General features: G+C 36.2%; 5 protein-coding genes across 7 annotated transcripts; 2 read left to right on the top strand and 3 right to left on the bottom strand.

Annotated features, from left to right (window-relative positions):
- The first annotated feature begins 1,630 nt into the window (after positions 1-1,630).
- On the top strand, positions 1,631-4,343 carry LOC115971792 (gibberellin receptor GID1B-like). The gene is made up of 2 exons (XM_031091832.1): positions 1,631-2,097; positions 2,804-4,343. The coding sequence occupies exons 1-2, from the start codon at positions 2,059-2,061 to the stop codon at positions 3,797-3,799; spliced, it is 1,035 nt and encodes a 344-aa protein (XP_030947692.1). The 5' UTR covers positions 1,631-2,058; the 3' UTR covers positions 3,800-4,343.
- Positions 4,344-12,474: 8,131 nt separating this feature from the next.
- Positions 12,475-21,742, bottom strand: LOC115971791 (pentatricopeptide repeat-containing protein At2g30780). Its single transcript, XM_031091830.1, has 3 exons — positions 21,103-21,742; positions 18,911-20,152; positions 12,475-13,102 (listed from the first exon to the last, which is right to left on the bottom strand). The coding sequence occupies exons 1-2, from the start codon at positions 21,529-21,531 to the stop codon at positions 19,028-19,030; spliced, it is 1,554 nt and encodes a 517-aa protein (XP_030947690.1). The 5' UTR covers positions 21,532-21,742; the 3' UTR covers positions 12,475-13,102; positions 18,911-19,027.
- A 13,509-nt stretch (positions 21,743-35,251) lies between these two features.
- On the top strand, positions 35,252-43,743 carry LOC115971270 (LEC14B protein). Of its 3 annotated transcripts, XM_031091085.1 has the most exons (11): positions 35,252-35,423; positions 36,305-36,367; positions 36,456-36,864; positions 37,191-37,310; positions 38,809-38,886; positions 39,769-39,951; positions 41,038-41,115; positions 41,311-41,486; positions 42,360-42,521; positions 42,810-42,870; positions 43,302-43,743. In XM_031091085.1, exons 3-11 carry the CDS (start codon positions 36,472-36,474, stop codon positions 43,491-43,493), a joined length of 1,443 nt encoding a protein of 480 aa, XP_030946945.1. In that variant the 5' UTR covers positions 35,252-35,423; positions 36,305-36,367; positions 36,456-36,471; the 3' UTR covers positions 43,494-43,743. The 3 variants fall into 3 exon arrangements, with proteins under 3 accessions (XP_030946945.1, XP_030946946.1, XP_030946944.1); XM_031091086.1 differs by lacking the exon at positions 36,305-36,367; XM_031091084.1 differs by having other exon boundaries at positions 36,305-36,864.
- A 14,108-nt stretch (positions 43,744-57,851) lies between these two features.
- Positions 57,852-59,815, bottom strand: LOC115972272 (LRR receptor-like serine/threonine-protein kinase EFR). Its single transcript, XM_031092488.1, has one exon. The coding sequence runs from the start codon at positions 59,360-59,362 to the stop codon at positions 58,163-58,165; it is 1,200 nt and encodes a 399-aa protein (XP_030948348.1). The 5' UTR covers positions 59,363-59,815; the 3' UTR covers positions 57,852-58,162.
- A 7,773-nt stretch (positions 59,816-67,588) lies between these two features.
- Positions 67,589-70,482, bottom strand: LOC115969874 (histidine-containing phosphotransfer protein 1-like). The gene is made up of 6 exons (XM_031089509.1): positions 70,192-70,482; positions 69,688-69,818; positions 69,482-69,550; positions 69,195-69,266; positions 68,323-68,395; positions 67,589-67,933 (listed from the first exon to the last, which is right to left on the bottom strand). Exons 1-6 carry the CDS (start codon positions 70,252-70,254, stop codon positions 67,901-67,903), a joined length of 441 nt encoding a protein of 146 aa, XP_030945369.1. The 5' UTR covers positions 70,255-70,482; the 3' UTR covers positions 67,589-67,900.
- Positions 70,483-71,841: the final 1,359 nt, after the last annotated feature.

The raw sequence follows: 71,841 nt of genomic DNA, 5'->3' as shown, positions 1-71,841 counted from the left end.
CATTAAGCACAAACTCCTATGATAGTGTACATCTTTCTCTCCCCTTATATCTTTTTTATATAAATTTTTAATATAAACTAAAACATAAATCTAACATGAAGCATGAAAAGAAACACTCCCCTCCACAATCATTACTTTACATTAAATAAGATATTTTTCATGATTACTCTCATTTAAATTTACATCCATTACATCAATAATGTTCACCACAAATGTCATTAAAAAAAAAGTGAAGGATAACTAGAAGAAAAGCAATTAAAAAAAAAAAAAGGTATAGAACTCCAAAAGAAATTATTCTCATCTAATGGAGGCAACTAATTGTGGTTACTTTATTTAGATATGATCACAATATCTCATATCCACTAAAGAATCAATACTTGAAAGTTGAACGAAACAAACTCTCAAAGAGGAATCTCAAGTGATGAATATAAATGTGCAAAGAAATTATTCCTATTGTATGCGTCGTTTTTTTTAATATAAAACTTTTTTTTTAAATTAAAAATATCAACTTGTTTTCTTGTAGATTGTAACCATATGAAAGTGAGTAAAAAAAAATAATTGTTTGGCTCAGATGAAAAATTATTAATATTTATTGTAATTTCAAAAAAGTACATGAACACAATTTTTCATTTACAAATTAGATACTAAATAAGAAATTATTTTCTATTTGTTAGCCCCTTGGAGAATGGGGTGAGAAGAGAAAAGTTACCATTGAAAATGTTTTTCACTTTATTGTGCGTATTTTCTATTAACCATATAAATAAGTGTTTGATTTATTTACATTTTTTATCAAAATAAATATAATAAAATACAAAGAAAGTAAATTTTTGTATGTTTTTTATTGTAGGTTATTTAATTAATTTAATTAGTTTAACTAATAAAGTATCTTGTCGTTGAATAATAGATTTGGATTTCAATCCCTCATTCTCTCTTAAAACAAAAACCAATTAGCATTTTCTTCTTTTCTTTTTTTAGAAACAAAAACCAATTATCATATTAACTTGATGATGAAAACATTCTTAAAGAAATAGTGCCCATAAATTAAAATTATATTATATTTATAAAAAAAAGTATATAATTGCATTAATTAATGTAATACAAAAAATGTTTTTTTTTTTCTTGAGCCCAATAACTAATCAATAATTAATAGCCTTAAGGTACATCTCATGCAAATAATGGTTGTATCCTAGGGTGAGACAAAAAAGGGTTGCTTGAAATATTGCATAAATAATAACAATAAACAATAAACAAACAAAAGCCAAACCAGGCCTGCCAATAGCCAACCATGCCCAATTGCCAAGTGCCAACTTTTTCTTTAATTTCCAGATCACACCCCAAAAAACAAATAAATAAAATAATAATAAAAAGAGAAAAGAACCGAGTAGAAATTAAACTAGTCCTATAATAAATAAAGAAAACAAAAACACAAATAAATAATAAATAAAAAAACATATAGAATAAGAAATGGTAGGACCCAATGAACAGTTTAATTCGGCCGCCCGCTTTGTCGTCTCTGTCGTCTCCGTCCATCACCGTCGTTCCTTTGCGTTTGACTCTCTCTCTCTCTCTCTGCGTGTCTCTCTTATCTTTCTCACCCATCTCTTTCTTTCTCTTTGAGAGAGAGAGTGTATGTGTGTGTAATTGTGTTTATATGTACTTTTCATTTTCTCTCTATCCTTTTCTTTTCTATCATCTTTCATTTCTCTCTCTTTCTCTGCTGTCTCTCTGAACGCTTTCTGTTCCCTGTTCTTAATATCTCAGAAAAACAAGTGTCTCTTCTCTTCATATTTCAGCATAAACCCAAAAACGAGGAATCTATCAGTGTCCTCCAAACGCCAAAGCCACCAATGAAAACAACACACACCCTTTATTATTAGTCTTTCATTACCTTCTTCTTTTCTCTACTCTCACCTCACCTCACCTCACCTCTCACTTCTTCTGAACAAAAAAAAAAAAAACCTTTGTTTTTGGTTATGAAAAATTAAAGGGCTTGTTGGGTTTTTTTTTTAGACTCTTAGAGCTTCTTGTTGGTTTTGGTTTTGAATCTTTTGGAGTGTCATGGCTGGTAGTAATGAAGTCAACCTCAATGAATCCAAGGTATTTTTAGCTTCATATCTTGGGCTTGTTGTACTTTCCCTGCTTCCAGTGTATTGGTCCTATTGGTGGTGTTATGTTCTTAAAGTTTGGAGCTTGTATGATCATTTGGTTGATGGGTTTGTTTGATTTTGTATATTCTTCTATGTTGGTGTTTGGGTTTTGGGGCTGGAGTTTCGATTTTGGTGCCTTTCATTTTGAAGGAGTTGAATTGTTTCAGGTGCCATTTGTGATTTTTTTAACTTTGAATTGTTTCCCATGTCTGTAATGGCTTTTTGGATGGTGCAATGAGTTGTAGATGTGATGGTATGGATCATGGATTGTGTTTGAGTCTCTTTCTTCTTTCTATTTCTTGAAGAAATTTTGTTGTTCTGGAAAATCCAACTTTGAGAAATTCGAGTTTGATTTGGTGCAAAAGTGGCAATTTTTCACCATGTTAAATGGTTTCCTCTTTTTGTTTCATGTCTAATATTTATTTTCTACTGCTTCCTCTCTTCACTGCTTAAAATTTCATGTGTTTTTCACCGTTGCCTTAGACATTTTCATAATTTTTCTGTTCTGGGTATGTTAAGAGTTTGTCGTATGCATACAATCAATTTGGTTGTTACTACTTAGGCTCTATTAAGGTTCTGTAAACTGAAAATGGCATATTAGTTCTTATCCTTTCAATCTTTGAACTTTTTCTTTTTTCATTTTTCTTTTCGTGTAGAGGGTTGTGCCACTCAATACATGGGTACTCATCTCCAATTTCAAGCTGGCTTACAATATCCTTCGCCGTTCTGATGGGACATTCAACCGTGAATTGGCCGAGTTTCTTGACCGCAAAGTCCCTGCCAATACAATCCCAGTCGATGGAGTTTTTTCCTTTGATCATGTTGATAGAGTCACCGGACTTCTTAACCGGGTTTACCAACCAGCCCCGGCAAATGAGGCTCAATGGGGCATATTAGAGCTTGAGAAGCCCTTGAGCACTACCAAGATTGTCCCTGTCATAATTTTCTTCCATGGTGGAAGCTTCGCACATTCTTCAGCCAATAGTGCTATTTATGACACTTTTTGTCGCCGGCTTGTGAGCATCTGCAAGGCTGTTGTGGTTTCTGTAAATTACCGCAGAGCACCTGAACATAGATACCCCTGTGCATATGATGATGGTTGGACTGCTCTTAAGTGGGTTAAATCAAGAACATGGCTTCAGAGTGGGAAAGATTCCAAGGTTCATGTATATTTGGCTGGAGATAGTTCTGGTGGAAACATTGCTCACCATGTAGCAGTGAAGGCCGCCGAGGCAGAAGTTGAGGTATTGGGTAACATCCTTCTTCATCCAATGTTTGCTGGGAAAACTAGAACTGAATCAGAGAAAAGATTGGATGGTAAATACTTCGTTACAATTCAAGACCGCGATTGGTATTGGAGGGCTTATCTTCCTGAAGGGGAAGATAGAGACCATCCGGCAAGTAATCCATTTGGCCCCAGGGGAATAAGTATTGAAGGACTCAAGTTCCCCAAAAGTCTTGTTGTGGTTGCTGGTTTGGATCTTGTACAAGATTGGCAATTGGCTTATGTGGAAGGGCTCCGAAAAGCTGGCCAAGAGGTAAAACTTCTTTACTTAAAGGAGGCCACCATTGGGTTCTACTTCTTGCCAAATAATGACCACTTCTATTGCCTAATGGAGGAGATAAACAACTTTGTGAATCCTAACTGTTAATACACTACTTAACCTCACCTACAACAGCCATACATAATAGAAGCTTGACACTTCACTTGGGTTCTTTTTTTCCCCCCCTTTTGCAGTTATGGTGTGTAGTTATATACCTATATATGATTGTGTAGTATTACTTCTTACTCCATTGCCATTCATGGTGATAAAGAGAGTTCTGCAACTCTGGGGGTTTGTTTGTTCTTGGTCTGGAAGATTACTGCCTATGTCTTTTAGGTACATAAATGTATTCTATCAGGGAAAGCCACTATCAGAAGCTCAGAAGTATCAGAACTCACTCATTTGATTTGTGAGATTTGGCTGAACCACCAGATATAAACTTACCCTGGTTAACTTCCAGCTGCAAATAGAGAGAGAAGTATAGGGGTAATGTTTGGTGGTTGATCTATCTGTTTTAGTAAATGGATATATCATTATAAGCACTAATTTCAGTACATGGACTGGAATGTATCCGTCATGTAATGAGTCATGTATGTTATACTTGTGTTCTAGTTATATAAAGATTTTGTTTGCTCTTTAGCCTTTATTATCATTTCTGATAGAGCTAATCCTTGTATTGTTTCTTTTGTCCTGTCATTTCTTTCACCGATGAAAATCTAAGCTTGGCTAGTTGTGACCGTAATTCAAGTGCAACTTCTTGATATATGGCTCAGAATGTTGCCTTCACTTCTGGAGGTAGCGACAAGTTTAAAGCCAATTAACTTGTATAGGCATATAGAGCAAGGCTTTCTAGTTTGGAACTGTATAACAAAGTTAATCCTGGATTTTACAAATGTTAAGCTCTGGATGGGAAAGTTACTTGTATCTAGACAGCAAATTTTGTGGCTTCTTCAACATCCAGTGCAAGATTCATGAACACAATGCCTTTGCACATGTTGGATTACACACTTAAAACTTATTATACATCAACTAATGTTAAGATCCAATATTTTCACAACAGCTGACACCATAATTTTTGTAATTGGAACAAAATTTCTTTCATCTGGATCCACAACAAGTTTTGAAAAAGTATTGTGTTGTCTCGGTTACTTGAACCAGGTGCTTGAAAATCATATTTTAAAATCATCCATGCTAATAATAGATATTTCATAATCTAAGATTCTTATCTATAACTTACGAATAAATTTCCAATCACGCGGGTCTTAAAGGCCACTTCCCTCTTTGGAATCATTTGGTGGGGGAAATTTTCTATAGCGCATGATAGTGAAATAGGTTAAGCATGATTCAGAAATAGGGTAAGTAGTTGAATGCCACTTTGATGTTTTCCTCTCTCTTTGCATCCCATTAAGGATTAAACCTCAATTTGGCTACATAAAGTCAATGACAAATGTGAAAAGAAAAAGGAGGAAATGAAAGTGTTTCCATATTCATCTACTTGTAATTTGGCAAAGGCGTGGCGGACCACCCTAATGTCTTCACAAAGCCATAGACAAACCCCATCCACCAAAAGAAAGCTTCAAATTCTTGTAAGGAAAAAAAAAAAATGATTGGACATGAGTCTAAATCATGGATTTCTCAATCTTTCTACGTCAATTTGATTAATTCTAGATGGGTTATTTGGAGTTTGGGATAACAGCAAATTCAGGAATTGGCTTTGTTTTGATGGGGGGAAACCCATCTAGCAGTGGTTGGGAATTTTGGAAGTACTCTAAGGGACCACATTTGAAAACCCACCAAAAAAATATAAACAAAAACAAAAGAAAAGAAGAGATGAAAGCCAAGCCAAGCCCTTTAAAAATTTTAAAAAAATTTAACCCTGTTGGGAATTGGGATTGCTTCAAAGTGTTTTAGTGGACACTAAGTGGTAGGAACAGCTAAGCTTGGACAAGGACATGGAACCCTGTCTTCAAATTGACTTTCCTGGCATTTTGCTTAGAATATATGCTTAAGTTTGCATCTGTCAATCACCAAAATTTATTCACTTTGGTATAGGACTTTTATATTTTTAATTTTGTTTTTCACCTTTCTTGTTCAGATTGTCTTAGCTTTATCATGTCTTATTATGAACTGTCCCTTGTAAATTAGCTGTTTATGTTTTGAAAGTATACCCCTAATACGACATAATAAAGTCATTGTCAACAAATGCCTTTTCTTTATTGGAGATTATGGACAAAAACCTTAATTTTGTTTGGTCAGTAGCTTACTTTTTATGATTAATCTATTTTGGTGGGTCATCCTTTTACGGTTTGTGTGTTTACACCATGATTATCCCAATAACATGTCTTTAGTGGTTTAATCTAATATTATATTAATGAAAAACCTATAGTTTACCCTAGTTGATTCTGGACTCTTTCAGACCAATTTGGTATTATTAGGTTTATCTCAACAACAACAACAAAAAAAGGTTTATCCCCTTCAAGGACCATGTCAAATTGATTGCTTCTTTAATAACCCTTTTATTTTCTGTAGAAAATTCTTCTGCAAATTTAATTAAAGTTAAGATTAGAATAATAATACTATACATGAACAGCAAATGGAACATACATGGCAAATTCCTGTCCAACTTACATTATTTTTAAGAGTTATAAAGGAATGATAACAGATTTTTGCAATAAATTCAAATGAATAAACTTAAAATATCATTATCTACATGATTGACTTGTTAGACATACTTTATGCAAAAGTAAACTTTATATTGATGAATTTGTGATAAGTTAAGAATAGTAAAAAGAGTCTTATGACTTAATGATATTATCCAGTCTTTCGAATAGGAAGAATTTAGATTGAAATCTTATCTCCTTTACTTATTATGAAACCGGATAATTATAACATGTTAACAGAATATCTTATGTATACTCTTCTTTTAAGATTTTGATTTGTTCCTGGTCATAAGAGATCAAAGACCAATTTGATTGGTTTTGCTTTTCCAATAAAAGAGAAAGCAAAAGTGACTTGCGTCTAATGTTGTCCCCATTATGGGTGCAAATTAAGCAACTGTGTGCTGATTTGTGAGATAATTCCATGATAGTTTTTTTTTTTTTTTTATATAATATATATCCATTTTATTGTTGACAATCTCATAAAACGTTTTTCAGAACCAAGTTTCTTTTTCTTGGCTGGTAATTGTTATTTGTTTATGAGTTTATATATATATATATATATATATAAATAAATAAGGGAGAGAATAGATGATAAATTAATAATGGCCTACAAAGATAGGTAGAGAGATTTAAAAAAAAAAAATTAACCAAAATAAATAAATAAATAAAAATAAATGTTACCCTTTTGTTTTTATTATTTTGTCACCTATGAGAGAGATCAGTAATAGAGCATGAGAAAATACAATAACGGTTGCCTGTGTAATAAAACATGAATAAAACAGAAAGGTGGTGGTACAGAAAGAGTGAAGAGAATGTACAACAATAAAACAAGAGAAAATACAAAAATGACTGACACTATAATTGCACGAAAAAAGGGTGGGAATGATAGGATAGCCAAATTCTTAGCCAAAAATAAATAAAAAGAAAAGAATCTACCATCTAGAAGGCTCTAGTCAGTGTACTTTAATAGAAAAGTTAAAAATTTTCTAAGGTTATTTTATAGGCCTAACTTCTATGATTGAACAAAAACTTATTTTATAGACAATCTCTCTCCCAGGTCACAATATTTACATCTCAAAAGTGTACAAAGCTCAACAGAAAATAAGAAAAATGAGATAGTCTCATTAGATATTTTCTCGATTTGACAATAAAATGGGACAAATGAGACATAACGGACCAAAATGTATCAAACTAGTTTTTAATTAACATCATGGAATAGTTTAACTTCGTACTAAAATTTCCATCATTAGAGACACTTTTTTTCCCCTTAGGATTTTATTTTTTTAGGTAAAAAAAAATTGTTTGTTTAATGAAACACTATAGCAACAATGGATGTAATTACTTATTTAAATGAATAAAGAATAAAAAGGGAATATTTAAATAAAGTGGTAAAATAATAGAACCTTTAATATTAGATGTATTGTAAAGTGAGTTGTGAAAATTAATAAAGTAACTTTTTGAGATACTTTTATAGCATTCTTGATTAAAATGCTTAGAGCATTCTTATCAAAGGTGCTAAAAATACTAAATGCTAATTTTTAGCATTTTTAGCACCTCAAATGATAAAAACACACCTACATCAAACATGCTGAATCCAAAAAATTTAGCATTTAGTTACAGTGGAGTCTTATCTTTGACACCCTACTGTAGCAAGATGCTAGAGTTTTTTAATATTTTTTTTCTTTTTCTCTCTCTCACTCTCTCTTGCGTCATGCCTTTCTTCTCCACTGCTTTCCTCTCTCTCTTTTTCTCCTTCTCGATGCCTCTCTGTTTCTCTTTGACTCTTGATCTCCACTTCAACAACGGTGGGTGACGCGACGACGAGGATGGCGTTGCTGTCACTGTTTTTCCAAAGGCCTCGTCAAAGGTGTTGTGGACCTGTTCCCTGAGCGTGGCTTCCATCGCCAATGCCACGCTGGACATGAGACGCTCTGAGTGTGGTTGGGTTGATTGAGGTTTGCTCGTCGCTTTTCATCGAGGGTGGGTTGTTTTGATTTTGTGATTTTGGTTGTTTTGTGGGTTTTGTGCTTTGATTTTGTTGGGTGTGATTTGATTTGTGATTTTGGTCTTTGTTGTGATTTTGTGATTCTTTGATTTGTCATTTTGTGGTTTTGTGGTTTGTGATTTCAATGGATGTGGTTCATGAATTTGTGATTTGATTGGTAGGCTTCTAGGTCTTTGTTGTGATTTGATTTTGGTTGGGTTTTGGCCATGGTGGTGTTGTGATTTGATTTTGGCTGTGTTTCGACAGTGGTGCGTGGTTGGAGGTGATAGCTTGAAAAGCTTCGACTATGGAGCTTTAGAAGGAGAGCTCAATTTAGGAGGGAGGGCTCGAAGGGATAAGAAGGGTTTTAGGCTGAGAATATGGAGAGGGTGAGACTTAGGGTCGAACCACCATGGAGTGGTGGCGTTGATGTTTAGAGACAGAGCTTGGTGGCCAGCCATGAAGCACGGGTTTGAGAGCAAAAGATCAAAGAGAGGGAGAAGTTTCTAAATTTGTTGGGTTGAGAAAGAGAGAGAAAAAGGAAGAGAGAGGAAGAATAAAAAATAACAAAGGAAGAATATTTAAATGAAGTAGTAAAGAAAAAAAAAATAGAAGTTTTGTTTTGATTAGGTTGTATAAATGCAAAGTATGTGTTAAATTAATAAAGTTGGTTTTTTAAATGCTAAAAAACTAAAATTTTTACTATTTTTGATGAGAATGCATAAAAGTGGGTCTCCTCTCCTTGTAAGACCATCCATTTTATATTTTTTGCTCCGATGCTATTTAAGTGAAATTGAAAAGGTAAAGAAAGTTGTCATGCACAAAACAAATATCAGCCATTGCCTCTAAGAAGAAAAATAAAAAAAAATGTCAGAAATTTTTTTAGATAATTTTCATGGCCACTGCTAATATGTCGGCGCTCTCGCATTTACTAAGCATTTATTAGTAACATAAGTATATAACATAATAAACGCATTACCATAGCTCCTTTATTAGAGGTCGACTCTAAGTTGTAAAGATGTTTTTTCTCTCCTTAACAAGTATGTTGTGTCCCCCTCAAAAAAAAAAAAGAAAAAAAGAAAAAAAAAAAAGAGTATGTTGTGTCAAATCGCATGCCTTGGAATAAAGAATAAGGTACCATTACAATAATTTCACAAAAAAACTTATAAAAAAATAATGTTAGTGATTAGCTTATTCAAAACCATTAATTATTTGTCACTTAAGATTTGTTATGAAATAATTATAAAAGTGTTGCGACATAACATCTCTCTTAGAATAAATGTGACTAAGTGCCCGTTTGGATTTAGCATTTTCCGCTGAATCCTGGGCTGCATTTTCTTTTTTCTTTTTTTTTTTTTTGTTCTAACCGCACTATTTGACCAAGTCAATCGTGAACAGTGCACTCGTATACTGTTCACGGACTCACAAATTCCACTTTTCAACAACTTTTTCATTAAAAATGGATCTCACGATACTATTCACACATTTAAAAATTATTTTGCTACAGTGTTTTCAGTTTCAGCAAAAATAAGTTAAATCCAAACGGCCCCCAAGAATATCAAACTTAGTTAAGAAATCTAAAATATTAATTTTAAAACCCCCATAAATTTTTTTTTTTTTTTTTGGTGATGTAACTTTTTGATATTTACATAAAAACAATAATAAATTATTGAAGGAAATTTGCCCATTCTATTACCATCATATTAAAAAGCACACTAACAACATAACATGAGCACATTCTTCTCACATGCTGAATATATTTATTGTAATAATAATTAAAATATCTAAATGCTTTTTTTTTTGCTGAATTAAAATATCTAAATGCTTAGCTTGTTGAATAAGATGCAAAACATATTTTGTTTGGATCTCCGTCAATGCGATGTTTTATCCTCAGCGTCCTTTCTTTTTAACTTGCTTTCATTTAGAAGTCTCTAGCATCCTTTCTTTTATCTTACACTCTCAATCATAAGTCGAATAAATTTACAAAAAAATAAAATAAAATAAAAATGAAGCTATATTCTTTCTTTCTCGCTTCTATTTAAGGGCCAACAATATATACACATCCTTTACAAATTACTACTCTTCAACATTAAAAATGTAGTTTTACACCTTTTACATTACAAACAAAACCAGCAACTTACTTTTCATTTAGTCAAGGTCATACATTTGAGCAAAAAAATTCGAACTTATTCGATGTTTTCATTCTGGAATAGTTAACTTCACATGCATATAGGGAAATTCTCTGGAACATGAAAAACAAGACATATAGAGTTGAAAACTTACAGTCCAACCACCATAAAAGACAGAGCCTTAAACAGAAAAGTTTGTTTTTACTTGGTAGTCAAGAAACAGTAAGCATCACTTTTTCTTTTAGGTTTTGTAATTTTCTTCTTTATGGTCTAGTAGTAGGTGTCTGCTCTAACTTTTGGTTGAGGTGCATATGCATGGTCCACAGTTTTTCTGGCATTAGTAAAAGACTAAAACCACCACCACCATTTCACTGTTGCCCTGGTTGCTTAACCTTAAAGTCTAACCAAACTCAACAAGCCCACGGAAAAGGAATTAAAATGCGAAAAACAACAATAGAGATATGGAGTAGGAAGTAATGCAGGAACTAGAATATAACGGAGGAACCCAGAAAAAAGAAAAAAGAAATAAATAATATATGGAGGAAAGCAAGTAGGTAAATGACAAGGATTTGTAGGAGAAAGTGAGTGTGGAACAATACATAGACACAAGTACAGATGTTTCCCCATGTTTCTGAATCATTCCTGTACAAACTCATTTGCTCTTTAATCTGCCCCCGGCCTCCTCCAGCATGTGTAGCAGTCTCGTTCAGTTGTTTTCCCTGGGTGTCACATGGGAAACAAAAATGGGGGTTTTACCAAGAAATGTTTTCCCTTAGTAGGGAACCAGAGTAATGGTAATTATGATTTATTCACACTTGGCCAGACCGCATTTCATGAATCTGGTTTTATTAGTTATTCCAAATCTCAAACTAAATACTCTAGATCCACTTGTATATACCCATCAAGATTCCAATAATGGCAGGAAATTATAAAATAGTATATGGGTGTGGTATTTGATTTGATTTTATTTTATTTTTTTATTTTATTTTTTTTTTTTTGAAAGGGAGATTCAAATCCAAATTCACTTTTATTGGAGAATCAGATAGTAGTACCATTGAACTACAAAATTCTTTAACATGTGTTTTACTAAGAATTTAATAGTACCACTAAACTACAAAACTCTTAATATGTGTTTTATTATTCTTCATGAAAGCACATCTAATATAATACTTTGTTATATGCGGTAGCCAAGAACTGAGAACTCGGACCCAAAAAGAAAATGCATTGGGGGTGTTTGGTACACTAACTTAAATACACATTTTCAATTTTTAAACAATATTACACGTATTTCCATATATTTTTTCACACACACATATTTTCACATATGTTTTCAAACAACAAAACACATGTTTTCAAACATATGTACCAGACACCCCCTAATTTACAAGTACAGAAATGCACGTAAACATAACATTCCAGAATAACCCAACTCAATTTTCTCCTAGTCCTTGAATGAAGCAATCCTCACTTGCCCCAACAAATTGGGTAGGTCACCCGATTAACCTGGCGTCATTGTGATCCTCCGATCCATTCAATCACTTCAATGAAATGCCTTAGAAACCAACTCTGATGGAAACTCATAATCCTGTGAATAGCAATAGATCCAACTTATTCATAGCCCAGCCGACCTTATTATCAATCTTATACTTTACACATGAATTGAATAATGCCGGTTATGTTAAATTTAGACCATTTTTCACTTGCTAAAGAAATCAAAATAAGAACCTTAGAAGAAAATTTATGCAATACGACACCAGCAAATAGGTTTTGAATCTTGATATCAACATCTTTATTGTGGTGAACGGTAATCTCATCCACAAACCAAAGACTTCTGGCACAGGAATAAAGTCATCAATGTTTTTAAGATGCATTGATGGATTACCCATACTGCATTAAGAAAAATAACCATCATTAGCAACTAGGTAACAAAGTATTGGGCTGCTTTTGTTCACAGAAAAACAGAGTAGCAGTATAAGCCCTCCAATAGCAAGCAAAAAGGCAACAGAGGACTGTTAGAAAAATAATACTATTTTATTTTCCCATTCTCAAAGACATCTTACAAGTTACAACTTCTATTGAAATCCCAAACTCTAAAAACACATTACAACTTCTATTGAAAATCCGCAAAAAAGACATGTATTGAGGAAAGCACTTTGCACACCAATGGACCATAGATGGATTTTATTAGAATTTTTATTTTTTTAGAAAAATGTTAAATTTTCAATTGGTATTACAAGAAGATTGAATTCATACTGTCTGAGATACTTTACACTGCAAAATCCAAAAATCAGCCTTGAGGTTAAAAGCCATTGATTGAGAGGCTAAATCCTATCTTCCAAATATTGGTCTTGCTCTTGTTACAAGTATAATGAGTCATTAGACACATCTTCAGCATACCTCTTGCAGAATTATACAAGAAATTTTTATACTCCCTGAATATAAGATCAATAGTCTCTCTTCTCTGTCCTGGTAGTATTCTAAAAAGTCAGTTAATTAAGTCACATTGCAAGCAGTGAGCTGGGAATTTGTGCAGAAAAACACACTATCTTTCGTGTATTGGAGGGAATTGATTTCAACATTAGTAAGCATTCAGCACTTTGGTGGCCTTGGTCCATTAAACACTACTTTCCAGCAGTCTCTGCAAATCATATGCAGTTGATTAACACAGGTGCAAGTAAAAAAGATTTACAAGAGTAACTGAAAATTTCCTCATATGGTTTCAAGAATGAAAATTTAAATGGCATCACATATAGAAACTACATGCATATTCAGAACTTTTTACAGCCAGTGTAATCTTAATTAATCATTTTCATAAATAACAACAGGGCCAACATAATCATGTGCTCCAGGAACTTGAATGAATTTCACAACTTCTAGAGATAGTTAAAGCTAATCTGAACCTGACGAGACTCTAGCAACAGCAAAGAACATGAATTTTGAGTTCAGATACTTCATACCAGAATCTTCTGACATCGAAGCTTAAAAGTAGAACCTTTCAAGCACTCAGAGCTTTCTGAAAACTACAAAACAATCCATAGAACATGAGTGCCACCAAGGCCACCCAATTATCAGATACACTAATGTCCATGATAGAGACATCTAAAACATAATTTTTATAAATTCCAAAAGAGCAGATATGTTTTCTCAGTGAGAATATGAAAAGGAGTCGATCTGTCAATGGCATTGTCTTAGACACCACACAAGACTGTCAATGTTTTAACACGGTTAAAACCATGCTGAGAATTGATCTCTAATCACATTTGATTCTACCAGTATGGATAGCCTCAGGCCATCCCACCACTATTGCTCTTGATACACTTCTCTAGACCACAGGAAATTGCTTCATAGTGGTGGTCTGAACCATCCCATAAATCTACTTCTGAAATCTGCTTGAAACATGTGAGACTCAGATTGTTTCCCTTGACAATAATATGATGCTGCCAATGATTGTTACTTGTTGTCATTTCAATTAAAAAAGTCATAATTTAATACTCCTATGTCCTAACAATGGTTGGGATGGCACCCACTTAGCACATTGTATCTCAAAGTATTGGGTTTTGTTTATTATTCACTTCAAATTTCTTTTCCACAAGTATTATTCGTTTCAAAATTTTATTACATGCCAGCCTCATTACAATCTCTAAAGATGTGAAAGGGAGGAAGATAATTCTCTGAATCTAGATAGTAAACAAAAAGCCTCAATGCTTATTCCATCCAGCCTCAGTACAATCTCTCAAGATGTGAAAGGGAGGAAGATAATTCTCAGAAGCGAGAGGTTTGTAAAAATCTTCTTAAGGAGTGGAAGTGTGATATAGTTTGCTTTCAAGAAACTAAGATGTCTTCTTTAAACTCTTTTGTTGTTCGAAGCCTTTGGGTTGTTCTAGATGCAGTCAACACTGCAGGGGGGGTGTTACTGGTTTGGGACGAGAGTTTTTGAAAAAGTTGATTGTGCTGTTGGGCGATTTTCTGTTAATGTTTTATTCAAGGGGGTTGTAGATGATTTTGTTTGGGCTTGTTCAGGAGTGTATGGGCCTAATGAGGATTCTCAGCGGGGTGCTCTGTGGGAAGAACTCTCAAGGATGCACTCCAGGTGGAATACGGCATGGTGTGTTTTTGGGGATTTTAATACCATTCGATATCCAAGTGAGAGATTTGGTTGTGAGGCTTTTAGTCCGACTATGTTTGCTTTTTCAGACTTCATTGAGGCAAATTACCTTGTGGACTTACCCCTTGAAGGGGCTTCGTTTACTTGGTTTAGAGATTCGGGTTCAGATTGTATGTCAAGAATTGATAGAACCTTGGCATCGGTGGATTGGGTGGATCACTTTGGAAACATGTCTCAAAGGGTTCTCCCTCGTGTAGTTTCTGATCATTGCCCTCTGTTGGTGGTGGTGGGTAGTGTTAATAAAGGCCGGAGTGCCTTTAAGTTCGAGAATATGTGGTTGAAAGAAGAGGGTTTTGTTGAGAGGGTTCGACAATGGTGGAATGGGTATTGCTTTTCGGGTTCTCCTAGCTTTATTCTGGGGCGTAAATTAAAAGCTCTTAAAGAGGACTTGAAAAAGTGGAATAAGGAGGAATTTGGGGATTTGGCCTTTAGGAAGAAATGTCTTTTATCGGATTTGTTGGGTTTGGATGCTAGGGAGGACCTATCAGGTCTTTCTCATGAGAATCAAACTCGTCGTACTCAGATTAAAGGAGAGATTGCATATCTTGCCTCTTTGGAGGAGATTTCTTGGAGACAAAAGTCCCGGTTCTTATTTGTGAAGGAGGGGGACAATAATACTCGCTTTTTTCATCGCGTTGCAAACTCCTATAGAAGAACTAATTATCTTCGGGGTATAGAGGTGGATGGTGTCCTATATGAGGATGAGGAAGAGGTGCGGTCTAAGGTGGTCCACTTTTATGAGAGTTTGTACACTGAGTCAGATACTTGGCGCCCTTCTATGGATGGATTAGAGTTTTCTAGCATTGAAGAGGACAAGCGGCTTGAATTAGAGAGGGACTTTTCTAAGGAGGAGGTGGTAAAGATTCTTCAAGAGATGGAGGGTGATAAAGCCCCAAGTCCTGATGGTTTCCCTATGGCTTTTTTTCAAAAATGCTGGAGTGTTGTGGAAATAGATGTCATGGCTTTCTTTGATCATTTTCATAAGAGCGCAGAGTTTGAATGGTCTCTAAATGCTTCTTTTCTATCTCTGATTCCCAAAAAAAATAATGCGTTGAATATTAAAGATTTTAGGCTTATCAGCTTAGTAGGCAGTGTGTATAAGCTTTTGTCCAAAATTTTAGCTAACAGATTGAGGCAGGTGTTGGATAATCTTATTTCAGAGTCACAAAATTCTTTTGTTGGTGGCAGACAGATTTTGGATTCAGTGCTTATTGCCAACGAATGTTTAGACAGTAGATTGAAGGGTCGCACCCCGGGGGTGTTGTGTAAGTTAGATATTGAGAAAGCTTATGACCATGTGAATTGGGAGACACTTTGTTTTATCTATTGGAGAGGTTGGGATTTGGAGATAGATGGAGGAGATGGATAAAGATTTGTGTCTCTACCGTTCGCTTTTCAGTTCTGATTAATGGATCTCCTGTTGGTTTCTTTGGTAGCTTTAGAGGTCTCAGACAAGGCGATCTTTTGTCTCCCCTCCTCTTTCTTTTGATCATGGAGGTCTTAAGTCATATCATGAAGAAAACTGAGGAATGTGGTTTCATTCAAGGTTTTCATGTGGGTTCTATTAATTCTACTGGTATCCGTGTTTCTCATCTTTTATTTGCTGATGATACCATTCTTTTCTGTGATGCCTCTAGAGAGCAGATTTTGTCTATTAGGCTAGCTTTGACTTGTTTTCAAGCTTTTACTGGTCTGAAGGTGAATGTGGGGAAAAGTGAAATTGTCCCAGTTGGGGAGGTGCGTAACATTCAGTCTTTGGCTAATATCCTTCAATGCAGAGTGGGCAGTTTGCCTATGACTTACTTGGGTAGGCCGTTGGGAACTCTGTATAAAACGCCCTCCATTTGGAATCCGATCCTAGTGAGGATGGAAAAGAAGCTTTCAGGTTGGAAGCGGCTTTATTTGTCAAAGGGTGGTAGACTCACCTTGCTGAGGAGTACCCTTTCAAGCCTTCCAACTTATTACCTTTCCCTTTTTACTATCCCCAAAGCTGTGGCGACTAGATTGGAATGCATTCAAAGGAACTTCTTGTGGGGTTCATCAGTTGAGTGTTTCAAATATCCTTTGGTGGCTTGGGAAAAGGTTTGCTTACCACGCGAGATGGGTGGTTTAGGAATTCAGAAATTGGTGCCTTTTAATCAAGCCCTTTTAGGGAAATGGCTTTGGAGGTATGGACATGAAACCTCTCATCTGTGGCGTAGGGTCATAGCCATGAAATACGGGGAGGGAAAAGGGGGTTGGTGCACTAAAGCTTGTAGTAGGGCCCATGGATGTGGGTTATGGCGGAGTATTAGTGAAGGGTGGGAAACTTTCGCTAAGCATTTCTCTGTTGTGGTGGGGGATGGATCTCGTACTCTTTTTTAGCATGATAAGTGGACTGGGGATGTCCCTCTTAAAAGTCTTTATCCTCAGTTATTTTTGTGTTCAACTAATAAGGAGGCTTGTATTTCTGATGTGTTAAGCCCTTCAGTGGGTGATAATGACAAAGTGTGGAGTTTAAGATTTCAGAGGGAATTCAATGATTGGGAGTTGGCGGCCTCCTACTCCCTTCTTCATTTCATCCAAACCCGAATCCCTAGGGGTGGAGGGTGTGACAGGCTTTGTTGGGATCTTAATGGCAGTGGCAAGTTTGATGCTCGGTCTTTCTATCATAAGATTCGTAATGCACCTCCCTCCACCTTCCCTTGGAAGGGTATTTGGAAAGTTAAGGTTCCTAAAAGGGTGGTTTTTTTTATGTGGACAGCAACTCATGGTCAGATTCTAACATTGGATAACCTTATGCTTCATGGTCGCCCTTTGGCAAATCGATGTTATTTGTGCTGTTGTAATGTGGAATCTAGGGATCACTTGTTACTTTTTTGTCCGATAACTCATTCTTTGTGGATGTATATGCTCCGGTTGTTTGGAATCGATTGGGTCATGCCAGGTTCAGTTGAGGACTTATTATTCTGTTGGTTTCATTGGCTTGGGAAGCATAGTTCTGATATATGGGATTTGGTCCCAAGCTGTTTAATGTGGACTATTTGGTCTGAACGGAATCGGCGGGCCTTTGAGGATGAGGAGAAAACTGTGGTTTAGTTATTAAAGTTTTGCCAGAGGACCCTCTTTGATTGGTCTCGATGTTGGGGTTTCTCGGATTGTTCTACCCTTACGGATTTTATTTCTTCTACTAGAATAGATTAGGGGCTGTTTTGTCTTGCTGTTTCTTTTTTCCTTTGTTCACTACCGTGAACTCTTTGTGTTTCTCTTGCTTTTCTTTTATTAATAATATTCTCTTCTTACTTATCAAAAAAGCTTATTCCACATGAACCAAACTAAAACAGTAAAACTACAAGACCATGTAGTCCCATCAATAAAACTTGAATACTGATTGAAAAATATATAAATAATGAAATAATTCATTGTTATGGTTTTATCCCTGAAACTCTCATCTACAATTCTCCTATTGGCTTTAATTTGCAAGACGGCCAAGACGCTGAAGCTTACCAAGGCTTCTGTGCATCAACCTTCTAACTTCTCCATCAATACTTTTCCTACACGGCTACACTACAAAATTGAAGATTCCTCCTTTGCTCTATGATTAAACTATGCAAATAGAGCAAGTTTCATGACCTAGCAAGTATTAGTTGTCCTAACCAAAGCATCATTGCAAACAATCTCCAGCATCGGCTGTCCTTTCAAGAATCAGGATCACCTAGTTAAGGTTGGCAATTTGGCATCAATTTGCAAGTTGGATCCAGCTCTACACTTTAATGAATCATACTTCTTTTCATAAAGCCAATCCCGGTTAATTGGGGTCCTAAATCTGGTTCTAATAAAAGATTGCAATTCATGAAGGGGCATAGCATTGGATTTTTTTAACATAGGTTTCCAATGGAAATTATTAAAATAAAACAGTGCACAATTGTTTAATTATAAGTGCATCAATACGGAAACATAATTATTATGTAATGGAAAAAGCTTCAAAGAATACATACTTCCTACAAAAGACCAAAGAGATGTATAAAAATGGGCACCTTCCATCATTTTAAGCATCAATGGTCAACACAACAGCCAGACATAATTAGTTAAACTAAAAGGACCAGAGTGACTTGTCCTAAAATATTTTAGCAAATAAACAATGGGGTTTTCATCAATAGTTGCACATTGTAATAGGCAATGGTAAGCAACGTCAATAACTGATCATCATGGGTTTTGAACTACTGAGGACCTGAAAATAAAAAGGTGGGGGGGTGAACGGATAAGATTGTTCATGAAAATTATGACACAAGATGTGTGTACCTTTCAATTATTTGAAACTCCAATCCTGTCAAACAGATACAGTGAACTTCTCACAATAATTAGCTGACTGCTGTTTGCAAATTCTGCCGTCCAATATGCTGTTATTGAAAGGGTAAATTATGATGGTAATGCATCCAAAGGAATTCCATACCCATGCTTCCACATCAATCCTAATACTTGCTCAACCTTGTGCCTTTGACCACAAGTAGAGTACGCCTTATACATTATCAAAAATGTCCTTTTTGTGCGATCCAAGTTAAAGTTCTCCATCTCATCTAGGACGCTCTCCATTTCATGCAAGCGCCTCTGTGACGCATACATGACCATCTTACAGTGATACAGGGACCGGCAAATTCTCCACCCAGCACATTCTGCACGCCTCACAAAGTTAGCAAGCTTGTCCACTGCCTTGCACCGGAAATAACTTGCAATTATGGACCGCATCACACTCACTGTAATAACAGAGGTGTTGTGCTCAAATGCCTCATTTATTGAGTTCTCCATCTTTTCTAACCAATCCTCTTGAGCAAAAACCCTAATCAACATCACATTCAACCATGGTCTATAATCCTTCTCTGGAATATGCTTCATTAGTGCCTCAATCTTTTTAACTCTATCTGATGCAGAACTCCTACAATATGCACATATCATGGATCTGATCAATGGAATTTCCTTGTCATTAACATGGTGCTTTACCAATTTATACATCTCCTCCATTTTTTCTAAATTACCTGAATGTGCATATCCCCGAAGCATTAGCAAGAAGGTGTTAATGTCAGGCTTAACAGGGCCTGTATTCATCATCTGATAAGTATTTTCCATACTATCCCACATCCAAGCTGTGACATATCCAGCAATTAAATTGTTGTATGTGCTTATATTAGGGGAGAGATTCAAATCATTTATCTCCCGAAAAGCTGTTTCCATGTGATCAACTAGCATCAAGCGACCAAAAACAGAAATAAGAATGTTATATGTTACAACTGTAGGACTACAAATTGCTTCCTTCTTCAGGTCCTGAAACAATGACTGGCATTTATCACCCAGACCATTGCACATATAAGCACCCATTAGTGCATTATAAGTAGATATTGTCTTGATTCGCTTGTTAGCAGCCTCAGTAAACAGCTCCACTGCAAGATCAACATTCTTAATTCTACCAGCAATTGCAATGCCCTTGGAATACTCCTCAGGTGTCATAAGAATGCCATACTCTGCCTGTTTTCTCCTCCAATTGAAAACCTGAACGTCAATAGACAACACCATCTAAGACATGTTAAATAGGATTAAAGATCATTTGCCCCCAACAATTTGCATCGATCTAGTTGCTTGTTATAATTTTTATACACTCTAACATAGTAAGAGGCAGTCAGATATCCCACGAAAACCGAAGCAGTGCTTTCTGTCTAAGATAGATACAATTCAAAACCGTTCACTAAGTGAAGACCCTAACAACAGACTCCAACTGCCATAAATCAATAGCCAAAAATTTTGTTGTACTTTCATTGCACAGAATTTTATAACATTTAGTGCATAAAGAATCTATATCACCACAAAGGCACAAACTCCACACCCAAAAAAGAAAGGCTCATTCATCAAAATCTCAACACGTCCATGTTCCACTCCTCTTTCCAAAAACAAAAGAAAACCTATGTACATCCTACAAAAATCACCCCAAAAAAAAAAAAAAAAACAATATTTCCCTGAATTTCCAAATAAAACATAAGCTCCATAATTACTCACCACAACTCTGTCTCTCTATTTTTTTTAAAACACCAATCAACAAGTAAAACCACCAGTAACCCAAATAAATCCCACTTCAACCATAGCCAAATTCCATTCAATAAAAACAAAATGCAATACAGTTTTATCATATAACACACAAATCAACATTTTTTTTAGCACCAATCAACAAGTGAAACAACCAATAACCCGCATAAATCCCACATCAAACTAAACAAAATGCCATTAAATAAGCAGAAATGCAATACACTTTTATCATTAAAAACACACAAATCCACTTTCTTTCTTTTTTTTTCCTTTTTTAAATGCAACAACCAACAAGGGAAACAACCAATGACCCAAATAAATCCCACATCAAACATCTAATAAAAACAAAATGCAATGCAATTCAATTTTATCATAAAACGCACGCACACACACACTCAAACATGTAAAAATGGGAAAAACACCTCTAGTGCTAAGTGAGGCCATGAACTGAGCTGCTTCAAAAGCTCAATAAAAGCGGACCCATCCGAATAGCTCCGAAACAAAGACGCCCCTTTCTCCTCCAAAACCCTAAAAACATAATCCTCGGAATCCTCGAACCTCAGAACCAGCTCCTCCTTCAACCTCGTCACCTTGTTCCTCAGATCCTCTTTAGCCGACGAATCGGAAGGTGCAAGCTTGTCGGCGAACAAGCTGAGAATGTTGGTCGGAAAGGTGTATTTGCTGGAATGGTGGGGATTGAGGTCGCGAGTCGCAAAGGCGTAATTAGGGGACTTGGTGAGGGTAAAGTTGAAAGGAGAGGAGGAAGAAGAAGAAGCTAGGGTTTTGGGTTTAGTGAAACAGAAAAGCTCGGCTTGGGCCGCCGCGTCTGTGATTTTCCAGACCCGCTTCATAGTCTTCTTCTTGTGGTGTAGATTCTTCTAACGAGCATTTTAGGGTTTAGAGAGGGTTTACGCAGAGGCTGAGAGAGAGAGATGGCTGTGATTGTGAATCAGTGGCTGAGGATTTGGTTGTGTTTGGGTGCAGTGTTAAACAGAACTGGATTATTATTAATTATTTAATTTTTTGCTGAAAGATTTATTATTATTTTATTTAATCATTTAATTATAACCTTCCTGCTAATCTCACATTTGCGTGTGATAGACAAAGTAGGATACTACGATCTTCATCCTTTTTATTTTCAAAATTTGTCAATCTCGTCCATTTTTCATATTCTATTTTATAAATTTATGGTTGTATACTATAGTTTGATACGTTATTTAAAATTTTAAGTGTATGGCACAAGGGTCCCCAAGCCCACTTGGATCATGAACTTCAACCCTACCGTGTGGCCTATGGTTCCAACCCTTTTATTCGAAACTGGGCCCTAGGCTTGCTGAGGCCATGGGCCCAGGATCCATGCCACTATGCTTGGCTCAAGGCCCATTGGGCATACAATCTTGAATTGTACACCACATGGTTCACAGCCAGAGACCTGCCCGGCCAACACATCTTATCTGGGAACATGATTGCTCGGGGTTACTATATCTTAGCTGCCCAATATTATCTTGGAGAATATCACTGCCGAACGTCCCACTTAAGGTGGGAACCAGTTCCAAAGCCACTACTCACACTCCCAACTAAACACCCACTTAAAGGCAATGGAATTAGACCTTCATGCCCACTAATAACATAAAGTAATCATAACCCCTCTACAAATCTCGAGCTATAAATAAGAGATGAAAATGAGGAATAGGGAGTTATTGAATGGTACAAAAGAAAAGAAAGAGTAGAAAAGAGAGAGAGAGCATCAGGAGAGTAATAAGAGAGAAATGAGAGGAATTCATAGGGTGAGGTTGCATTGTTGGGTCTCTGTGTTAGGAACTACTCAAGGTAGAAAATTCAAAGCCTACATCACAAATAGATTGTGAGCTCAAGTGAGGACCGGCCCGTTAACCTCATTTCTGACGCGCACAATTGGCGCCGTCTGTGGGAATCTCCTACGAAGCTGTGGTTCGACTGAAACTCATGCTCGAGAAATGTTTGAAAGACGTTTAAGGAGTTATGCTAAAAGTGGCTCCAGGGGGTCTTCTCGGGGATTTACCTAGCAAGAGAAGAGGCACAAGAGACGTGAAGATAAGGATCGTGAGCAAGAGGATTCCTCTCAGAGGAAGAACGATCCGGCCTTGGAGAAGTATCATATAAAACACGCCGAACAATGTCGAGAGCATGGACAATTTGACAAGAGAGATGAGGAACTTGAGTGGTTGCGTAGGTTGGTAAGAGATTTGGAGTTGGAAGCAAGAGGTAGATGCCAGAGAAGAGACCGAGACAACCGAGAAGAAAGGTCTGCTAGTGGGGGAGGTTGCTGGGGGGCCAGGTCCAATCAGTCCAATTCCCGTCGACACCGGGATCATTCACATTCACAGGAGTATGCAGATCAGGACTCAGATTCCCCAGAAGAACGGTGGCCCCAAAACGCCACCATGGATGCTATGAGCTGTGCATTATGCAGAGCTACTCGGTCTCCATTCTCAGACAACATTAAATGGGCCCCAATGTCGAGCAGATTTTCGCGCCCACCATTTAACTCTTACGATGGAAAAATGGACCCGGTAGAGCACATCAGCCATTATATCCAGATGATGTCTTTGCATACTCACAATGACGCACTAATGTGTAAGGTATTTCCTTCAAGCCTCGGACCCACTACTTTGAGATGGTTTAATAGGTTACAGAAGGGCTCTATTCACAGTTTCGCTGAGCAAATCCAAGAATTCGGTGTCCAATTTGTAACCTATAGCTGGGCCCTACAAACAGTAGATGCATTACTATCCATGAAAATGAGGGTAGGGGAAACCCTTCACAGCTATGCTAGTCGATATTGGGAACTCTACGATGAGATCGGTGGGGGCAATGAGAAGATTGTGATGAGCACCTTTAGAATGGGGCTGCCTGACTACGAACTACGTGAGTCACTGATGAGAAAGCCTCCCGAGGATATGAGGCAACTTATGAGGCGCATTAAAAAGTACAAACGCTTAGAGGATGACCAGTTATAGAACAAAGGTAAAGCCCCGGTAATGAGTCGTCCTCGGTACGGTGGCTTTCAGTCAAGGCCCTGAATGGACTTAAGGATTCAAGGACCGAAAGCACAAATGGGAGAAGTAAACGTAATGTTCAAGGAGCCAATGCACATGATCATAGACCGAATCAAGAACGAGCCATACTTCCTGTGGCTAAACAAAATGAGGGGTGACCCGTCTAGGAGGAACCAGAACTTATACTGTACTTACCATAGAGATAAGGGGCATACCACTGAGTAGTGCCAGGTATTGAAAGATCATCTAGGGTAGCTAGTGAAAGCAGGGTATTTGAAGGAGTTTGTGGTGGATTCAAGGAACCGAGGTACCGAGCAAGGTGCACAGCAAAGGGGGAATCCTCTCCTGCCCCCATTAGAAGTGATCGAGGTCATCCACGCTACCTCAAAGGGTACTGCTGTGACTAAAAGGAAAGGGGTGTTATCTGTAGTGCCAGTGGAAGATTGCTCAAGCAAGCAACTGTCCGAGAAGAAGATGAAGTTTACATGAAAGCCCATTGCTTTCAAGGACGATGACTTAGAGGGAACAATTCAGCCACACGAATAAATGGTTTCATAATGAAGAAGGCGATGGTGGACCAAGGGAGTAGGGCCGACGTAATGTATCTAGACATATTCAAAGGGCTCAGAATGAAAAACGAAGACCTCTCAAAGTACGATACACCCCTAGTCGGGTTTGATGGCTAGGTAGTGAGTCTCAAGGGGCAAATTTCACTTCCCGTGAACTTGGAGGGAAAGGAAGTAACAGTGGCATTTATAGTGGTCACCTCGTTTTCTCCTTATATGGCGATTCTGGGAAGGCCGTGGATCCATGCGATGGGGGCAGTCCCATCCACCCTGCACATGAAGGTTAATTTTTGCACTGAGCAGGGCATTGCTGTAATAAGGGGAAGCCAGCAAATGGCCAAACAGTGTTTAGTGGCCGCGGTTGATTAGAAGCATGAGCAGGTCAAACGGAAGGGAACATCTAAGAATGTCCCTTTATAGCAATTACAGGAGCCCCAAGAAGGAATGAGGGCTAGTTGTACCAAGGAATTAATCAAAGTAAGAATACTACCGGATGTCGAAAAGTATTTTCAAGTAGGGGTAAGTATGAGGGATGAGGATTGGGTAGAAATGTTATTATTTCTTATATAGAGCCCGTATGAGGTGCTCGGGATGGATCCCGAATTCATAGTTCATAAGCTTAATGTAGATCCATAATTTCCCCCTAAGAAGCAGAAGCCGAAGAGGTAGGCTAAAGAACACATTGAGGCTGTTAAGCAGGAGGTCAGGAGGTTAAAGAAGGCTCGAGCGATAAGGGAGATTTTCTTTCCAAAATGGCTGGCGAATACCATGGTGGTGAAGAAGAAGAATGGCAAATGGAAAGTTTGCGTGGATTTTACGAATTTGAACCGAGGGTGCCCAAAGGACCTATTTCCTATGCCGAAGATCGATCAATTAGTGGATGCCACATATGGGCACCCGAAGATGAGTTTTTTGGATGCCTTTCAAGGTAATCACCAGATTGCCTTGGCCACCAAGGATTAAGAAAAGATAGCATTTATCTTCCCTGACACCAACTACCATTATACCATAATACCCTTTAAGTTAAAGAATGCTAGGGCCACCTATCAACGGATGATGACAAGAATATTCCGAGATAAGATCAGGTGGATTGTGGAGGTGTACATTGACGATATGGTGGTGAAAAGTAAACAAAAGGCACGACATATAGAGGATCTCCAGGGGGTGTTTGAAGTACTTTGGCAACACATGTTGCACCTCAATGCGAATAAGTATGCTTTCAGTGTGGGAGCCGGCAAGTTCTTAGGATATCTGATAACCAACTGAGGGATAGAAGTCAACCCCAATCAAATTGAAGCCGTGAAGCACCTTAAGTCCCCATGCAATCCGAAGGAAGTACAAGTACTGATCGGCATGTTAGCTGCCCTTAACCGGTTCATTTTCAAGTTTGTCGATCACTGCTGTCCATTCTACTAGCTTTTGAAGAGGTGGAAGGGATTCCAATGGAATGAAAAATGCGAAAAGGCTTTTTAGAACTTGAAAGAGTATTTGATGCAGGCACCTGTATTGACGGCCCCAAAACCCGGGGAGGACTTATTCATGTATCTATCAGTGTCAGATCATGCCATGAGTGTCTTGCTTTTAAGAGATCAAGGAACATAGCAACCTGTGTATTACATCAACAAGACCCTGGCTGACGCAGAGACACAATACTTGCCCCTGGAGAAACTGGTGGTGCACACTACAAGGAAGTTGTCTCACTATTTTCAATCTCATACCGTCTATTTCTTAACCGAATATCCTTTACAATCGTTGCTAAAGAGATCCGACTTCACAGGCCGAATAGCTAAGTGGGGAATTTGGTTAGGATCCTTTGATATAAGGTACAGGCCAAGAAGCTCAGTGAAAGGCCAAGTTCTTGCTGATTTTATTGTAGAGTTTTCCCCAAGGAAAGAGATGGAAATAGTTTGTCACATGGATTGTCACCTGTGAAAGGTGTTCATGGACAGCGCGTCTAATGCAAAAGGGGCTGGAGCTAGGATTGTCATCACCACTCTAGAGGGAATACAGTTGGAACATTCTTTCAAGTTGGGGTTTAGGGTCTCCAATAATGAGGCTGAATATGAAGCCTTGCTCATTGGATTGAGACCCGTACTAGATATGGGTGCACAGGAAGTCAAAATTTATTCGGATTCTTAACTGGTGGTTAGTTAGGTGTAGGGCAGTTTTGAGGCCCAAGACTCCTAAATGAAGGAATACTTGCAGGTAGTAAGGCAGGTTATGAGTCAGTTCACTAAGGCCAAGGTGATCCAGGTGGCTCGAGGGCAAAACAGGCATGCGGACTCTTTAGTTACATTAGCGTCATCAATGACAGAGAATGTGGCTCGAATAATTAAAGTGGAGCTCATAGTGCAACTGAGTATTGGTGCCATAATAGGTGTTGTAGTGATTACAACGTCCAGGCCATGTTGGATGGACCCGATCGTCAATTTTTTGGCCAAGGATAAAGTATCGGATGATAAGAAGGAAGCTAACAGGGTACGTCGAGTAGTCGACTAGTATTGGTTGTCGGCAGATTGCAAGCTATATTGAAGATCTTTTGGGAGGCCGTATCTTTTATATTTGCATCCTAAGAAGGTTAATGAACTCTTGGCTAAACTACACGAAGAGGTGTGTAACAGTCACGTAAGGGGATGTTCACTGGCACACCGAGCGATGACCCAAGGGTTTTGGTGGCCATAGATGCAGAAGGATGCAGTCGAGTATGTACAGAAATGTGAACAGTGCTAAAAGCATGCCCCCTTGATCCACCATCCAGCAGGTTATCTGAACTCGGTCAACAACCCTTGGCCCTTTGCATAATGGAGGCTGGATATTATTGACCCGTTTCCCCGGGCCACAGGCAATCAGAGGATTGCTTTGGTAGCTGTGGATTACTTTACCAAATGGGCAGAGGTAGAGGCATTAGTTAATATTCGGGATGTAGACATTAAAAAGTTTTTATGGAGAAACATAGTCATAAGATTTGGGGTGCCAGACTCTCTCATATCTGATAATGGGTTACAATTCGATAGTAGAGCTTTTCGTGAGTTTTGTAGGGATCTTGGCATCAAGAACAGGTACTTCACCTCAGTATATCCTCAGAGCAATGGCCAAGCTGAAGTCACAAATAAGGCAATTGTGAATGGATTGAAGAAAATGTTAGATGGTGCAAAGGGTAGGTAGGCCGAGGAACTGCCCAACATTCTATGGGCATACCGAACAACACCCAGGAGGTCAACAGGAAAGACTTTATTCTCCCTAACATACGGGGCAGAAGCTGTCATACCAGCCGAGATAAACCTATGTAGTGCCTGAGTTGTTGGATTCACCCTTGCCCTGAATGACGGATTAATGGTGGAGCGTTTAGATTTGCTGGAAGAGTACCGGGAAGCTACGACTATATAGCTGGCTGAGTACCATCAAAAGCTTGCCCGACGTTACAATTGAGATGTGAAAACAAAGGAGTTCGACACTGGAGACCTAGTGTTGTGGAAAGCGGTAGGAAATATGCGAAACATTAATGTTGGAAAGTTAGCCCCAACCTAGGAAGGGCCTTATAGAGTTACTGCCATAACAGGCACCAACGCATACTACCTGGAGGATCTAGATGAGAGACCGTTTCCTCGGCCATGGAACGTCCATAATCTAAAGAAATTTTATCAATGAACTGTTGGCACACATGTATATTAAATAATATAAGGTTGATGTTTATTCATATTGCTATGCTTGCACATGGTTTTATTACTATTTATTACTATTAACTTGCTAGTCCTATCTAACAAACATGAAGAAAGTCTAATCCTAATTTTCTAAGGACAGAAACCTGTTTCCGGTTCAATTTTCATCACCGAGTAGGTGGAAACCTTACGCCGAGTTTTTCTAAGGACAACAAAAACCTGTTCCTGGTTCGATTTTCATCACCGATCAGGTGGAGACCTTATGCTGAGTTTTTCTATGGACAGAAACTTGTTCCCGGTTCGATTTTCATCACCAAGTAAGTGGAAACCTTACGCTGAGTTTTTCTAAGGACAGAAACCTGTTCTCGGTTTGATTTTCATCACCGAACAGGCAGAAACTTTACCCTGAACCTTTCTAAGGACAGAAACTTACTTCTCAGTTTGATCTCAATCACCAGGCAGGTGGAAACCTAATCTTAGATTTTACCCAAGGGCAGAAATCATTTACAGAACAAACCTTCGTCACCAAACGGTTGAGAATGTTACATTGAGCTATTCCAAGAATAGAAATAAGCTCCCTAGCTCTATTCTAGTCACCGGGCACACTAGGAGTACGTCAAATTATTTAGGGGGCTGAAATTAGTATCTCGGATACAACCCAAATCACGGGGAAGGTAATTACCTTGCATATTCCTAAAAAAGTCAACGTATGTCAAATTTAGTAATTATCGTCAAGGAGCCAATTCTTTCTAGATACAGGTGATCTCTTCCAGGTCTGTCCCGGGAGTAAACTACCCGGTCATCTGGAGTATATATATACATATAAAAAGAGAAAGACAATCAAAGAATATAACTGAAAGAATAACTCAGTAACAAACACTCATAAACACAATTGAAGTAAGCAAATGAAGATTAAACTAATGTTTTGTCACAGTAGCCTAGTGACCATAGGCAAATAAAACTTAGGAAATTAAGAATTAAACCATTATTTCATCACCACAACCCGGTGACTTAGGCAAACCAAATAAGTAAAAGGGAAAAAGTAAACGTGTATCAGAAATAAAAGCAAACTGAAACACAAGTATCAGACAGAAGGTTCGGTAGGCGGGAGTTGAGTTGTATTGCCGGCTTGCTGCCCTAGCATATCCTCGGTTGGTGGTAGCTGGCCTTGTGCGTCATTAATGGCATTAAGATTGTTGGTAACCTCGAGATCAATGTTCTATGCATGATCATCAATCGTTTAGACCAACTCCCTCACACTAGGGGTATCTTCTTCATCTGTGGCACCAGCTTGGCTTTAGACGTGGGAGGTGGAGTCGGGTATGGGATTTGCATTGGATTTCTCAGTAGGGAATCATCAGGCATTCCCATAGCTTGAAGGGATGCCAACTACCCTTCCCCGAACCCATGAGACAGGGCTTGATGGATGATAGGCTCTACGGAGTTCTCGGCGTTCGTGAAGCCCTCGTCATACCACTTGTTCTTAAAGGCTTTGAGGGCTGCCTTCAAGTTAGCTATTTCGTTAGCCTGGGCCAAATTTAGTCTAGCTGCCTCTGCCAGTTTGAGCTCTATGGCCCCTAGCTTATCCTCCATCTCGGCTAAATTCCTTTCCATCACCAACTGAGCTTTCTCCGCAAATTGGGCCTTTTTCTCAGCAACCTTGGCAGCTTTGCCCTTATCTTTGGCTGTAGTAGCAACAACGTCCTTCAGGGCCTTCTCCCGTTCAGCATCCTCGGCGAGCTCCTTTATCCTCTTGCCGAGGATGTTAGTTAGTTGGGTGGCCTGATATTACAGTAATGGTCAGTATGAAAGAATAAGGAATGCACATGCGTAAAAATAAATGTGAAACTAAGGTAGAAGATTACCGCTATGGTATGCCATTGTAAACGCCTTGCCATCGAGTCCTCGATCCTGTCTGAGAAGAACTGGACGTCCTCGGGTAATAGAAGGTCGTGCACCAAGCTTTGTGCCACCCTCCCTTGGCCCTGGGCCTAAGCCTTGATGCTGGCTGACGCAGGCAGAGATCCGTCGCCAAACTTGAAGTTGAGCCGCCAAACTTGAAGTTGGGCTGCCAAATGTTCTCAGGCCAGGATGAGAATGCCACGACCGTACTAACTTTGGCGGGTGGTCGGGGTTCACCCATCGGTTCCCAGATCATTATCCCGCCTCGGGGAGGAGTCTTTTTGGGGGCGTCGCTAAGGACTTTAGGGGGTTGGTCCCCAACTTACTGCTTCTTTTTTGGGAGACTGACGCCCTGGGGAGGGGGAGCACGGTCCTCGCCTTGAGGGTGGGCGGAGGGATAAGTATCGGGAATGAATCGGTTAACTGTCATTTTCTGCCTATTCACCATAGCTGCTTCTTGATCGTCCTTAGTTGCTTCTGGCTCGGCTGCTTGGGCGAGGGGGGGGGGTCAGGCACTTTAATGGGTACGTGGACTTTTCGGCTTTGAGATACCTGCTCAACTGACTCGTCTCGCTCCGACACACGGTCCTCTATGGTGGTGTATCTACGACTGAGGGCTTGGGCTTCACCAACGGTTAGGGAAGGTGGGAGAAAATTGGCGTGCCAGACATTAATATAAGAATGAATCGGTTAACTATCATTTTCTGCCTATTCACCATAGCTGCTTCTTGATCGTCCTTAGTTGCTTCTAGCTCGGCTACTTGGGCTGGGGGGTCAAGCACTTTAACGAGTACGTGGACTTTTCGGCTTTGAGATACCTGCTCAACTGACTCGTCTCGCACCGACGCACGGTCCTCTATGGTGGTGTATCTACGGCTGAGGGCTTGGGCTTCACCAACGGTCAAGGAAGGTGGGAGAAAATTGGCGTGCCAGACGTTAATATAAGAATGAAGGGGGCAGTCTACTAACAACGCCTGGCTGAATGCTTGCCAGGTAGAATATATCGGGTTAACGCTGAGTATCAAATGGGATGCTCAGAGTTGTTCGTCTGTGTGCACAAAAAGTTCTAACCTATGTACGAAGTTAAGGTCCCTTATATGTACAACTCGGAGATCTGGTTGAAACCTTTTTCCTTCTGCAGCAAATCAACAAAAAGATCTGTTAGTTTATATGCAAGCAACTAAGTAAAAGATTCAAGCTTAAAGCAAATGAAGGTTCTCAGTACTGACCAACATCACACGGCGAAAACGAGCAAGGGAGTTCATCGGCAATCCAATTGCCGCGCACCCGGACAAATTCCCCCATCGAATTTCTGTTAGAATCGAGAAGGCATGATATTAGCCGTACCTGCATATCCCTAGTTTTTAAGTAATAATCAGACCTAATATTTATGCATAGACTATACATGAAGTTAATATCATGGTGGTTTAACTGTAGACCAAATATTTCGTTTAACCTACTCACGTAACTCACCACTTGTTAAAAATTGGGGGGAGTTGGTTGAGACACAAGCTGTAAAATCTAAAGGTGCCTATAATGAGAGGGTCCACGGGGAACCTAACCCTACCCTCAAGAATAGCCATAAGGGGAAAAAAGACAGTGTTTGAGCTAGAACACCTATGGAGGTCGATATTGCCCTTGTGACAATAGGCGATATCAATATCTCCAGGGACATTGTAGGCTGCTCTAAAGCTAGCCAAGGATGCTTCTGAAGATGGAAGGTAAGAATAGCCCGTTCCTAAACTAAGATTAAAGGAAAACTGAAAGAAAAAGAGAGGATGAAAGGAAAGGCAAAGAGAACTTATTGTGGACCTTAGGAAGAAATGGTGTTCTGGGCTGGAGGATGAGCGCACGAAAGAAGTATGCTTAGCAGAGAGGGAGTTTGAGGAATCAAGAATGTGAAAAGTGAAGAAGAGACTCAGAGGGAACTATGTATAGGAGCCAGTGGAGGAATAAATAACATTTAATAAATAAGGGGCGGGAAACTCTACGAATCCCCATTGCAATCGCCAAGTGCGTCACCTTGGTTCACGAACTGTCAGACAATGATGACGACTGAGCCAAGTGGTTAGATACAATGCACCTTTTAAAGGCGCATTAATGAGTCTTCAACTGTCTGGAATCTACCCATTAGACTTCTTGGATAATTTCTATCTCTTATTGTCCTTGATTTGTGCCCAGCCCTTGGGAACAAATCAAGGAAGGGCTAATGTACGGCATAAGGGTCCCCAGGCCCACTTGGACCATGAACTTCAACCCTATTGTGTGGCCCATAGTTCCAACCTCTTTGTCCGAAGCTGGGCCTTAGGCCTGTTGAGGCCATGGGCCCGAGAACCATGCCACTATACTTAGCCTAAGGCCCATTGGGCATACAATCTTGAGTTGTACACCTCATGGTTCACAGCCAAAGACCTGCCTGGCCAACACATCTTATCCAATAACGTGATTGCTCGGAGTTACTGTATCTTAGCTGCCCAGTATTACCCTGGAGAATATCGCTACCGAACGTCCCACTTAAGGTGGGAACCAGTTTCAAAGCCACTACTCACACTCCCAACTAAACACCCACTTAAAGGCAATGGAATTGGACCTCCATGCCCACTAATAACCTAGAGTAATCATAATCCCTCCACTGATCTCGAGCTATAAATAAGAGATGAAAATGAGGAATAGGGGGTTGTTGAATGGTACAAAAGAAAAGAGAGAGCAGAAAAGAGAGAAAGCATCAGGAGAGTAGTAAGAGATAAAGGAGAGGAATTCATAGGGTGAGGTTGCATTGTTGGGTCTCTGTGCTAGAAACTACCCAAGGTAGGAAATCCAAAACCCACATCACAAATTGATTGTGAGCCTAGGTGAGGACCGGCCCATTAACCTCATTTCTGGCGCGCACATTAAGTAATGTGATATTGTTTATATTGTTAGATTCAATAAATTATATTACCAAAAAAAAAAAAATTCAATAAAAGAAATCTAAAAAAATGATCTTGTAAATTTGATAGTTTATAAAATGATATGTGTGATAGGATCTTTATTTTGCAAACTATAGTCCATTTTACGACAAATTAGTTATTATTATCCGACTAAGATACAAATGAATTTCTTTTTTAGTATGGTGGGATTAGACTTCAATTTCCCATTTCCTTATTTGAGTATAAAAACAATTGAATTTTTTTTTTAAATGAATTAATAGTTACAAGAGAAATTTGAACGGTTGATGTCATGAATATATTAAAAAGTAGCAATCGGTTGAGGTACAAAAACTTTTGGCTCCATTGAATTAAGTATAACCTTCCCATTTTTTATTTATTTATTTTTAGCTACAATATGGGGGAATTTTAAATCTTGAATATCTTCGTTGAAAATATTAGAAGGTGCTAACTAGTTGATTAATAAGGCTATTGGCAAATATAATTGTATAAACTATTATTTGTTCAAAAAAAAAAAAAAAAAGAGTATAAACTACTATAATTATGTGATTTTTGGAATTGCCAAAATATTTTGTTTTTAAGATTATAGTAAGATCTATATTTAAATTGTGGAATTGGTGGAATCGCATAAACTTGTGAGAAATTGGACTAATTAAAGGAGGTAGATCTATTTTTTAGGTTCAATTCGGTTCATGAATGAGAGATTAGGACGTCTAATTAAATCCTTAATTTTTTTTTTGAGAGAAAGTTTCAATTTATGGCGTTTGCTTCTAATAATAGCTCTTTATCATCAGACCAAGACACCAATCAGTTTTTGGTGTAAGCGGAGATTGAACTTCAGATTTCTTATACAATCATAAAAAACTTTATCAGTTGATCTAATTAAAACCCATTAATTAAATCCTTATTGGGTGATGGTGTATTACTTGGCCTACAACGATTTTGACAACTTCAATCTCATCTTGACACCAATTTTGGACTATAGTGATTTTTGGGTAAATTTTTATTAAACACCTCTTTTTTTTCTTTTTTTTTTAAAAACTTATGATGCTTGAGTTGTTAAGTGTGGAACTTTTCTTCTATTTATTTATTTTACTCCGATGTTTGTTACATATTTCATAACTTCAATAATGCTAATTTCAACTCGCTTCTAGTTTTAACTCACTTCTAGTTAGTTCAATTGTTACATATTTCATTGTAAATTGAAATTCTATTGTTTTTATTAAAAAAAAAGAAAGAAAAGAAGTTAACTCTAGAGTATCAATTATTTTGATTATTTAGAGTGGTGGGTTATTTTTCAAAAATTGGGTATCACAAATTTTAAAACAATAATATCACCACCAACAAAATGTTCTGCACTTCAATCATTAATTATGTAATATTACCAATTTTTCATTTGAATAACTCTTGGGATACAATTTTTACTACAATTTTGTTCACGATTTGTTTTGTTTTGTTTTTGTTTTTTTTTTTGTTGAAAGGATTGTCCATGATTTGTTGAAGTGGACAAATGCAAGTAGTGAATTATTACTTTTATATGGACATGTATATTTTTTAGTCCATCACTCATAATCGACCACTTTAATAAATTATAGAAAAAATTGTGCTCTAAGATTTTTTTTACTTCCCCTTTTATTGCATTTGCTTTTCATTTACTAAAAATAAAATCCTTTCATCAATCTCAAGCATTAAAATATATATATATATATATATATATATATATAGTTCTCAAAGGGACTTAGCCTAAGAGCATCAGCATTGAAGAATGCTACTCTATCCTATTTTACCATCTCAAAAAGTTACTTTATCAATTATATCATACCATTTTACAATACACCCTACATCCAAAAACTCTATTATTTTACTTTTTTATTAAAATATTATTTTTTTAACCTTTCTTTATTATTTCTTTCACATCATCACTTTTTTTCAACTAAAGGGTGGAATAAAATATATATATATATATATTTTTTAACATAGTGCTACAGTACAATTCTAAGTTTAGAATTGTACTGTAACACTATTGTAAAAAATTTTGCAATAGTGAGGTATAACATTTTTTGATGCAAATGTTTTTTAACTATAAAATGTCAAAAAGACCTTAGATATGACATTAGCATTCTTCAATGCTAATGCTCTAAGTCTGATACTTTTTATATACTAAACTCATTGTGACGTTTCTTAAAAAAAAAAAAAAAAAAAAAAAAAAAAACTCATTGTGACAGTGAACCGGGACAAAAAATAAAATGATCATCATTGCATTTGGTCATATTGTATTTGTACCCAATTTACTGGTATTTACAAAAAGATCCCAAAAGTGGCAACGTGGACGTCAGAGAACGCCCAGTTTGTATGCACCATGCAATCTGCTTGCACCAGATCCGACCACGAACTCTTACGTGTGACACGACACGACTCGACTTCTCAGCTCAACACTGAAAACCAAACCAAACCAAAGACAAAAAGGACTTCAACCTTGTACCACTCCAATCCAAAAAACACACTAAACAACCTTTTTAGTCTCCTAGAAAGTAGAGACCAAAATATTTATATATAAAAAAAAAAAAAAAAACCATTATCCAACTTTTCCCTTATAAGGTATATTACCTCAAATCCACACGATTCTTCCTGTCAGACCCATAAGCCTACAGGTCAGATTTCCATAATTGTTGCATTTTTTTGCTGACCCAGAAATGAAAAAAGAACTCTTTGTTTTGATTTTTTTTTTTTTTTTTTTTTGTCATTTTTGTTTTATTGTTGATCATTTTGGGGTTTCTGCTTTAATTTCCAGGGATCTGTTTTGTTAAATACTTATGTCATATAGTTCATTATGCATCATAATTTAAGAGCCCGAAGAAAGAATGGGTTTTGTGGTGGTTTGTGGATGTTGGGTATTGGAAATGGTTTCACTTTGCAGTGACTGAGCTGAATATGGTGGTTGCATTTGCAGTAAAGTTTGACTCTTTCATTCTTTTTCTGTTGAGAAATTGTTTAATTTAGTGGTGGGATAGAAAGATTGTGAGTTTTACATGAATTAGAAGTTGGAAATTATATTATGGTTTAGGCTAAAACTCTTTGTTTGGTGGAAAACAGTTTCTGGGAAATTTCATGTGGAAAAAAAATTTTCCCTTTTCTTTTTGGTAAGAGCCAATTTGTTGGAATTACATTTCAGGGGGAAAAAATTTGTTGGGATCAAAGCTTAGTTGGGTTGGCTTTCTTATTTTGTGGTAAGTAGAAAGAAACTTGATGGTAAGCTATATGATAAATTAGATGGAGACTTTGAACTCAAAACATAGAATGAATAGAGTTTGAAGAACTGAGATCAAAAGAAAGCTGGTGGAATAAGATGATCCTCAAATAGACTGAAGGAAAGTGTAAAACTTATAATGGGATATTGAAATTTAGATGTAATCCAAAATAACCAAGCAGATTTCACTTAATGAATATTGGGATTGATTATTATCTTTTCCTTATCCTACATGTACATGAAAAGTAGGAGATGATTGATTAATAGAATGTCTCTTGTTTGTAGGTTTGGAGTCTAAAAGTGAAACTTTTTTTTTTTCCTTGGCGGGACTGACATTGTATGGGGGTGGTATGAAGCTGCAACAGTATTATATATGTTTCTGCACAACAAATTGTCGGCAGTGATCTTAAACTAAAATGTATGTTACACACAACAGGGCTGCAATAGATGAAATGGGTTATGCAATGAGTAGGATGGAGATAGAACCAGACCATTGTGACGGTGGGGAGGTTGTCCATGGAGTCAGTGACAGTCAAAGATCCAACAAGCCATTGAATGATTTAGACAATGAAATTGCCCAGCTCACAAAGTTAAAATCAGGACCCCATCAAATGCTGAGCCAAATTGCACCTGGAAGGCGGGGGTTACCTGTTTCCACCGTGAAAATGTTGGCTGGTCGAGAATGTAATTTTTCAGGAAGGGGAAGGTTCTCATCAGCAGATTGTTGTCATGTTCTTAGTAGATATCTTCCGGTAAACGGTCCTTGGCTTATAGATGAAATGAACAGTCGAGCCTATGTCTCGCAGTTTTCTGCCGATGGTTCTCTTTTTGTTGCTGGATTTCAGGTAAATAATAGCTGACTTGGAAATAGGGATGTAGAACCCCTTCTCAATAGAAATTCATCTTGTTGCTGATAAAACTGAGTCAAAGAAGAGAAAATGAAAAATCTCATTTTTCTCTAGTGTAATGAAGTGTTGCCTCAAATGAAACATATGTTTTTACTAGGCATGTTTTAAGTTGTTTTCTTGGTTCAGAACTATTAAAGGTGTGAGCCCTAAAGTTTTTTATTTAATTTTTTCTTTCTTGCATGTCCTTTGTTGTTAAACAAATCACAGGATAATCATATATGTCATAATTTTCGGTTACAATAGATTTTGATCATCTGTTGCAGGGAAGCCACATTAGAATATACGATGTTGATAAAGGGTGGAAGGTTCAGAAAAATATTCTTGCCAAAAGTTTGCGATGGACAATTACTGATACATCTCTTTCTCCAGATCAACGCCATCTTGTGAGTTCCTATATATATATATACACACACTTTAAACTTAGTTGCATGTAAATGACATGTAAATGATATTCCCTTGTCCTTATATTTTGCATATTTATATTTTTTGAACTTATCCAAAGCGTGATGTATAAGGCGTTTATTTCTGATAGGAACTGTCTTTATTTCTTAACTGACTTGCATGTGAGGTAAAAAAAAAACCATTCTACTTAACATGTGTACCCTACTGAGACTGAGGTCCTCTTGGATACGAAAAAGCAGGGTACTATGAAGGAGAATATCAACCACTGGAAACGAATTTCTAACTGTTAATGAAAACAATGAAACATATCCATTTTACTTTGTCTTCTATTGGTGATTTTGAGAATGCTCTGTGATATTCCAAATCAGTTACGAGTTTTTAGGTCATCTAATAGCCAATAAAATGAAAATTTTGAAGTTATCAAATAAGGCAAATGACTTACCCAATAAAAAAAATCAAATTAGGCAAATAGTTACCATAATTAGGTAGATTCCATGAAAGGCTGTGCTTTATCAACGTTAGAATGGGGAAAGGGGGAAGGGAGAAGCCCTGAATCCCTATGTTTTTCATTCTATGACTAGAGGTAGGCAAACTATGCCATTTCAAATCATTATGGTTGAATGAATATTGCATTCCCTATTGGAAGTTTTATTTGTGACTTGCGAGTTTAGCATTGCTGTTGTCCTAGTGTTTACCTTCATTTAGATTGGAATAGTGGTTGCTTAACTCCTACTCCCCTGCCCTGGCGAACTCACTCAAAAAGGAACTGTGGTTTCATATGATATACAAATGTATTTGGATATTCAGTTCTTTGTCCTGTACCCTCTTGGAAGTTACTTAGCAAGAGTGGATGATTTTATATAAAGTAGCATGGTTTGACAAGGACTGCTTTACAAAGATAGAACTAGAACATTCTTTTATCTTCTTTCTAGCTGCTGGAAATCTGTGAGGTAGGAGCAAAGGAAAGATGTATGCTTGCACTTTGCATGGTGTGTTTTATGTAACCCTTGAAGATTTCATGTTTTTGTTGAGTAAAAGATCTAAGAAACTGGCAAATATTCTTTAATGTTTGAAATGTCTCTGACAATACAGTGAGCAAGATTGAAACATGTCCTAACTCAGACTTCCCAGTTGCTCCCTTGCACGCCTATACATTGTATATAGTAGTAAAGATAGAAAATTCCTATCAAACTCATCTTGACAAGTGTACCCAAATTGAATGGGACTTCCTAGTTGGTCTGATCTGGCTGGGATGGTCACAGGGCTATCTGACAGCCCTCAATTTAATTTGGTTTAAGCCTTAGTTGATTTGAGTGTGAATCTGGTATATTCTTGTTCTTTTCTTGTGTATTTTGTCACTCCACTAATTTTGTTCGATATAAGTTGATTTAAAGGGACACTCTCTCAAGGGCTTGAAGCTTATAATTCATTTTCTCCACATTGTTGTTATTGGTTAATATTGGTATTTTGCTATTGCAGGTTTATGCCAGCATGTCACCTATTGTCCATATTGTTAATGTTGGTTCTGCTGAAACAGAATCTCTGGCAAATGTTACGGTATGAAGTTGTTAGTGTCCACTTATAACCACCCTTTCTAGCTTTTCCCAGTAGGTTTTGCAATTTACTTAATGCATGTATGGAATAAAAGTATAGCATGACAACTCAGTTCTTTTACATCAACTTTCCATGAAACTATTTTCACACTTGCACTGTTGCCTACTCCAATAGCTTGGAAATCTGCATCTGAAAGCAAAGAAATTAAAAAAAAAAAAAAAAAATTCTCGGCTATTTGGAATCTTGTGGTGAAGCACAAAAAGATTCATAGGGTTAAAGATATTTTAACAATTTAAATGTAAGGGTAGGACATTGAAAATAGGAATGTGTGGATGAAACACATTTGGTTCATGTGCAATGCAAGCTCCATCTGAATGTAGAAATCTACTAGGCTGTACAACCAAGTGTTTTCGAGAGTAACCCACATGAGCAGACACTATTGGGAATGCCACTATGGCTATCTAATAGGGAATAAAACAATGTTTTGGATCACTGCATGCTTTGTTTGACAATCTCACTTGGGAATCTCCAGGTCACAAATTTGGAGGACTGTATCTTGGACTTTCTTCCTTCTGACTGTTTTATCGCTATCTTTATATTGCACCCAAAAAAAAAATGACAACTAGGAAAATATAGTTTTTTTGTTACATGCTCACTATGGCTTGAAAATTTTCCCCGAAAGGAACAACCAAAAATTAAAAAAAAAAAAAAACTAATAATATGTATTGCAACCCATTGTGCCAAATGTTGGTCACCCTTTATGTTTATGATTGTACCCTTCTGGCCAGAAATGATGTTGGTATCTGAATTTTCTTTTGAAAACTGAATTTTTATTCTCTCTCCACTGTATTCTTGCTTGACTTTTGGAGCCTATATGTTATACAGGAGATCCATGATGGTTTGGATTTTTCTTCTGCTGGTGATGAGGATCGAGGATACTCTTTCGGAATCTTCTCTGTGAAATTCTCAACTGATGGACGAGAAGTTGTTGCTGGAAGTAGTGATGATTCTATATATGTCTATGATCTTGAAGCAAATAAGCCTTCCCTCCAAATTTCAGCACACTCGGTATTGTTACCATTTGCATAAACACCTCTATTATGTGTTTCTTGATTTGATATGCAGGTTGTTTGTGTGATTATTGTGTTTTTATCTTTCTCCTCTTACACGAAAATACAAAGATTATGCCTCTTGATTAAAAACTTTTCTTCATCTCTCCATCTCAATTCTTTAGCACTTCTCACTATTTATTCCTGTATCTAAACTTGATCTGCATGACCTACATTTAACTGCACTGAGTTGCTAAAGAGGTTCTATGCAGAGCTTTAAGTCTCACTTCAAATAACTGGCCTTTCCAAATAGTGTATTTACTTTGTTATCCTCAAAACACTCTTTAGTGGGTTCAATTGGTGTTTCATGTGTAAAGAGAGATGGGGAGACTATTGATCATTTACTTATGCACTGCCCTGTTGCTAGAAAATTGTGGAATTTGGTGTTTTCTCTCTTCAGAGTTCTGTGGGTTATGCTGAGTGGGGTTGTGGATCTTCTAGCAAGCTGGCCAAGTAGGTTTAACAGACATAGGTAGGCAGCAATTTGGGCCATGATCCCTCGTTGAGTATTTAGTGGGAAAGGAATACTTGCACTTTTGAAGTAAGTGCGGGATTGATTCATGATTTGAAGCTGCTATTCTTCTTGACTTTTTATTTGAGTGGAATGCTTCGGGTGTTTTTACTTTTAACTCTTTGGCTGATTTACTCGATAGCTATAATTTTCTTGCTTTATATATATATATATATATATATATATATTTTTTTTTTGTTGGCCCTTAGCACATTGCCTGTGTGCTCTGGTCCCTTCTGTAACTTTTTTTCTTATTCGATGAAGCAGTAATTACTTATAAAAAATAAAAATACTAATTCTCTTACCAAGTTTTTATTAGCACAACATGACTTGAATAAAAACAGAAGACTTGGAACTACAGAAAGGTAGCGGTGTGTGTAACCTTCAATGGAGCCATATTGAGTTATCCTAATAGTTTGTGTAAATTAATTTATTATTTTTTATTCCCTTTTTGGAAGAACAATTTTATGCAAAATGGCTACTTTGATTGAATGGGACTACAGATTTTTAAAGGTTTTGCATTTTGTGTTGCAGTCTGATGTGAACACTGTATGTTTTGCTGATGAAAGTGGCCATCTCATTTATTCTGGGAGTGATGATACTTACTGTAAGGTACTTTTACATATATGGTATTTGTATTTGGGATTGATTTCTCTTTTCCACTAATCTAAGGGGTTGATTACACTTTCTCCCATAAACTACAAAATTTGACCATCTACACTTCACGTTGGCAGCCTCTGGCAAATTGCCCCTGCCTTCTAATATAATATACACACGTAATTTTGAATGACAGATAACTTTATGTAGGTGTGGGACAGACGTTGCTTAAATGCTAGAGATAAGCCAGCAGGGGTCTTGATGGGACACCTAGAAGGCATTACATTTATTGACAGCCGTGGAGATGGTCGTTATTTCATTTCAAATGGTAAAGATCAGTCCATAAAACTATGGGATATCCGGAAAATGTCCTCAGAAGCTACTTGGTATGATCACTTTCTGGCTTCCCATGGTGCCTTTTAAAATTTGTCCTACCTTTATGAAGTAATGATCTTGATCATATGATGGCTTCTTGGTGCTTTTGAAAACAATCTTTTGTTTATGAGGTTGTGATCTCAATTATATTATGGCTTTCTAGGTTTCCTCTTTCTTGATTGTGATGCAGAAGTTATGGGATATTGAAAAAGAAAAAGAAAAAAGAAAAAAGAAAAGAGTGATGCAGAGGTTACTTATTTTTTTATATATATGGCTTAGGTATGTTGTGAGATTGGGAAGCTCCTCATCTGTATCAGAGGTGAAATAAATTTATGAAATTATTTCAGAAATCATTTTCATAAGTTTTGGCCATTAAAACTTTCACGTTAGTCCATTTATTTGTTAGATCTTCTTTGTTAAATTATTTCCTCTCATTTTTGCAATATGTCATTTATTTGGCATAGTATTTCTATTAAAATAAAAGTTTCTTTCCCTTGACTACTAAAATATTGTGCACAATAATGGAGCTAAAAGAAATTGATTAAAGTATAAAGGAAAACAAGTTAGCCAGAGGATCTGAGGTCTATAATTAGAGGAGTGTGTGAAGAGATGCATGAATGGGTTGTACAGCCGAACTTTATTTTTATTCACTTCTGGATTGAATTCAGCATGATTATGGAAAGGTTGAGTTTAGATAGAATCTATTATAGTCTACCAAGGGTTTGGTTGCATCAAACTAAGGACTCCCATTATGTCTAAACATATTTTTTCACTTATATAAAAATAATAATAATAAATAAAAAGGTCTATAAAGTCTTTTTCTGCTTGAATGCTGCTGTGCTTGTGTACACTTATGTAACAAATCTTTTTCTTCTTCATGTCAGCAATCGAGAAGACTTCAGGAAATATGAATGGGACTATAGATGGATGGACTACCCACCACCGGCAAAAGATGTGAAACACCCGCGTGATCTATCAGTGGCTACATATAGAGGTCATTCGGTCTTGCGTACTCTTATTCGCTGCTACTTCTCCCCAGAATATAGGTAAGTACCAAGCTGTTTGTTTGATGATATTATTTGTGGTCAACCTGAATCAATAGAGCTCTCATTCTATGTTGATCTGGTTAATCTACTTTTACTTTGACTTCCCAAGGGGCCTAAGGTTGAATTAAGATATGACAAAGTTTTTAATCTTGGTTTCCTGCAAGATTTCTTCTTCTTCTTCTTCTTCTTCGTCGTTTTTTTTTTTTTTCTTTTGGGGGGATTAAATTCCTTTTGTACAGAACTGACGGCTGTCCAAAATTTTAACATCAATTTCTTGACATTTTGCAGCACTGGTCAAAAGTACATATACACTGGATCTCACAATTCATGTGTTTATATTTATGATTTGGTACGTAATCAAATACTGTTTTTCTTGTTATCTGTATGCTTTATTTTCTGTTGGTAATTCTGAAATAGAGTTACTCAGATGAGGCTGGGAGGATGAGGGGTTGCAATCCTCTAGACCTTTTTTTATGCCTTGTTTGAAGAGAGATTGAAACTCAACCAGTTGTTGGGACTCATACAATACATTGGTTGGTACTTGTTAGATGTACTCTTATTTGGATGACAAAATCATCAGTGTCTTTTCACATATAAAAAAAGCTACAATTTATCGTTTTGCATGATGTCCACAAAATTAAATATGAAAGTAGAAAGTAATCTGAAGATCTCGAATAACTTGCTGAACTGTCATTGTTGTGTCCACATTTGAAGCTGAATGCCAAGCATTTAGCTTTGCACAATTAAATTGATTGACGGTAACTTGGTAATTGTTTGTAGGTGAGTGGAGCCCAAGTTGCAACACTCAAGCATCATAAATCACCTGTTAGAGACTGTAGTTGGCACCCTTATTACCCTATGCTTCTTAGCTCATCTTGGGATGGGGATATTGTCAAATGGGAGTTTCCTGGGAGTGGCGAAGCACCGACACCCGTGACCAAGAAGAGAGTTCGAAGGAGATATATTAATTGAAGACCACTTGCTGTTTGTGCAAGATATGTATGATACTGTTTGGTAAATATTTGTATATGGTTCAAGCTACATTTTTCACTATCAAATAAGGTGCAACTGATGAACTACAAAAAATTCTCATATTCACCATCTTAAGTTGTACATAAAATACCACTACAAGTGGGGATTGCGATCTTCATATTTTGTGTAAAAGTCATGGATGATGGTACTGCATATGTATTAATGCAAATACACAGCCAAATGTGTGCTTTTCTGTATTTTAAATAAAAATGAAATAGAATTCTTTCTAACGAGTTTTGAGAAATGGGTTGCCTATCCCGCATCAGACAAAACATTTGGACCATTTTTTTATTCTAATGGCATGTGTTTATATCTATGAGTGGTGTGGAAAGATCACAGCCGTCCCATTCAATCCAATTGTCAGGATGATGGACTGAAGTGGACTCCCATGGAGGCATGAAAGCTGTGCTCCATCATTATGGTTCTTTTTGGGTCTTTTTGCTCTGCCTCCGTAGAGGCCCAATTCTTTCGCCCATTCCATTGCAGCCTGTAGTGCCCACGGGCCCATCCCCATCTCACTTCTCTCTTTTCATTGAGATGGGCTGGTACCTTTGGGTCTTTTATTACTTTTTTTTTTTTTTTTTGAGATAGAGATTACTTTTCAATTAAAAGTTCAATATTCCAAGGAAGAATCTTGGGATACACTCTTCGGCAGCCTGTAGTGCCCACGGGCCCATCCCCATCTCACTTCTCTCTTTTCATTGAGATGGGCTGGTACCTTTGGGTCTTTTATTACTTTTTTTTTTTTTTTTTGAGATAGAGATTACTTTTCAATTAAAAGTTCAATATTCCAAGGAAGAATCTTGGGATACACTCTTCGCCTTTTCTCACAACTTGCACGTGTTCACCAAATAGCAGCGGTGGATTTATGTGTAAATCATGTAATTAAATCATAAGTTTACACGTATACAAGTTGTGATAAAGTTTATAGTCTTAGAAGAATTGTTTTTCAAACCCTGCTCAAAGGATAAAAAATGAGCTGAATTTTTCACTGAAAAATTTACACATTTACTCACAAACCCCTTCTTTTTGTGTTATTATGATCACAATCGATTTCATACCAATTTTCACAATTATTCTATGTGGCAAATTGTAATTGGTTATCTGTTACTTTTATATAAACTTACCATTTTTTTTTTCCACCACTCATAGTTAGTTACATCAGATAATTGTGAAAATGAGTGTGAATTAATTGTGGTCCTTTATTTTTATTTTTATTTTTATTTTTATTTTTTATTTTTGTGTTGGTGACTCCAAGTAAGGTGCTATGTGAGCGAAGGTGTGAATTTTGGATGGAAAAAAAAAAAGAAAAAAAAAAGAAAGAAAAGAAAACGTTACATGACTAATATTAATATCTCATTATTTGATTCGATGATAGGGCCACTCCAATAATAACCATAATATTTTCGGTGTACAGAAAAAAGTAAAAAACAAAAACCAAAAATAAGTTGGAAGAAGGAATTGTATTCCAAGGAACACATATGACCCACAAGCTCTAAATCTAATACTAGTACGAATCAACAAAAGAAAAGCTTCAGTCCTATTTTTCCTGGTCTACTAGGAATGTTTGAGTGCCCTTGATATCAAGCAATTATTGACGTAAAACTAAATGCTTTCGCATGCCTAGCTTGTGCTGGATTTGCATTCTAATGAAAACCAAAGTACATTTAAGCAATCATATATGATAAAAAAAATAAATAAAAATAAAAAATAAAATAAAGAACCTAAGCAATCATGTGCCGCACTCGATACCTTATAAAACAATTTTCATCATAACTCCTCTTTTTCCCTCTCCTTCCCCCCCTTTTTTTTTTTTGGTTTTTTTAGCCTTTATTTTTTCTACCTGCTAAAATCTCTAAAAAAAATTAAGATTTTATTTCACTAGAGGCTCAAGGTCCATTTGGTCACCATTTTCAAAACATAGTGTTTAGTGTTTAAACATTGAACACTAGTGTCCAAAATTTAAAAAAACGTGTTTGGTCACAGTTTTCTATTCAGGATTGTTTGAAAATTATTGTTCAAAAACCCATGTTTGAACAGCGTTTTTTGGAATCACCACGGAGCTAATTTTAAACAACAAACACTAGTTTCTAGTGGCACTTCGGTAATTAAATTGAACACTCTTATGGGGCCCACTTGGTCAGCTTTTTTGAATGTTTGTCTCCTCTCTTTACTCTCATCTCTTCACACCTCGAATCCTCTCTACCTGGTACGAAGATCACATAGCAGTGAGCAACCCAGAACTCTCACCCACCTCCATAACTCCCCTCACCGACCCAGCGCCATTAATCCTAACCGACCCATCATAAACGCGTCTTCTACACACACTGCCTCATCAACCTTAGTCAATCACATTAATCCCTTTCTCAGAATTAATTCCTCACCTACGAAGCTCTGTTGCTAATGAAAAGCCAAACTCACACAGTCCGAACGGCTTCGTCAAGTAAAGATTTTAATTTTCTTAATTACTTGTTGTAGCTTTCTTTCACATCCCAATCAAATTCAGATTAGTTCACATTAATCTAGCTTAGGGCTTATTTTAATCCCACATCTTCTTTCAGATGGAAGCCTCGCTCTCATCCTCATCCACCTCTCACGTGCTATACAGAGCATCTGCTTCCTCCTCTCACCGTGTTCCCTTACTGGTAGGTCTGTTTAATATAGTGAATCATTTTTGCTTGTTCTGTTATAATTTCGTACCTAGGTCATGCATTTTCTCTTCATTTTATGGCTTCTGTGTTGTTGCTGATGTGAACTTGAGATCAGTAGGTGTAAGTGTAAGTTTCATTTGACAAAATCATAGTGAATCATTTTTGCTTGTTCTGTTATAATTTTGTACCTAGGTCATGCATTTTCTCTTCATTTTGTGGCCTCTGTGTTGTTGCTGATGTGAACTTGAGATCAGTAGGTGTAAGTGTAAGTTTCATTTGACAAAATTATAGTGAATTATTTTTGCTTATTCTGTTATAATTTTGTACCTAGGTCATGCATTTTCTCTTCATTTTGTGGCCTCTGTGTTGTTGCTAATGTGAACTTGAGATCAGTAGATGTAAGTGTAAGTTTCATTTGACAAAATTATAGTGAATCATTTGTGCTTGTTCTGTTATAATTTTGTATCTAGGTCATGCATTTTCTCTTCATTTTGTGGCCTCTATGCTGTTGCTGATGTGAACTTGAGATCAGTAAGTGTAAGTGTAAGTTTCATTTGATAAAATTATAGTGAATCATGTGTGCTTGTTCTGTTATAATTTTATACCTAGGTCATGCATTTTCTCTTCATTTTGTGGCTTCTGTGTTGTTGCTTATGTTAACTTCTCAAATTTACATACAATGTCTGAAACATACTTTTGTTCTCTTGATATATATATAGGTGTTATCTAAGGTTAAATTTAATTTCAAACATTAGTTAATAGTTCTTTGAAGCTTCACTTCTCTATGCCAAATGAAAAATAGTATTGTGCATTCCTTGAAGAGATTCAAAGTAGTATAATTGCTTCTTTATTTCATGAAAAAAAAAAAAAGGCTTAAGCTTTGGTTGATTCTGGGGCAAAATAGCACTACAACCATCCACTAAAAAGTTAAATATAATTAGTTTGATGAGAACAAAAGTTTGATAGATTAAATGACATTGACCTTTTAACATATATTCAATTATAAATTAATAATATGCTCTTATGCCTTGACAAGTAACTGCTGTTTTTAGTAAATAGTTCCCTTTGTCATAGTAAATATGCCCCTGCTGATCTCGTAATACACATAATTATATAAATATACAATGCCACTGCAAGTGTATGATAAACTGATGTGTATACAATGCATAGACCTATGTATTTTTCCTTTAGTTTTGTCAAATTTTCTCTTATATGCTTGTTACTTAGGTCTTTTAGTGAGTAGGAAGTTAATGTTTTTTAATCCATATCATACAATTTCAAATGACGAGTCTATGTAAGTATACCAAAATTTATTTAGATGGATGAGAAAACAGCTAATGCCGAGGATAGGAAGTGGCCTGAAGCAGTCAAGAAGCATTTCATTGATATCTTGTTAGAAGAGGACGCAAAAGGGAATATGCCCCAAGGCCAGTTCAAGACTGGAACTTGGACAGTAGTTATGAATGAGTTTAACAAGCGCGCAAATAAAAATTACAATAAGACACAACTTACACAAAAATATCAACGAATGAAAGGTCGACACCGTACATTCTCCCAGCTCATCGCATGTACAGGAATGGGATGGGACCCCATTTCAAATATGGTGACGGTCAGTGAGGAAGCTTGGGCTGCTGCATTTGTGATAAGTTCTTTAACATACTCCAAAAAAAATTTATTACAATTAGCTATATGCATAGTTTATGATTGTAAATTAAAATGATGCTGAAATCTACCTTGTGTTCATACTAGCATGGCCCATCTTTTAAACACTGAATGTATTCACAACTAAAAAAGATAGTGATAAGGCAAAAACAAAAATTCATACATATGGACCAGCACTATGTTGTAAGTGTATACATATCTTTGTTTACCTTTCCCTGCATATAAAAAATATGAGGTTTATTAAATGGTGTATTAATAAATAGTGTGTTCAAATAGTTTTTTTGTAACATTTTCTCATGATGATACTTTTAGGAATGGAATAAAATCTGATCTAAGGGGTTTATTACTGTAGAAAACAAAAATGTGATTTTGGTATAAAGTTAATAGGGTTATTATTACTGTAACTCTTTTTGTTTTTGGTATCTAAGAGTGGATGATTATTATAGGGTTATTATAATTACCCATCTAATTTGTATTGAGTTTTATATGAATAAGTCATCTAACCCAATATATATGGTTGTTAATAGGTCAATCATAAATTCAAGGAGTTCAAGAAAAAGGGGTTGAAACACTACAACCTGTTGGGCAGGCTTTTCAATTCAAACACAGCCATGGGTTTCCTCCAAATTTCATTTGCCTAACCAGCTCCTAACAGTGACGAAGAGAGAGAGCTGGATGTAGCCTTCCTATCATTGGGGGTGCATGTCAACTTCAACACTGATAGTCTGGATGATGTGGAGGAGCTGTCCACACCAAGTGAAGCCCAAAGCCGGAGGCAAGCTAAAAAGCGGCCAGCTGAACCATCTCATTCAAGCAGAAAAAGGAAGAAAGGACACTCCCTTGAAAGCATGATTGAAGCTATTTGGGGGTTTATTGAGATGAGGAACCGGAGGGGGAAAAGGTCCATTGACACTGGAGACTCTACTGTGGGGGGTGACATTGAGTCAGTTACAGAAGCTATAACACTGCTCAACCAGTACACCGATGTGGATCATGTCATATATTGCAAGGTCATGCAGGAGCTTCATAACTTTAAGAGTAGAGTCGTTTTTTTTTGCTATGACAGTCATTAGGAGAAGGGTTTGAATTGAGTTCATTGGGGGTGGATTGCAGTAGTTATGGGGGTGGTTGAGAATGTGCGCCGTTTAAAGAGCTACTAGGAAGTTAATTAGTTTAGTTATTTTGCTTTAATGTGAATAGGCAAAGTCTGCATTATGTTCATATTTTGGATAATGTTTGCATGCTACCTTCCTTTATTATTACTATATAATACTTTGAACATCTATGCAAGTTATTTAAGAAATATGGGATTAGTTTGTTGTGGCTTTGTGTTGTTTAAATTGCAATTGCTTTGTTGTGGCTTTGTGCTGTTTTATGCTGTTTTGTTTGATGACATATATATATTTTAGAAAATCAACTGTGTTCTTTATGGAATTTTGGACAATGTTTGCATCCTACTTTCCTTTATTATTACTATATAATGCTTTGGACATCTATGCAAGTTATGTAAGAAATATGAGATTAGTTTGTTGTGGTTTTGTGCTGTTTAAATTGCAATTGCTTTGTTGAGGACATGCCGAGTATGAGTTCCCTTGGCCATCTAGAGGTAAAAAAAAAATTGGTGCATTTGGTTTTGGATTTGTTCTTTGGGCATCTGCATCAGTATGATAGCTTTCATAATTGTAACTACAGCACTGCAGAACTAGGGCAGGCAAAATTTCAATATATGAGTTGCACTTACATGTCATGAACTTGATAGAATTGTTGATTAGATTTGCAAAAATTTGAACAGATAGCTAAAATTTAATGTACTGCATATCATTTATAATGACAACAATCAAAGAAAGGGTTTCTAATTTTATTTCTAGTTTCCTTAGTCATCATTTAAGACTTCACCTTCAATTTTTGTTGGATTTGTGACCTTGATATTTGGGTCTCTCTTTTCTTAGTGACTGATTTTATAATTATACTCTTTCTTAAGCCAATCCCCAGGATCTTTTGGCCATTTTAGTATGCATTTTTTTATGCTGATTTCTTATCTGAATGTCTTATTGTATTTTTAACTTTTTAGCCTACTTAATTTGGTTATTTAGTGTTCTTGGTTAGTAGTTTGTTCAACAGCCTACTATTCTTGTCTATTGTTAGTATTGATGATAAGAAGTTAGTCTAGTGGCCCTTACTTGCCATAAAGGCTAGAGGTTGTCACAGCCGTTTGAATCTAGTCTCATATAAACTGGTGCCACAATTGTTTTCCCTCTTCCAATTGGGTGGCCACATTGTAATATCAAAATATTAATTAAATTATATATATTTATAAATAAAGATGTAAATATAAGGGGAGTTCTTGATTAAAGGGTCATCACTTCCATAAATGGTAACTATATGTTTGTTTAGTATGGTGATCCTTTTGCAATTTTTCTTTTATTGTCACTAAAAAATAGTTGTGTTGGGTAACATTAATTGCCAATAGTTATTATTCTGATTGCAGGATCATACTACCTCGTTGACACGGGGCACGTAATAGGCAGTGCATTCCTCCCCCCACACAAGTCCACACGCTACCATGCCCAAGAGTTTCAGGGTGCGAACCGGTAGCCTACTACCCCACAAGAGTTGTTCAATTATAAGCATTCGTCATTGCGGATGGTGATTGAACGATACTTTGGCGTGTTGAAGGCGAGGTTCCCGATCCTAAATGAAATGCACTCCTCCCTCTCTAGACAACCATTGATTGTGACCGCTTGCTGTGCACTGCACAACTTTATCCGCATGTATAACTGGGCGGATGAAATGTTCCATGTGTGGAAAGGATCATTTGTGCATAACAACGACACAACCATAGCGGGAGCTGCATGCGTAGGTAGTGGAGGAACTGCAGAAGCTTTTTATGCTCAGGTACAATGAGCGATGTCGGAGTATTGTGATGCGATAACTGCTGCTATGTGGGAAGGTTACACAGGCAACTGTGATTGAGCTTTTTGGGAATAGACTGTAAAAAATGTGAATATTATAGTATTCAAACTTTGTTTTAAGTTTTAACCTTGTTTTTGTTGAAGAATATGTTGTGACAAAAAATAGATGCTGGTTATGGAGGCATTAGGCAATGACATCATGCAATGTTTGCATTTTTAACTAGACTTTGCAAAAATTAAATCCATGTAAGGTATTGGACTTTGCATTTAATAGAACTTGAGGTTTGATATGGTTCTTATTCCTATTGAAAGGAAAGATGGGTGTAAGACCCTATCAGGTACTGTGATGAAATTATTATGTTTAGGGATACAGTAAAATTGCTGAATGAAGGTTAGTAATATAGTTTCTAGGCTGTGTGAAGGCAATTCAATATATAATAAAGTAGTTGAGATACAAAAATTATGAACCATTTGTATTTCTTGGAAAGTCTATAACGCAAGCTGTAACTGTTATTGACATTGTTGGTTTTCTTTTATTTATAGGTATTGTGGCAATTAACTTGAGATTGTTTGCCTATTGGTTATACTTATTGTTTATTGTTGGTTATACTTATTGCCTATTGGTACCAAAGTGGCCCTACACCCTCCAACTGCAATTTGTAAGAAGATTGATTCTATTGATTAAACTTGTATGCCAATCGATTTGATCATGTAATGTTATTGTTGGAAAACTGTATTGAATCTGGCCTTAATTTAAGTTGTGCCCTTAAGGAGGTTTTTATTACAACAATCTTAAAGTATAAATACTACTGTATTGAATTTGTTCTCAACAAGAGCTCGACCATTATTCAAAGTAACACATTTTTCATTGAATACAAGATGAGTGAGTGGAGTCCATCTATACCTCCATTTACTTGACAAAATGATTGTCTTTTGTTACTGCCTCTCTTATTGGTAGCCGAGTGAGAATGCTTTCTACAATGCTTTGAGACAGATCACTTATCAAATCCAAATCCGGCGAATCACAAATTTATGTGTCAGCTAAAATGACCATGTATAAGGCAATGCCAACACAACCCATAAGCAATTGAAAAAATTAACTCAAAGTTAAACTGCCACACTGCTAATTTTTTCCATCACATTCCACATTTTACAACAAACTTTAAAAAAAAATGAAAGAAGGAAAAAACTATGATTTTCATCTTAAATGTTATCTTTTGCTATTCCATCGTTAGAATTTGAGGTGACAAAGACCCACAACTCAGCCTACAATTTGTTTGATATATCAACAATTGAAAATCAAATTCATCAAGAGCACAAGAAGTTTGCCTACCAAAAGAAAATTATTTAATGGAGTCTTGATTCGTTTTCATTTCAAGAAGCAGATTCAAATATAGCACACCTTTGGAGTCATTTGAGTCCACAACAACCATAGAAACTTTAAGTTAATGTATTACAAACATAAGCCAACCTACTGAATCTGAAAACAGACTAGACAATACTATAAGGTAAAGTGGAAGACCAATTTGTGGACACACACAATACAAAATACAACAAAGGATGAAGTTCCAGTGTTCCACAATTGTCAATCTTCCAAACCATACCTTAAACACTTTACTAAAATTATAGGGAATTAACACGAAATTCCCAATAACATATTATTGTAAAAATACTATTAAGCCAATAACATATAGTTGTGAGAGTCAAGAGTCAGCCCCATACATATACCTAGCACTAGCAAAATGGATGACTCAAGATTATCCAAAAATAGTACACAGCGCATCAAGTTAATGAGGAGTCAGTAGTATATAATAAGATAATATGGTTACAGGACATCATCATAACAGTTTGGTTTAGACCATTGTCATAGTTAGCAGTAGTACAAGTGTGGTGCATGACAAACACCATCCAGTGAACATTATCTTGACCATTTTTTTTGTCTAATTTAAGGGGTGGACCTTATCATGCATGACCCTCAATTCCTCTCGCAATACACACAACTCTTTTTGTAGTAGTTGGAAATCCTCCGCATGTGACAATGGTGTCTTTAAGGGAATACACCATTGAAAAAACCCACATGCATCCTTTGGGCAACATTGAAATATCCTGAATCGGTTCTCATTTCGTTTATCCGAAATCCTCATGCTTGCTCTCAAGCCACAAAAACAATTGGAATTTTGGAACTGAAGGCCATCGTCAATATCCTCATGCATTGCGTCCGACATCTGCGAGAAGAAGCCATAAACCTACTCACTTACGCATTACAGAACGTAATCAACACTATTAAACAACCATTTCAATATGCTATCAATTCGTGCAACAAAAAATATAGCAACATATCCAAGCAGACCCTAAAGTGCAAAACCCAAGTTTTACTGTTTTAGTCCATTGGAACTTGGAAGAGTAGTGCAGCAAACCCCTACTACTTGTTGTAAGTCCCTACTAATTTGTTGTAAATTCAAAACACACATGATTGTATTCCTATACAAAAAAAGGCAGAGAAAGAAAAATTCCCTATTGCCAAAAAGAAAAGAAAATTTTGAGGAGCAGAATTTTCTGTGCAAACTAGGATTCAACTTGGAGTTTCAATAATATGGGAAAAACCCTTCCTTCTCCTTTCTTTTCTAGCAACATAACAGTGAAACAGGAATCAGAGATGAATAATTATGATTCCATAACATTCAAACTAACAAAAACCATCTTATGACATTCAGAGCCATTGTACTACCTAAATACGGCTCATAATCATGAACTCCATTCTTTGGCCAAAAAATAAGGTTCTGAAAGATTCTGAAACACTCAATCCCCTAAAAAAAATTATTAGTTTTGAAATAAAAAATAAAAAGGTAAGCATAAGCCAAACCAGAACACAAACGCTAACACACTCAGATGGTCAACTCTTCAAAGCTCAAATTTACCACTAAACCTCCTTCACAAAACTCATTGAAACACAAAACAAAATCCAAACTTTTTCAAACCCAAACTAAAAAGCTTAACTATTAATGCACTAAACCCACAAAACAAAACTCTAAAGTTTCACACATACAAACAAAAACCACAACTCAACAACAATTCACATAAACAACACAAACCGAAACTTCAGAACCAAATTTTAAAAAGAAAAAAAGACCACAAAAACATTAAACCAAACCCAATCAACTAAAACTAACAGTAAAATGAAACTAATAATCAGCTTTCTTGGCAACCAAAAAGAGTGTTAAGAAAAATGAAAAATTGAATGGGTTGTAAATCAAACATTGTTTCAACAGAAAAAGATTTAGAGAATGTACCTAAAAGATTTCAAGAATGTAGGGCGTGTATGTTTGGATTGTAAATCAAATATTGTTGCAACAACAAACAAAGAACAGAAAAATTGGGGGTTTTCCCGTTTGGTGAGGAAAATAGAAAAAAAAAAAAAAAAGGAAAAAAAAAAAAAAAAGAAAAAGTGAGAAATCTGTGAGTGAAGAAGGAACGGTTCGGTCTTTAGGCAAAAACCCATTGACAAGCAAGGAGAAAGTGAGATTTGAACTAGGAACAAAATATGGGTCGACGACTCAGTGGCGACAAAAGCTCGATTAGTTGCTAGGTCTTGGAGTGCTGACAGCGGAGATGAGATCCGAGAAACGTGAAGCCTAGCCATAGATCTTCTTTGGCGTCGATGGAGATAAGGACTACAGCATGGATTTGGTTTTCTGCTCTCAGGGAAGAGAAGGGATAAAGAAGGAAGAGAGGAGCTGAGAATATATGGATGTTCTCTCTCCTGATTAAAAAAATGTTAGTCAGCTTTTTTTATCATTAAAAACACACATACCAAACATCATTAAAAACACACATACCAAACACATATTTTATAGTTTTTGAATACTAAAAAATGTTGTTTAAACCATGATACCAAACACATTTTTTTGTTTTATTTACACTAAAAACACGTTTTTTAACAACACTTTTTAAACCACAGTTTTCACATCTTTTTAAACAACAACTTTTGAAAACTATGACCAAACGGGCCCTCAATGTTTAGGGGATAAAAGAGGGGTTTAGCCGAAGTAATGTAACCTATAAGCCCAACTCATTAATGTGTCACTAAAATGTTTTGTATTTTCAGGTATTGAATAAAATAGAATATCAAATTGAGTACTAATATTTTTTGCATATATTTTAAGTGAGAATGGGAATTCAAATCCTTCAAGCTTTGAACGTTTCCGTTGAAGACATTATAAAATATCATTTGACTTAAAAAGATTGTTGGCAGTTGGCACCATGATTTGATCTTAATTGTTCAATTTTCTCCTTCAAGTCCTAGACCATCAACGGTGTAATCCCAAAATTTTGATCCCACAAAATTGAGAAGCGTAAAAATTATTGATAAAAAACAAAAGAAGAAAAATCTCCACCATTTGGCTAGTAGTATAGAATATAGATTAGCATCTCTTGTATGGTAATTCAAGGCATTTTTCTTAATATTGTCTTTTCTTCCAGAAACAGTGATAATCTTCCCTCAAGGAGATGGGTTTAGTATGTTACCCTTTGGGCAAATTACAGTGCTTATTACACATGGTAGTTTCTTTTTATCAAGCCAAAAGAAGACTGAATCATTAAAGTCCAGAAGGCCAAGACCAATCAGTGACACTCCTTAGGAGTGGTTGGTTCATCAAACATTTAGGAAGGAGGATTTTCTAAATTAGATCTAAGCTGAAATAAATTTTTTAAAATGATTACAAATGGATTCACCATTTTGACTGGCTCAATTGTGTGATAACTATGATGGAAGCTCAGCAACATAGATTAACTGGGGGAGGTGGGGCTTAACATGATGAGGGAACATAAACAATGAGAGGGACCCTACTTTAGGTGATAGTCAAAGATTTTCAAAGAAGCAACACAAATAAATTAACATAATAATCAATGACGATTCCTACTAGGGAAGTAACAACATGGAGTAGTTAAAGTCCATATTAAGATAATGAGGGAACATAAAAGACAAGGGCCCCCACTTAAAAAGAAGCTTCAAACATTATCTCAGTGGCTTACTGGTGATTAAATTATCACTCATAATCTTAAACCCACACTGCCTTTCTGCACGAGCTAATTATGTTTCTCATTTTCATACTCAATTTTCAACCATAATGTATTCTTGCAAACGCTTTCACTAATTTGCATGGAATTCATTTTCTTAGATCAGAAACTTTTGTCCTTGATCTGGGAATTAATCTGTTTCCTAGCCAAAGAAACTCTGAGAAATATAAGATTACATGGTTCCCAAAAGCATTATAAAAGAATCTTGAAAAAAAAAAAAATTTGGGTTTGACCTTCAGTTCCAAAAGAAGTCATCATGGACTCATGGGGAATGCGTTTTTACACCTTTTGGCACGTGCTAAGTTGTTCACTCCAACAACCCTAGGCATACAAATGACTGAAATAAGTTTATAAAGCTTCTTAGATTTGACCTTTTGCGATTGCTAGTATTTGCTCCCTTCTATATGCCCCAGGCCCCAAAGGCCCCAAACTCACCAAATAATTATCTAACCCCACCTAATCTCATGTCCTTTTCTTAGGACATAAAAAAGAGATAGATGATCCAAGATTTTGGCTACACAATATGACCCTTTACCTTGTAAAAGGTCAGTCAAAATCTAGAAATATCATTCAGTCTCTTTTGTGATTTAGTTATTTAGCTTTTCTTAGCATATATCAATCTTTTTTTAAATTATAAAAAATAAAATTAGTTTTTATATGATCAGGTGGACCATTTGGTTTACAAGCTTACAAGGCACAAAAAATAGAAGTGGCATATGAATGGTAGTTCACTCATCTAGCTGGATTCCATGACGGTATTCATTCACACAAAAGCCGTGCATCAAAAAAGCCGAAAAGCATAGGTCCAGAAATGAAAGTTTCCCTACAAACTTTCTTCAGTTCTTCTCAGGAAAAAAAAGGAAATTCTAGAAACAAACAAAAACAACTTTGGGATCCCATATGTGATAATGTATCGAAAGCTGCTATACCAGCTGCCAGTGCGAGTACAATTTCATTTGGCAATTATAAATCAAGCACAAGCACAAGAGCCTAGCTTATATGCTTGGTTTTGAACTGCAATGAACTGATTTAGCTTTGTTTGTATTGCGCGTCCGCGTTTCAGGCCCTTTTTTTTTTTTTTTTTTTAACCAGCCTGATGTGCACTGTTCATTGGCCATGAACAGTATATTTGGCCAATGAACAGTACTAAAAAGTAATAAACAGAAAAAAAAAAATTTATTTTTTTATTGTTTTCAGTTTTTAGCAAAATAAACTGTATCCAAACAAACACTAGAGCCTAGCTTATATGCTTTGGTTTTAAACTGCAATGAACTGATTTAAGCTTGGTTTCCTGTTAAAAAAAGCTAGTTGTTTTTTTTTTGAATGAATGAATCAGATTCAGATGCTTATATTAATGAAAGGCAAGTGAGTTTGGTTTGATCTTTTTATGAAGTTTATTAGCTTATTTGTTTATAGCTTTTTAAAAACTCTTCTTTTTCTTCTTAAACATAACTGTACTTTTATCCAATATGAATAGATCAGTCTAAATCACCAAAATCAGCCCATGCCCTGTATATATTTTTACTAGAAGACACAGTAGCAGGCTGCTAACTACTCAAAACAAAAAAACACAAACATTCCCAACAGATAAGATTCTTCCTAGAAATTACAAAGAAACGGCTAGCTTACAGAAGACAAGTGTTTTACAAAACACTTCGGGACAAATAAAGGATATACCCCCATTTATTGTGGGCTACATGAATGCTAAAGGACAATCTGTCATGGACAGTTCAATAACTAGAATGTGCTAGGCTGAAGCATAATTTGAGCTTAACTTTAATTTAAGCTCCCTCACCATTGGCTGGTGCTGGTCACAATTATAAGATATCATCATATAAGTGCTGACAATTTGCATACAAAGTATAGCTAGCTCAACAATTTAACTCTCTTTGTAATAAAATCTCCATCTACATCAAACAACCCATTGATGTCTTAGTTAAAAAAAAACAAGTCTTGAAGTAAATGTCATAACGTGCTCTCATCAAACAGAAACATAATAAATGCCAACAACACAATATATAATCATACTTTACTTTCTATAAATCAATAACAATAAATAACTCACTACAATAGCTTACACTATATCATATAGATTAAAAACATTCTTTTGTAGAGCTTAGCATTTTTTTTTTTTCTTTTTATCGACAATCTCTCCTTATTCCTAAAACTTTACCCACTATTCTATATCACAAAAGTAATAAATGAATCAAAAACCCTCCCAAACCCCACAACAAAAATATGATAAAAAACTTATCTTTTTTGTTCTTTTCCCATTCTGCCCCTGAGATATAGGCAGGAAATTCCATGTTTACCCTTTCCACTCGTTACATTGCTCAGTAGGCCTCGTTTTCTGTTTCCCTGACTTCAACGGACACGGTGTCTGTACGGGTGGGACCATACAATTGTACTGCAAACACAACGAACTGCTCAAAGGAATCTCAGCCGTTGGATTGATCTGAATCCCAGTTAGATAATTGTGCTGTAAGTACAGTGTCTGTATACTAGCAGCTAATAACTGGTCCACGAAGCTACCGGGAACTTGACCGGTAAACCGGTTGTTGTTCAGGTAAAGATTCTGTACGGTCGAGAACGTGGGTGGGATTTGACCGGATAGCCTATTGTAGCTCAGATCAACGGTCTGGATAGTTACCTGATCAGCCGGTTGAACCGGGCCGGAAAACTGGTTTCTTTGCAATTGGAGGTTGTTGATTGGGAAGGTGAAGATTCGGCCTGGGATTGGACCGCTGAATTGATTCATGCTCAGGTCTAGGTAGTTTAGCCGGTTCATCCGGGTTAAGGCCCGGTCTACTGCGCCGGTGAACCGGTTCCAGGAGAGTGAGAGGTATTGCAGAGAGGGAGGTAGTGAATCCGGTCCGATTGAACCGGAGAGGTCGTTGTGTTTAAGGTCGAGCCGGGTTAGGGTATGGGAGAGAAACAGAGGGACCGGACCGGTGAACCGGTTGTGGCCGAGGATGACGTTGGTTAATTCCGGTAAGGTTCCGATGGTACGAGGTATCTCTCCGGCGAGCTGGTTGAAGCTGAGATCGAGTGTTCTGAGGCTCCGGAGCTCGCCGAGACTCGCCGGAATTTGGCCGGAGAGGTAGTTCCGGCTGATCGCTAGAAACCGGAGGTTCTTCAGTTGAGACAATGTCTGGGGCAGAGCTCCGAAGATCCGACCCGGAACCACGGAGAGTTCAGCTAAAGAAGAGAGCTTTCCGATTGCAGGATCAATCCGACCCGATAACCCGGGAGAGCCAGCTCTCGGGTCGCCAAGATCGAGAGAGATTACCTTATCGGAATCGCAATAAACTCCGGCGAAGTTACATGGGTCGGAGGTGAAATCCCATGAAGCAAAGAAATTCGACCCGGGCAAGTCTTCCAAAGCTTTTCGAATCGATTGCAGAGCTAGAAAATCAACTGGGTTTAGAATCGCTAACACTAATAGATTGTACTGAAAAAAACACAGACCCAGAAGACCCAAAAGCCTGAAGTCTCTTGGGCTGGCCATGGAAGAAGAGATGGGAGTGAGTTTGTGATATGGGTTTTGTCAAAGATTGGATTTTTATAGCAGAGTGAGAACGATAATGTGAGTGAAATGAGAATGCTTTTCCGTGAAAGGAACCGACCGGTTTCTCGTGGGAAACGGCGTGAGAAGGTGAGAGCTTTTATTAATGGCGGAACTTTCAGCATCAAAAAAGAAAAAAAGAGATGGAGAGAGAGAGAGAGTGAGTGAGAAAATGGGGTGGCTTGGAAAGCAAGCTATACTTGAAAACTTTCAATGACGAAGCTTCTTTTTACTTGCTCTACTACTTACTCTCAATAGCTTTGCTTTTTCATTATTGTTTGTGGCTTCTGAGAGAAGACGCAATGAACTGGTATTGCGAGTGTGTGTGTATTTGGTTTACTCATTACTGCGAAGGAAACACGGTCAGAAATCACTTTTTATTTGTTGGTTTTATTTTTATTAATTTTATTGGTTTTTTTTCCATGTGGATTCTTGGTTGTATTTGGTTTCTTTATTGGGAAGAGGTTCGGGTGCAAACGGTTGTCCGAGCCTGAGGTTTGTGGTGCCATGTCATCAGGCTCGGGAGGAGGTGGTCAGGACACTCAGGACGGGAATCACGTGACTGTGATAAAGATGACTGAAGGTGATACAGATTAAATGTCACTGGCCTGTGATGGGGTGACACGTGAGCAGGAATGTGGGGAAGACTGTGAGGTGGTGCCAGCTAAGCTTTAAGTGTTAGTGTTGTCTCATATTTCATGAAAATGATACTACTAGACTAGTCGTCGTTTCGTTTGCTTTACTCGTAAGTTGTAAGCTGTAAAACTCACAAGGTACTTGTGCAATTTTGGTAATGTGGGGTTGGGGACAAGCAAATCATAAGTGGTTTCTTGTTGAATTGAAAGTCTCTTAATAAGTGAAACTTCAATACCCTTTTGTTTTGTGTTTGTGATCACTCACTCTAATGATTTATCTAGCCAGCTCACCAAAATTGCCCAAGTAACCAGTGAGTTAAAATGTCACAACTGATATAAACCACTGGTGTATTCTGAGAATGAATAGTTCTAATGTTCTATTGTTGTTTATTTAGACATGGACAATGTGTACCCAAACAAACTTGTTTTTGCTGTTAACCATTATGTTTATATGCTTTTTAGTGTTCGATGAAGTTCCTTTTGTACCTTCTGTTTTTTAAAAGTCCCACTCCCAATTGATGCTATACCACATCAATTCCTATGCATTGTTGGATCCTGGGCTACTGACTGGATGTTTCAAATGCCTTTGTGATTACTCAAAGGATTCATCTCGATAATTATTTGATATTTGCTAAAAAATTAGTAGGATACATTAGGAGTTCGAACACCTGATTAGCAAAATAAGAACTAGGAAATTCTGCCAAAAAGAAGGTGTATATCATATAATTGGGTTGTAATTTGGTGTTGGCCACGGGCCCACAGTTACAGGTTTAATTTTCCTTGTTGGGGGTAGGAATGATTAATAGCTACTTAAGGCCACTTTTCCTCTAACACAAACCAAAGGTGATGAAAAGACAAGAAAACTGGGACTGTTTGGTAACTAGTTTTACTAACGTTGTTTGTATTTTTTGGAAATATGTATGGATGAAAAAGTGTGTAAAAATACCTGTAATGTTATTTAAAAACTGAAGAGTGAACCTTACACCCATCCATTGCCCGAAAAAGCTACTCAACTTTTTTTTGGGGGACCTCATGCAAATGGAAAGCTCATGATGAAATGGACAACTAAAATAAAAGGGAAAGTCTATGCAAACATTAGTCATCAGCTCACGTAATTTTAAAACTAAAGTTTTCAGTGCAAATAAGTTGATGTTACATTATGCAGCTAGATTTTTCCATATTTCCTTCGACACTGATGGTTCTGGCCTTTTTCTGGAGGTATGTTGGCCACCAAATCATTGACCCCAATCCAAAATGCACCAACTGTGCTCAACCATTTGAAGAACGGATATAATAACATTATCATAAACAGATTTAAAAAAAATAAATAAATAATAAATAACAGAAAAGAATGGATGTAATAACATTAGAACAAATCTTTTTCCCACCACAATTCAGGCATCACTATATCCGTTGTCTTTTTTTCTCTTCTAAAAGAGGTGTTCGAAAATATCAGTACATTGTACATTGAAATCCTAGAGCTCTTTAATTTAACTAATAGTATCTTGAAAGGGCATAACTTTAGACCCAGAGTACTAAATTGTTTCACAGTTTTTCCACAATGGACTGTTGTCGTATCAGGTGGAGCAAAAAAACTAGGTAAAAGCCAAATTTTCAGCATTCTGTTGCCATCTGGCACATCCCTTTCTTGGACCCAAAGAAAGAACATACACATTAGTACCAAGCAATAAATTTACACTTAATGCTATACTAGTAAAAGTAAACAAAGAACCGTAAAAGTCAGTTTCTGTAGCACATTCTTCTAATGCTAATTGTCCACAGTCCACTCTATATTTAGACTTAAATTCGCAAAAGGTCAAAAAGGTACCTCTGAAGAACCTAACAAGCTCTGCCGTGTGACACAGACTAAAATGAGGCAAATGACCTTTGAGGAACTTACTCTTCTTTTCTTTTAGTACACATTAGGCTTTATTACTGTAATTGATTTAAGGGTGTCAAATGTCAATGGCTAGTAGAACTTGGAAGATTTGTTTCTTGCATCACAAGATTGGTTGTTATTTGTTAAACCACACGATATGTACTTATCTCAACAAAAGCAGTAGAGACTAAACAGTAAAACTATACTTAACTATTATAATTTTTAGGGAGTTTGTTGGACAAATTAAATTGTATCTTGTACTCTAATCTTCAAATGAGCCTCATCAAAAAACGTGGTTAATCATTAAAGCAAAAGGTAATGTACAATCAGAGAAGCTATTTCTAGACAAGAAAGACTAGACAACTATAAGAGGACAAATACACAATAGGGATGTGGTGGAAAGGAATTCATAAAGAAAATGAAACATGATTTGGAGAAAAGAAAAAGTCTCTGCACATAATTATATAAGACCACCTAGAATCACAATTGAAAACACAATATGTCAAAACATAGTCAAAAGCATTTATGTAACACTTGTATAAGTTCATAAGAAAATGTTTCGAGGTTTAGTTCAAAAATCACATAAAAAATTAGACTAATGCAGTAAAATATATATAACCAGCTTGTATTACTTTGCAGGTAATTCAGATCAGCAACTTCAACCCCCTCATTTTATATCATATGCCCCACCATGTTCAACTCTGCATGGGCATGCGTGAAGATTGCACCAACCCCAACAACCACAATACTCACCTCATCATAGGGATTTTCTGGTCCATGGTCATGTCCTTGCATTAGACTATTATGGAGTTTTCTGTATGGATTTACACTCTCTTCTTCTATGAGACTAGGACCAACATGTGTAATTTATGTAACTTGGGTGGGCTGTCTTTTTCATCCACCTAAGCTACCTTCTTTACAACGAACCTCCTTTTAGAGCACATAATTTAGTTCCAATTACATTGTATGACTTTTATACAAAGAAAAAATAAAAATTACATTTTATTTATGGATTTGTTATTAATTATCCTTGAAAGTTAATTTATATATATATATATATATTAATTTACAACAGTTGAGGACCCTTTTTTTTTTGGATAAGTTCTTAATTGGTGGAAAATAATAATTGATCAAGTGGTGGATTCATGTAAAAATTAATGGACAAAGTTTAATTATAAAATTGGTTGTAGCTTAAAATTATAATTTTACTCAATATTTTTTTTATTAGAGGTGAATTTCAACAAAACCGCCATTGGATTACATTTTCTTCTTATATCCTCTATATTTGCAAAATTTCTAGAGAATTAAAGATCAATAGCTATCTTATCAATAAATTGTTTAAATTATAAGTTTTTATAGTTTAAAATTACGCATAAAATATAATCTTATAGATCATATAGTAAATAATATTTGATTAACACTAAATTTGATATGCGTATTAAGAACATAAAGAACAAACAATCTGCTCCTCAAAAAAAAAAAAAAAAAAAAGCAAGCAATCCAACGGTTAAATTTTTGAAATATGTAATAATTTTAATGATATTGAGTAAAGTTATAGCCTTATGCTACAACTGATTTTGTAGCTAAATTTTTACCAATTCAACAATTATGAAAAAAATTATAAAATTATTGTGCTTGTTGCATTATTCTAAGCTTAATTTTTAAGGATATATTACATTTTATTTTCTTGAAAATTTTTGAACAAATTACTAATCATATGTCCAACTTTATGTTCAACCAACTATAATTTATTCACAAATTATAATTCTAAACTGCGTTTGATAAGACTGTGTCACCACACTTGATGCCAAAAACATTTCATTAAAAAAGAAGCCAAAAACATACAAGAATGAGTTGGCAATTCAGGGTAGTTCAAGTTTTTCCAAAAAAAGAAAAAACGCGTAGTGAATTGCTTTTGTAATTATGCAGAATTTAGTATAACCTTAAATAGCAAAATGATGGAATTTGTCATTTCTCATTTGCTGAGGTTTTTCAATTTTTTTTTTAATACCCATTGATTAAAGTTAGAAATGAATCAATTATGGGGGAAAAAATACAAAAAAGAAAAAAAAAAAAAAAAAAAAAGCACATCATGAACATTGTTTTTTGAAAAAAGAGAACCCCTTGGGGTAAAGATTTTTATTAAATTGTGCTATATATTTTCAGTACAAAAGTCTGCTTGTATCAAGTTCAACTGCTCAAAAATTTGGGTTATTGTTTCAGACCACACAGTGAAATCATGAGCATTGTTTTTTTTTTTTTTTGAGAAACTCTCATGAGCATTGTTAAGTGAAACTAACTAGTGTATCATAGATGATAGATACAAAGCATATTTGTAACGTAGATGAATAAATTTAAAGCATAGTTTTAGATTATCAAAATCAATATTTTGTATATCCCTAATCTTATAGTCATTTCACTTCAGCAAAAAATTTGGAGTCATCTACAAGGATGCTAAGTTGTAACTTGTAAGTAATCCTTGGACCATATTAGTATGAGACCTCAGGGTAGCATGAAACCAAAAAGTGAGGCTCATGATTAAAATCCCATGCCCATACAACATCATTTCTCCACGTTCAATAATGAAAGCAGCCTCAAAAATAAATACAAATACAACTTAGTAAATTAAATTAAATACAATAATGCAAGCTGCAGAGAAGGCTTCCACATAAAAGCCTTAGTAAATTAAATGTTTTCGGAGTAATGTTTTGAGAGAATGCTACATATCACTCTCAAATCATCTTATCTTTGACATAAATAATGTTGTTTGGATTTTGCTTGCCGCTATGGTATTTTATTTTTTCTATATAGAATTTTCAACTGCAAATGTCAGGAGGGCTCAGAGCTAGCTGCACTAATTATTAATTTTGGGTTTCAAGTTTGACCCACCCTGTTCCATGTTGTACCTAAGTAATGTAGCAATCAAATACAGATTGATTTTCATGTGGGCTTTATTTTCCAAAAAAGAAAGATAAGACAGTGAAATGGAAAGGAATTTATGGCGCGGTTGAAATTTTATTTCTTTGAAGTTTTGTTTACTCCATTTAAAAAACTAGCAGTGTTGCACAATAACTCTACTAGCTTGATGACCAATATTTACCGTACCATAAGCAATTTAGGATGCCTATTGGCTTATGGTTGCTAGATTACATTGTCATTGTGTGAAATTGACGCAAGAAAGGTAGCACATTAGGGATAACCCAAGTTGAATTGCTCAAATAGTAGAACCAGACTTCACCTTTGCCCGATCCATAAGTTTAAGTGTGGTTTCGAACCTTAGTTGTTGGGCTCTCCATTCCATTTGCTCACCAAAGCACTCTGTATGCTATGCTGGGTTCTCTACTTTATTTGCCCACCAAAGACCAATCCAAAACCAAATATATTTTTATATCTCATAACTTGTGTATAGCTTTTATCAAAAGAATGCACGACGAGCTAAAAATTTAGCAATTTAGATTCACAAAAAGTTACTTTATCTATTTTACCTACACACATGCTATAACAGTAGATCTATTTTAGTTTTCAACACAATAAAATAATATAAACATCACAATAAAATAATATATCTACTACAATAAAATAATTCATCTCACTACAATAAAATAATATATTCACTACATACAACCATCACAGCCACACACAACCACAACCACAACCACAACCACCACCACCACCACCACCACAAAGAAAAAAAAAAACAATCAAGCCCACACCTACCACCACGAAACCCACTCGAGCCACCACCACGAACACACCAATCTACCCACCCACAGCCTAGCCACCCACTGATGAACCCAACCACCCATCGACACCGATCTACCCACACAACCAACGCCGATCTATTCCATTCCTTACTAGGTAATATATCCACTGATGTTGACGAACCCAGCCACCCACCGACGCCGATCTACCCACACAACCACAACCACCACCACTACCACACCATAGCCCACAACAGGGAAAAAAAAAGAAGCAACCAAGTAAGGGCGAAATGGGTTGGAGGCGTGGGTTTGCTGCATGCCGGTGGCGTGGGTCGGCAGCGTGGGGGTGGGCTGGCAGCAGTGAAGTAGAGAGTAGATGAGGGAGAGAAAAAAAAAAAATGAGAAGGAAAAAGAAAGAAAGAAGAGTAGAAATGGCAACGGGTCGGGTTCGGGTCGGGTTTTTCCATACCCAGACTCGGCCCGTTTACTAAACGAATTTTTTTTCGAGGCCTAGACCTACCCCCGTGGGCTCCATGGGCCCTGTTGGGCAGTGGTACTTTAGGGCCTATTCTGTAGCCTAATAAAAAAAAAAAAATGTTTGCCTGATATTGATTTTATTAGCATTCTCAGCAACCAAACAGGAGGGGAAAAAGAACACTGAAGAAAACTCATTATTTTCTCAGCAACCAACAGATCAGAAACCCTTTTTTTTCGTTACAATATTTTCCCACATCAAAAGTAAAAACAAGAATTAACATACAAGCCCTAGGTCCGAATAATAAGACCTTACAAAATCAAATCAAACAAGCCGATCCTATTCAACCAAAATAGCACTAAAACTAGAAATTACAAATTTGATTCTTTGAACAAAAAGAACAATTTTCATTGCAAAAGCTTAAGTTCACAACGAGGTGAGGGAGATGAGAGAGTTGTGGCCTTGTGAGATGGAGGAGGGCCTGGTGAGGTGAGGGAGGAGCAGCGGTGTCTGCAGGCTGTGGCAAGGTGAAGGAGGCAGGGAGGAAAGACCAGCGAGGTGGAGAATGGAACAGCACCGACGAGGTGAGGTATGCAAGGAGTAACGGCATCGGCGAAATGATCAGTAGTAGTCTTGCTCAAGTAAGAGTGAGAGTGAGGGTGAAGGAGAGAATGGGAGGCGGCTTGGGAGAGAATGAGAGGGTGAGAGAATGGGTCCAAGGGATTTAGGGTTGAAAAAGTGAGTATTTATACTTGGGTTTTTTTTTTTTTTTAATATTATATATACGGGTCAGGTTCGGGCCGAGTATGCCTAATACCCGGACCCGACCCAAACTCGCTTCGGGTTTTTTAATGAAAACCCAAACCTGATCCTAATGTTAAACAGATTAGGTCGGGTCGGGTACCCACGGGTTAGGTACATTTTGCCATCCGGTACATTTTGCCATCCTTAAAGAAGAGAAGCCAGAGAGAGAAACAGAAAGAAAGAAAAAATATTTTTTAAATGAAAGAGAAGAGAGAAATTTAATAAAATATTATTACTTTTTTTAGTTCTCAACTACAGTGCACATCTATCTATAGATGTGCACTGTAGCAATGAAGCTAAAAAAATTTAGATAGATGTGCACTGTAGCAATGAAGCTAAAAAAATTTAGCTATGACTCCACTGCTAGATAGTGGTTTTTTGTGTTTTGGTGGAGTTAAAATAGCTATTTAGCTCCGTTGCTGTGATTGTTCTAAAATAGCTTTTAGAGAATTTTCTGAATCAAATCTCCATTCTTTTGGACCTTAAAACTAGAGGTCAATCATTATATCCAAGAATCTGAGGTAATTGACTCACTATCCTAGCAAGGAACCAACAGAGAAATTGTTATTATCACCTTCATAGAATTTTGCGGTTATGTAAAATTAAACTGCTAACATGATCCTATAACTTTTGGAGGCTTGTTTAAACTTCATATTAACCCATCAAAGAAAGAAATACAAAATTAACCATTAGCATTAATAGGTAGCAAGAATAACCACCAGAAAATTTCAACCATCTAAACAACCAATACAAAAATTTCAACTAGTGAACAGGAACAGCAAAAGGAAACTGTATGTTCTGTATAAAGAAGGTATATTTATTCACATTAGCACTTTCCAGTTATGTAAGCTCTAGACATAAAACTAGAGAAATCCTCCAGAAAGTCTAGAAGGATTAATTTCAACATCACAAAAACTAAATATAGATTATCTATAACATCAATCCTTCATATCCACTCGTTTCTGCCTATAGGAGATGACATCACCATTACACGCCAGCAGCTCGGATCTGTTGCTCGAGCTACAGTGACCAACAAAAGGGAAATAATAAGATTTTACAATAACAACACTATTACCACCAAAACTGACAAGCTAATGGTTAAACAAACTAGATAATTAGCCAAAGCTACTGCTCAAAGATGTTATTGAGCATCCATTAGAAGGAAGCATTCAAAGCTGTCTCCCATTGTGAGGAGAAACATATTAGATGCCCAACAAAAAAAAGGGTTGTAAAAGGCCAAAAAGTGGAGTTTCAACATAGATGATAATTTGAAATTTTGAATGCTTATTTTAAACATATAAGGTTATCTTCCCCATGAATCAAGCATTGACACTTAATGATAAAAATAATTCTGACAACACACACCACTTCACTTGAATGGAAGTTAATACTTAATAGTTAATACTTACCCTGAATAAATATTCGAGCTGATTTTTCAGTACAGAGTACTCATATTGCAGTTTTCGCAAACATCTAACACACCTGCACCAAAACAATCTTGAGTCATTCACACTTTGGTGCAATAATCATGGTCACAGCCTCTTTCATCATGTTTAGGATTTGTGTAAGTGATCCTTTATCTATAAAATGGAATGTGAAGCCCATAGGTATCTTAGCCTAGTAATTATTTACAATTATCATGGAACAAATGCTATTGGTTAAAATCAAACCGGAAATACAAACAAAAGTAAAGGGATATGAAGTTCTTCCGGGATTTACCTTAATCATGACAACATTCAAGAAGACCAAAATCATATACAAAATATCTTACAGTTTACTTCTATTTATTTCCATCAAAGAGCATCTCTAAGGTTCATATGAAAATGGCCCCTCATGATTTCAAGTGAAAAGTCAATGCCAATTAATGTCAGAAAAACTGAATGCTTAAGTCTAGTCCAAATATTGAATAAACCAAAATAAAAAATCTCCTTATTTGAACTTAAACAAATAGAGTCAGAAGACTAAAACAATTTCTTAAAGACCTACTTAATATTGAACGTTTGGATCATTTTAGCTATTCTCTAACAAAATTATGATGGCAAGTGTGTCACATAAATTTGGACATCTTGTTTACTAGATTTATATTCTTCATTTAAAACTTCCAAGATTCTTTAATATAAAAATTTGCTAGAGCCACATCGAGGAATTTAGGATTTTGAACATAATTGAGTCAAGATGTACAGAACCAGCTGTTTTATGTAGACAATCATCAAATAGAAATTGGTTTAACTCTGAAACATTACATCAGATGGGGGAGAAAAAAGAATGAAGATGAACTCACTCTTCAAGGCTCTGGGCCTCACAATGATTTCTGAACTCAATGCACAAGTTTTTAACTCTCATTGCACCTATGCTGTTAGACATAGGAAAGACAAATGTAATCAAACACTTCAAAACATAAAAAGATAAATATATAAGTAAAGCAGATACAAAACCATATTTTCTACATGAGTTAACCTTAATTTCCAAACATAAACAGGTCCAGTTTCAGTTTCTTCCAAGAACCCTAATATTAATACTGATGCAGCAATAAACAAATAGAGAGTAACAGAGAAAACCCTCAAATACCTGGCACTGCTACCCTTGAACTGATGAACATGGGCATCTACCTGTTTAAAATCAACAACTTTCTGTTCTCTACAAACGCAATAAATAAAAATTAAAAAATTAAAAAAAAACCCTTCTTCTATTAGTGAAATATTTCCTTTTATCCAAAAAAAGGGGTAATAAACAAACTTTTTCCAAAATCAACCACATAGATAACAAGTACTCACAGAGCTCTGGCCATATTGTTGAGGAGCTTCTCAGAATCATCAAAGAAAATAGACACAACCTCAGCAACAAAATCTGGACTGTTCTCATCTTGCAATTTCTGAAGTTGTTCAAACTGGTCATCCAAATATCCCTTTTAATCACCAACAAAACCCATCAGATTTCCTCTATCAACCCAAATAGATAAAGAAACTAGTACATATTCTATTTGTTTCATTGCAAAATAGGCTAATTTTCAAGGAAAGTTTTTACTTTTCAAGCCTATATATATATTCTGATCAATATTAAGTCTTTCAACATGGAAAATTCACAGCATGTCTTCAATTATCTTCTGGGTAACATCTGATATATCAAAACTTATCCTTTCAAAGAAAAAAAAAAAACTTTCCCAAGAAACAAATAATTAGGCTTAAACAGAACAAACCCACCTAGAGATCCATTTCACACAATCATATCTTGAACAATTTCCAATAACAAACACCCAAAAAATAAAAAATAAAACTGACCTCCTTACGTAGATAGGCTGTGTGCTCACGCCACTGTCTCTGCAATTGTGTCATAACATCCATGATGGCTTCTTTTGTTGCTCAAAGCTTTGAGCTTTACCACTCAATAGAGACTGACCCAGAAAACTAAGTGTGAAGATGAAGCAGATCTTATTATAATCTCTGAGTTTTGACTAAATAGATACAGTATAAGAGTGGTCAATGATGTTGAGATAAGGACTGTTTCCCGTGGAAAACGTTCAAGGAGAGTTTTGGGAATTCTAGTAAATGACTTGCCATAAATGGGGATATAACTCATATGAGCATATGACAGTAATTCGGAACTTAGCTATTTTGGTTTCTGATACTTAAAACCTATTTACTACTATTTCATTTATTTATTTTTTATTCACATTGCAATTTACATTTTTTTTCTTTTAACAAATATAAATAAAATACGGATTAAGTTAATTGGTGTCTTTAGGATAATTGTTAATAAATCATATTTAAAATTTTTTTAATATCACTTTTATAAAAAATATAAAAAAATTTCAAAAAACTTAATTGCTATATCATTTTCTCATAAAGTATTTTTAAAAATAGTTTCTAAACCAATATTCTAAAGACGTTTGTTAACATTTCTCATAAAAAATTTATAACTTAATAGTTAACACTAGTTAACTAGTTAAGTACAGCTTCAACCTGTGTTTTGTTTTAAATTTTCTAATTAAATTTAATTATGTGATTTTTAGAAAAAATAAGTCCATCATAAGCCAATAAATTAAATAGTATTTATTCCTTTATAATTCACAAGATAAAGTCACAACTTTTTGCTGTCTCACATAAGCATATTTATGAAGAAAATAAAAATACCCTTCTAAAGATATACTCCATTTTTTAAAATTTTTGGAAGAATTAAAAAAAAAATTCAATAAAACATTTTGTCTCCTCGAATATCTTTTTGACTTTGTCACCATCACTTATCAACTGTTCATTTATATACTTGTTATTTTTATTCAATTTTTGAAGTTCCGAACTCCTAATAAGACCTCTCTTAATCTCCTCTTTTCCCCTTCTTTGTCTCTATTTTCCGTAATTTGACAATTTCTTTTAACTTCATCGTCAATTTTCTTTTCTTTATGTTTCTTATACTCGTGATAAGAATTTTGAGATCATCCTTTCTGACCAAACCATAATTCATTTTACTAGTTTCCAAATAAAACCGAAAGACATGCATGAATTTGGAGATAACAGCGTGGATATTTTCTTTAGTTGGATTTTCTAATTGCTAATCAAACATTTTAAGTTTTGACAACCAAAAATCTTCTCCCCAAAAAAAATAATAATTTAACAACCAAATCTGCAAATGATATATATATTTTAAATATAAAGTAAAAGTTGACGTGTTCACACTTGTGGAGGGAAAAAAATAAATACATAACATACTATACATACTATATGAAACATAGAGTAAAACACTAAAAATTAGACAAATAGTTTCTATTTATTATTCTACAGTTGAAATTTATATGTGAAATTTTCGTTTTTCTTTGATTTTATATATTTGGTTGATTTACTTAAATATTTTTAATTGTAGAAGTGTTCTAAGTAATAAATGAATAGGCAATTGCTTATTCTCCTTTATAAGGAAAATCTCCCTCTCCACTTATT

This window comes from Quercus lobata, chromosome 12, assembly GCF_001633185.2.
Source record: "Quercus lobata isolate SW786 chromosome 12, ValleyOak3.0 Primary Assembly, whole genome shotgun sequence".
Lineage (NCBI taxonomy): Eukaryota > Viridiplantae > Streptophyta > Magnoliopsida > Fagales > Fagaceae > Quercus > Quercus lobata.
Note: the sequence above shows the minus strand (reverse complement) of the source record. Positions and strands in the feature narration are given on the sequence as shown.

What these genes read in the sequence shown, in the direction of transcription:
- LOC115971792 (XM_031091832.1), top strand. Translation starts at nt 2,059, where the DNA reads ATGGCTGGTAGTAATGAAGTCAACCTCAATGAATCCAAG. An exon ending in TCAACCTCAATGAATCCAAG is followed by an intron (nt 2,098 to 2,803) that starts GTATTTTTAGCT and finishes CTTTTCGTGTAG; the next exon opens with AGGGTTGTGCCACTCAATAC.
- LOC115971791 (XM_031091830.1), bottom strand. Translation starts at nt 21,531, where the DNA reads ATGAAGCGGGTCTGGAAAATCACAGACGCGGCGGCCCAAGCCGAGCTT. An exon ending in GGCCTCACTTAGCACTAGAG is followed by an intron (nt 20,153 to 21,102) that starts GTGTTTTTCCCA and finishes ATTGACGTTCAG; the next exon opens with GTTTTCAATTGGAGGAGAAA.
- LOC115971270 (XM_031091084.1), top strand. Translation starts at nt 36,436, where the DNA reads ATGTATGTTACACACAACAGGGCTGCAATAGATGAAATGGGTTATGCA. An exon ending in TCCAAATTTCAGCACACTCG is followed by an intron (nt 39,952 to 41,037) that starts GTATTGTTACCA and finishes TTTGTGTTGCAG; the next exon opens with TCTGATGTGAACACTGTATG. An exon ending in GTGATGATACTTACTGTAAG is followed by an intron (nt 41,116 to 41,310) that starts GTACTTTTACAT and finishes AACTTTATGTAG; the next exon opens with GTGTGGGACAGACGTTGCTT.
- LOC115972272 (XM_031092488.1), bottom strand. Translation starts at nt 59,362, where the DNA reads ATGGCCAGCCCAAGAGACTTCAGGCTTTTGGGTCTTCTGGGTCTGTGT.
- LOC115969874 (XM_031089509.1), bottom strand. Translation starts at nt 70,254, where the DNA reads ATGGATGTTATGACACAATTGCAGAGACAGTGGCGTGAGCACACAGCC. An exon ending in GAGGCCCAGAGCCTTGAAGA is followed by an intron (nt 68,396 to 69,194) that starts GTGAGTTCATCT and finishes GTTTTGGTGCAG; the next exon opens with GTGTGTTAGATGTTTGCGAA. An exon ending in AGCTCGAATATTTATTCAGG is followed by an intron (nt 67,934 to 68,322) that starts GTAAGTATTAAC and finishes TGGTCACTGTAG; the next exon opens with CTCGAGCAACAGATCCGAGC.